The 50950-nt window shown below is 36.5% G+C and overlaps 1 protein-coding gene and 3 long non-coding RNA genes across 48 annotated transcripts; 2 read left to right on the plus strand and 2 right to left on the minus strand.

Annotated features, from left to right (window-relative positions):
• Positions 1–1320: 1320 nt before the first annotated feature.
• Positions 1321–18405, minus strand: LOC132620383 (phosphatidylinositol:ceramide inositolphosphotransferase 2-like). 45 transcript variants are annotated; one of them, XR_009574843.1, is made up of 10 exons: positions 13525–13608; positions 12838–12881; positions 12641–12709; positions 11833–11875; positions 11495–11658; positions 10535–10677; positions 10318–10434; positions 10110–10192; positions 5200–9128; positions 1321–1579 (listed from the first exon to the last, which is right to left on the minus strand). XR_009574843.1 is itself a non-coding variant. In XM_060335047.1 (8 exons), exons 5-8 carry the CDS (start codon positions 14448–14450, stop codon positions 11822–11824), a joined length of 420 nt encoding a protein of 139 aa, XP_060191030.1. In that variant the 5' UTR covers positions 14451–14514; positions 15391–15511; positions 15962–16095; positions 16262–16329; positions 17581–18013; the 3' UTR covers positions 11665–11821. The 45 variants fall into 45 exon arrangements, 3 of the variants coding, with proteins under 3 accessions (XP_060191029.1, XP_060191028.1, XP_060191030.1); XR_009574844.1 differs by having other exon boundaries at positions 11833–11907; XR_009574839.1 differs by having other exon boundaries at positions 12795–12881; positions 13525–13604.
• Positions 18298–21525, plus strand: LOC132620387 (uncharacterized). Its single transcript, XR_009574865.1, has 2 exons — positions 18298–18436; positions 20987–21525. It is a non-coding gene; the product is annotated as an uncharacterized LOC132620387 (long non-coding RNA).
• LOC132620386 (uncharacterized) lies at positions 19262–20535 on the plus strand. The gene is made up of 2 exons (XR_009574864.1): positions 19262–19401; positions 19934–20535. It is a non-coding gene; the product is annotated as an uncharacterized LOC132620386 (long non-coding RNA).
• A 10750-nt stretch (positions 21526–32275) lies between the features above and the next one.
• LOC132618699 (uncharacterized) lies at positions 32276–35400 on the minus strand. Its single transcript, XR_009574265.1, has 2 exons — positions 34975–35400; positions 32276–32548 (listed from the first exon to the last, which is right to left on the minus strand). It is a non-coding gene; the product is annotated as an uncharacterized LOC132618699 (long non-coding RNA).
• Between the last annotated feature and the right edge of the window lie 15550 nt (positions 35401–50950).

The following is a 50950-nucleotide window of genomic DNA, read 5'->3' on the forward strand; positions in this document are numbered from 1 at the left end:
TGTCAGAAATATTAGTTTGGAATAAACCTGATGCCAAAACACTGTCTGTCCGTCATCCTCGGGGCAGTGATACACTTTCAAACTTTATTTATGAATTTTATAAAAGTCTCACTACAAAAAAAAAGGCGTAAATTACGGAGGTTTAATAAGGGGGGGGGGGGGGGGGGGTTGGCTTTGATTTTAGTTTCCTGCTTCGATTTTACTTTAATTTTAGTTTTCTGCTTCGATCTTAGAACGAAGCTTCGATTTACTCTGATTTTAAACGAAGCTTTATGTTTGTATTTACTTTGATTTTAGTTTTATGTTTAGATTTTACTTCAATTTTAGTTTTCTGCTTCAATTTAATTCGAAATCTAGAATAAAGCTTTATGTTTGTCTTTTAAGCTTGGATTTACTTCATCTTTTCACATAGGTATTGTTTGATTTTGTAATTTTAGATATTGTTCGATTTCACAATATTAGGTATTGTTCGATTTTCCATAGCTGTTGATTTATATTGGTCTCTCTCTCTCTCTCTAATTTGCTTTTTTCTTCACAGGTTAGACTGTGATTCCTCTGTCTCTCAAGCTTTAGGTTAATTTTTTCTTTTGCATCTGCCTGTCATCATGGAGTTAGTTTATTTTTTATGCTTAAGTTCAAACTGTTCCCGGTATTATTTTTGGTTAAGTATAATTCACACTACAAGAAAGTATAGAAATGGCAACAAAAAATTTAATATTTGGCAACAACTTAGTTTTATTATTGGCAAATGAACTTTTTTGTTAACAATTTAATTTGTTGTTTGTTGCAAAAAGTACTTTTGACAACAAACAAAAAAGTTGTTGCACGCCGTTGCAATAACAGCCATTGGGAAAGGTTTATGCAACCAAAAACAATTTGTTGCCAAAAGTACTTTTTGCAACAATAATCAATCTTTAGCAACAAAACAAAAAATTGTTACCAAATATCATTTTTCTTGTAGTGTCAGTAAGCCTAAAAGACCCCTAGATGTGCTTTTGATTGTGAATAATTGATCTAGTTCCACAATAGTTTAAGTCTGGTCCTTTCTCTTAGGATTAACAATATGTGATTCCATGTTTTGTTTGTTTGACAGTGAGCTTAACTCATTATGTTGTTAAGCTTAACTCTTTCAACTCTTCAGTGATTCCATGCATTGGTAAGTTAGACTAACACACCATATAGTGTACAAATTTCTGATGGTGTGCGGTAAACACATTGTATGATTTAGTTGATTGATTTATATTTATTGTCCAATTTGAGTCCAGGCTAAAGTTGCCTGGCAGTTTTTTTTTTTTTTTTTTTTTGGCTGGAAAAACGTAGTTTGCGTCAAATTTAAGGACTGGAAATTAAAGAGTTATTACATAATGGAACAGTTCGCTAGGAACATGCTCCAGAGATGTCTTTGCATAAAGTAAAAGAAATGAAAGGAGAAGTAGAGTTCCAAAAAACATGTTCTTCTTCCCTAGCTATCATGTTTGAGCACATTCTTCTTTCATATAGAGCTAGGGTATGTGCAACAACATTTGCTTCACGATATATCTGGCTGACTTGTGCCTGCCCCATCGCTTTTAGGAGGAACCTGCAGTCATTTAAAATATTAAGTAAGTGTGATTATTAGTTTCATTTAATAAGTGTATCAATACTTGAGAGTCTGTCTCCACTACCAGGGGAAACAAATTTTTTGTGAAGGCCAATTCAAGTTCCCTTAAACAGGGACATAATCTCTGTATGAAGAGGGGAGTGTGCAATAATGTAGCTTGCAAAACCCTCTTTCCATTGTCCATTTGAGTCGCGTATGACTCCTCCAGCATCCTCCCATGGTACTGTTTTGTTTGTAAGAACCATCTACGTAAAGTTTATATTGGTTGGCTTCAGGACGGGTGCCACTTGATATTTATAATAGTTTTTTGTGGTGTGTTGTTGTTGTGGTTTTCAGTCAGGTAGTGATATTCTAGGGCCATGTTGAACGTTTTATTGGTGTTGATGTTGAGAGATGTATGGTTGAATATATTGTTGTTTCTATTTATCCAAAGCTGCCAAAGGGTGATGGGGATGAGAGATCTCATGGGTATTGTGTGGTTATTTTGACTGATAATGGTGTCGTCACTGCAGCAGGAATCTCTAATCCATTTTTGATAGTGGTCCTCAGGTGGTGTTTGAATGCCAAGGGCATCCCAAATGGGTCTAGATTTTGGACATTGGAAGAGTATATAATGGATGGTTTCGGTCACTCCGGTACAGTAGAAACAAGTAGGGTTTTGTAAGATTGATCTTTTATGGAGAAGATCTGCTGTAGGTAGGCGTTGGTGGGCTATCAGCCAAAGAAAATATCTATATTTATTTTGGCATTTAATTTTCCAAATCCAAGTGTAGTGGGGGTCGGGTGGAGTTGGTTGTTTTAGGTGGTGTTTAAGTGTGTAAGCACTCTTAGTCGTGAAAACACCATTTCCAGTTTGGTTCCAGAAGAAGGTGTCGGGTGTGTCATTGAAGGGGATGTAAGTATTCTTGATAGTATTGGAAATGGTGGTGGGTAAATCGTAGCCAAGAGTATCGAGGTTAATATTATTATTTTGGATTAGTAGATTGAGTGTAATAGAGTCATCCTTTCTTTGTGGTGGTACTTGGATTAGGTTTCTAAGGTTTGTTGATGGCAAGAACCAGTTATCATTCCAAACACTGATTTTTGTGCCATTACCAATATTCCATAAGATACCCTTATTAAAGAGTGTATTCATTTTTGTAAGGTTTTTCCAGATGTAGGAATCGACATTAGTATGAGTGTATGTGGTGTTGTGTCTGTTATCAGGATATTTACTTAAGAGGGTCTTTGCCCAAAGAGTTCGGGGATTTTTCTTTAATCTCCACAACATAGCTAGAATAAGGGAGTGGTTTTTCCCTGTAGCTTTATGTAATCCCAGTCCTCCATTCTCCTTGGGGGTTGTGACGGTGTCCCAATTGATAAGGTGCATTTTCTTTTTATCTGTGGTGGATCCCCAAAAGAAATTTCGTTGAATTTTGTCAATGGCTTTTCTAGTGGTAGCAGGGAGAATGTTTAGTTGCATAGAGTGGACGGGGATGGTAGAGAGGACTGATTTCGCAAGGGTGGCCCTGCCAGCTAAACTTAACTGTTTAGCTTTCCAGCCTTTCAGCTTGGCGTTCATTCTATCTAGGATGTATTGGTAATAAGTTTTTTTAGGGCAGTTAGTGGTAATCTTAAACTTGAGGTATTTTTCAATATTGTTGGTTGCCTTAATATTTGGAATTGCGGCTAGGTTGTCAGAAGTCCTCTGGCTAACGTTATTGGAAAAAAGGACTTTTGATTTGTGGAAGTTGATTCGTTGGCCAGAATAGGCGGTAATGTGGTTGAAGGTGTTGATAATGGTATGCGCATTTTTGGTGTCAGCTTTTGCGAATAGGAGGAGGTCATCTGCAAAGAGTAAGTAGGAGATTGGGGTTCCTGATTGGCTTATCTTGATGGGGTTCCTGTTTAGGATATCAACCTGGTGGTCAATGCATCTAGTGAGAGCTTGCATGCAGATTATGAAAAAGGTACGGTGATAGGGGGTCTCCTTGCCTAATGCCTCGAGTAGGTTGGAAGGACTCCGTAGGCTGGCCATTGACAAGGATAGAGGTTGAAATAGTGGTGATACAGTTCATTATTAAGGTAACTAATGTGTTTGGAAAGTTAAGATCACATAGGCATTGTCTGATGAAAGTCCATTCTAGACTATCAAAAGCTTTTTTAAGGTCTATTTTTAAGATCATTTTTCCACCTGAGCTAGTAGTTTTGTTAAAAGAGTGGACAGCCTCTTGGACGATAATAGAATTATCTACAACTCTTCTTCCTGGTATGAAACTACACTGATTAGGGCTGATGATATGATGGAGGTCAGGCCTGTTACGGTTGACAATAATCTTTGTAATAGTCTTGTAAATGGTGTTGCATAGACTAATGGGCCTATAGTGAAGAATAGTGGAAGGGTTCTTTATTTTGGGTATTAGGGTAACCAGTGTATGGTTGATGTCTTCCGGTATTTTGAGGGTGGAAAAAGCATTCATGCATGTAGTGGTGACAGCATCTTTTGTTTCCTCCCAGTACTTTTGGAAGAAAATGGGGTGTAGGCCATCAGGGCCTGGCGCTTTTAGGGGCTTGAAGGAATTTATTGCTTTCTTGATTTCATAAGAGGTCAAAGGCTTGGTAAGGAGTGTCTGGTCTGTGTCAGTGAGGATATTTAATTTGCTGGGGTAGGGAGGTGTATATATGGGATAGCTGGTGAGTTCCGTGGTGTAAATGGATATAAAGTGGTTGGTGATGATATTTTTTATAGCAGTTAGATTATAAGTCCAATTTCCAACACTGTCATTTAGTCTGCTCATCTGGATTGCGGAGATGTGGAAGAATTTAGTATTAGCATCTCCTTCGTTTAACCACTGAACTCTCGATTTTAGTTTCCAGAATTCCTCTTCATGTTTAAGGATGGTGTTTTATTCGGATATGAGATGATCTTCTAGGTCATGGTGAAAAGTTTGTTTGTGAGACTCGTTCATTTTTTGGAGTCCTTCAATTCTAGAGAGGAGGGGTTTTTTTTTTTTTTTTTTGAAAATGTTTCCGAAAGTGTTTTTGTTCCAATAGTCAATGTGTTTAGTGAAGGAGTCAACAACGCTAGAGTAATGAGTGTTGTTAGTCCAATGTGATTTAGTAATGTTTTTAAAATCAGGGTGATTAAGCCACATGGTTTCTAATCTGAAAGTGTTTTTGGGTTTGCTCATAGGTCTAGTTAGGTTTAGCAAGATTGGGCAGTGATCCGAGTGTGTACGAGGTAGGTGGGTAACAGTGGAATCCCTAAAAATTCTTATCCAATCCGAGTTCGCAAAAAACCTGTCTAGTCTTTCCAATATTATGTTATTCTTATTTTTTCTTTTATTAGTCCACGTGTATTTACTACCCGTAAACCCTAAGTCAATCATATCAATATCATTTAGGCACAGCACAAAGGCGGCTGCTCTTTTATTATTAATAGGGTTTCCCCCATATTTTTCAGAGGCGGCGCACACTTCATTAAAATCGCCACACAACAGCCAAGGAATCTTATTGTGGCCCCCAACATTTTGGAGATTGTTCCATAATATTTTCCTGTTAGTATATTTAGTACTAGCATAAACTAATGATATCATCCAGGGGAAGGAATTTTCACTAACCTGCACATTGACATGTATTTTTTGGTCAGTGACTGCGACTGGATCCATGCTTAGCTCATCACTTTTCCACATGAACACGACCCCGCCGGAGTAACCCTCTGCAGCTATATCAAACATGTCAGTGAAACCCACTGCGTGCATGAGTGGGTAGTGGTTTGTCATTTTTGTTTCGGTTAAACATATTATAGTGGGATTGTTCCATGCAACAATAACTCTAAATTTCTTTGAAAATCCGGGCTATTGCAGCCGCGGCAGTTACATAATAAGACTTTCATTTGGGATTCATAGTGTATGGTGGAACTTCCTCCTGGGGCTAGTGACATCGCGAGGTGAGATAGCAATGGATGTGATGTTCCCTTTGTCATTGGAATGTCAGATTCCATCAGTGTAGGTAATATTAGCACAACATATTTGTGTATCAAGGTCTGGCGGTACAACCTGTAAGTGCCACTCTCAGTACCTCTTTCGGCACTGTTACGAGGAAGAGTCATTCCTCATTTTCGTGGAGTGTCAAAGATAGAGATTCCCCCAGTGTTATGTTTTGTACAGGGGCGGAGCCAGCCCTTCGGGTGGGGGTTCGACCGAACCCAGTAGCTTTTGTCCGAACCATATATTTGTATTAAAATTTTTGTCAAATATGTATAAATTATTAATTAAGAACCCAGTAAATTTAAAGAATTAGAACCCCGAACCCACAAGCTTCGAATCCTGGCTCCGCCTCTGATTTTGTACTATCTGTTCTAAGATGTTTTCTCCCAGCCATTGTCCAGTTGTCTGATGGGTCTGTTGTAATTCCTCCATAAAGCTGGATGGCAAGAGTTGTGCTTGAATTTGTTGTCCCTCCGCCTCCTCGATCTCCTGATCCTCCATCTCTTGGTTTTTCACTTCCACTGGCAGTTGATTGTATCAATACATGGTGATTCTGATTTTGGTGGCTAATTATCTTAACTCCATAACTTAAAGGTTGTTAATTCATCTCATCATCTGAACTGAAAACTTCTCCATCTTTTTTGAAAGATAAAAGAAAAAAGGTTTATTTAATATTAATGAGCATGAGTTCCTGCTATGATTGTGAGTACTAAAAGGTTTAAAGAAGTTGAGGAAAAAGTTTAAATTGGAAACCAAATACAGTGATGCCTTAAGTAATACATTCCTCAGCCGAAGCTCATGCCCATGGATATGAGCCATATGAGTATATTGTCCATATAAATTGTTGAATACTCTCAAAGCCTACATGATAATGAAGGAAGGGTCAATACCGGAACAGTTTGCTCAGATCTTTGGTTCTCCTCCTACAACGATTAAATAATTTGCTCATTTTAATTTTCTGCTTGATTTACTGGTCTCTTCACTTCCCTAAAATTTGCTTGATTGCCCACTTACGAAATTTTAGTTTTCTGCTTGATTTTAGGAAGGGTTTTTCTAAATATGCACAACTCTTAGTTCGTGCTATTAATTATTATTTTTGTCCTGAGGGTTGACCAAAAATTTTCAATATGAAAGCTTTACCCCTTGTTTTAGAAAGATAGTTATGAACGAAGTAAACGACTATTAATTGTTTTATACAGATATTTTTAGAAATGTAAAGTCGCGAAGAGTAAGTTTCAAACGATAAGTTTACGTAATAAATTTTATATTTGATTGTTGTATCTGTTAATATTTATTTTCTTTTGTTATTTCTTTTAACAACTTCCAAATCGATAAGTTTACTTAATAAATTTTATATTTGATAGTGGTATTTGTTAATATTTACATTTTCTATTTATTTTTGTGCTATTTCGTTTAACAACAGATACTTTTAGAAGTGTAAAATCACGTCAAATAAGTTTCAAACCGATTAGTTTACATAATAAAATGTTATATTTGATTGTTGTATCGGTTATAATATAGTCATGGTATGTAGTTTGCTAATGCTATACGCATAACAAAAGTTTCTCTTCTTTGTTTATTTTGGTTCTCTTTTATGTGTTTTATTTGCTAATAAAAGATAATTTTCTACTATGATTTGGTTTTACTTTTTTTACTCCTTTATTTTGTAATGTTGAAAACTTGAAATCTGTTAATTTTATGTGTGCCTTAAAATGTTGATCGAGTTTTTTGTCCTTCATTAAAAAACTTTATAACATACAAAATTGTCGTTTAAATTTTTTCTCAAATTAATCTATACTATATTAATTTAATTATTCCCCTAATATTTAGTAATAGACATTTAATTATCCAAATCCTAAAATTAAGGAGATATTGGGAGTTGTTTTTCTTTCTGACATTAAATTGTTTAGACATAGTTGGAAACAAATTATAAGGAAGAATCTTAAAAAAGGAAAAATTAAGGATAATGAGAAAGACAAGAATTCTCCCATTACGGGTATTCTAATTTAAATTGCAACGAAAATTTACCTTATTAATATTTCATCTTACATGTAATGAATTGTGAAAAAATTAAATTCTTTTAAAAAATATCTTAGCAATATATAGTTCAAGTGAAAAGAAACACAAAAGATATCAACAACAATTATCAAATGAGCGAATTAATGTCTTCATAACAGTAAAAAAGAGAGAAAAATGGACAAAAAGAAAGGCTAAATAGAGTAATATCTTTCGATGATAAATTTGTGACTCGTGATTCTTTATGAACCCTAATCATAAATATGTTCACATTTATCATATTGAAACTTCCAAATTTTGTTAATTTTTATATTATAACTCAAACACGTTTCTTTAATATTATTTTTAAAAATTTATTCTCATTAGTACAAGGGACACGCGCAACGGGCGTACGCTTAGACTAGTATGAGGAAATTCAACACGTTTAAATCAATTAAAATAGGAAGGAGATGTTCACGTTCTTTTAGGAAAACCAACAGTAGGACACATCATAAAAAGGTTTTAAGATTAATTATAGAATATGTTTGACCTGTCTCTATACGAGTATCGATTAAAAGTAATACAATTTATACATAAACTAGTGGACTTGTACGCGCAAAAAAATATAAAATATGAATAAATAGTAATGTTATAATTTAATGTAAGAAACAATGTTTATTAATCAAACGTCTTTTTTATTAGAGCAAAGGTGTAAATATATTCCTCAACTTTGCGATTTAGAGCAGATATAACCCTCGTAAAAAAGTGATGTATATATACCCTTGTCCTTACAAAATGGTGCAAATATATCCTGCACTTACACAAATAGTGCAAATATATCCTTTTCACTAACGGGATTTAAAAAAAAAAATCATTTAGCTAATTTTTTAATTAAAAAAATGTCATGTGGCTTTAAAAAAAAAGTCTACTCGTTTTTTTAGTAGATATATTTTTCTAACGGCACATTGTAATTTTTTTTCTGGTGGATCGGGTCTGATTCGTGTAAAAGAATATCTCCGTGGCTTTAAAAAAATATAAATCTACCCATTTTTTTAAACGAATCAAACCCGACCCACCAGGAAAAAAAAATTATCATGTGGCTTTAAAAAAAATATATCTACTCAAAAAAATGGGTAGACTTTTTTTTTTAAAGCCATGTGGTATTTTTTTAAATAAAAAAATAAACTAAATGATTTAAAAATAAAAAAATCCGTCAGCAAAAAGTTTATATTTGCACCTTCTGGTTTAAACGCCAGAAGGAGCAAAGGCGATTGCAACTTACCAATCAATAGCACTTGTAAAATATTGTCGGGAGGAGAAAATGGGGCAAGCTTTGAACCCTGGTTATTTTGCAGGGAAACAAAGTAGTTGAGGCTTCGCCAAAAAATAATAATAATCTGAGGCACATCTGACAGATATCAAAACAAAAACTAAAAAAACATCAATTGAATGAAAAAAGTAGCTTTTTTTTTTAATAAGGTAAAGATCAAACCTCACAACAGTGATAGTACGGACCAGGAAGCTGTGTTAGAATGGAACGTTAGGATCAAAGGAATCACATAACCCTGTTACAAACATGTATTCAACTAACTTAGAAAACATAATAGATATACAAATGTATGTTATTTGTAGACAGGAAAGAATAGTTAAGCTACAAGATAACTAATAACTAATAATCAAAAGACTATTACTGTCTAAAGTCATACACGCATACACACTTGATGGATATCAAAATGAAATAATCTAACAGTAAATATAGATTTACATCGTGAGACACTTTCAATCTCAAGAGTGACAACTTATTTATCCTGACTCAAGTCTCAAAGAATTCAATGATTTTAGGAAATGTGTTTAGTGCTCCAATATATTATATTCCCTTTGTCCTAATTTATGCAATGTTAGTGAAAGTATATTTATTAACTGCCTGATACTTCTTTCTAAAATGCTCACTGCAGTTGTATGAACCAATAGGCCATTGTGTGCAGTAATATAAGGCTAACAAATAAAAAACTCAAATAATTACTCAAGATACTCCTTCTAATAAGGCATTTGGAGACTGTAACAGAAGGCATTACATAGATAAATCATCTTATTTTCTGGGAAAGCCAGTCATACTATATAAATTTTTCTACTGGTGAAATTTGATATGGATTTCCCTATAGAATTGACAATAATGCTTAAGTAAACAGTCGTGTTTGCAATTACAATTTGCATTTTCTTGTTTTAGAATCAGGGACTCATCCCAGTGAGGAGACCTTTCTCTTAAAGTACATCCACATCTATGAATCCTATTTCTGTTTTTGTCTTTGATTTATCTACTCAGTTGCTCTTGCTAGGTCTTTGCACCCAGATTTGATGTAGCACCAACAACTGATTCCTCTTTCCGAAGCGTTCTCATAATTACCCTTCTCAGTTTCACAATAAGAAATCAAAAGTAAAATACTATCAAAAGGGAAACAACTCTATACACAGTTATATTTTAAGGAAAAAACAGAATGGGTGGTATTAGGCATAAGTGAGCACACAATAGAGATATCAAATCTTACTGAGTTTTGAAATGAGCTTTTCTTTCTTCCAAAGCAGGGATTTCTGATCGAAGAGATTCTACTTCTGCAGCAGTTAACACTACCTGCAAGGCATGCTACTATATGTGATCTCTCTCTTTCCCACACCAAAGACAACGATGCCCTTCCGAACAATTAAGTAAAAAATAGCAAGCTAGACAGTTTGAGGATTACTGTAAATAATATGCACCTTTTCTTGACCATCTATGCCAGACATCCAAGTTAGCTTGCTGGGGCTAAACAACTTCAACGTCGAAGCAGCACCTTTCAATTTTCTTCTAGTCCAAGATCTACTAATGGATCTATTCTAATATGGGAGGAGACAAATAAAACAAAAGGAAAAAGAAGTGAATTCCATTACAGATATATAACTCTTCTTTACCTCAGAATGTGTTTAGAAGATATACCTTAAAGAATCATTACTTCCTACATATTTAGATGAAGCTGGGATCTGCACGGAGTCTTCACCAGATGTTGAAGCTTGAAAATGATCTTCAAATATCTCTATTCCTCGAGGACTGTCACCCATGATTTTTATGTCTGGAATTAACTGAAACCAGAATTACAAAGTATAATCAGCATTCCCAACTTTAAAGGTTTAGAGGAATGACAGTTGTTATATCACAATGATATCACTTTTTATGGACTTCAAAACTCAAATACTAAATGTGTGACTCTTAAAGTCCGTAACCAATCTTTTAGAAGGCAAGAAAGGACATATTACCAGTCATAGGCAAGGCATAAGCTTCCAGTTCCTAATAGGATAAATTAATTTTGCATTAACCTAATCTAACAGAGGCATTATATTGAAAGGATTTTCTATAGGAATCAGTGTATTTTTTGTTGAGACGGTAAGGTTTTTTAAAATGATGAGCACCAAGAAAGTGCTGTCAAGAGCAGCATGAAGTTCTCAGGAATGGAACTTCCGATGCTCTTGACTCTGAGATGACACTGTCAGGCTGACATTGCTATAATTCACAGAGCAGGCAGAGGCAGACACAAAATTTAAAATTGATGAGTTCTAACCTTTTAAGATTCGTAGATTGAACTCATTATACTTTTGGAATTGCTGGTTTTCTTTCGAAAATATTAGGTTCGGTTGAATCCATTGGGCAAAGGCGGCTTCCGCCTCTGCCCGGGGAGAATAGGACATAAAACCAATATGTACATTAGGTCTAGCTCAACGAAAAGGAAAGTTCTTAAACAGTCCCTCCCTTCACAACTACTGAAACTAAACATTGAATCTTTTTGCTACAATTTCACAATACTCTCTAAGTAATTAATACTTTTTTTCCTAACAGCATTTTAGGAGAAGTCAAGAAAACAAAACCACCTAAAAAGGGCCTAAAATTATTGAACTCCGCTACCTCATTTTTAAGTGAAGATTTGTTCAACATGTCCTCAAATGTACTGGAAAAGGCTTCATTGTCTGTTTTTTGGGGGCACGGTGTATCATCTTTAATTTGTTCTTTGATCTCAATGATGCGCATCTGGTGCTACTGCTCTTCTTTTTTCACCCAACCAATAGGTCCTAAGAGAACAGGGAGAAAAATAGAATAAGTAAAATAGCAAACAGTAAATCACGGCAAATAAACTATTATGACATTGATATGAAAAGTTAGAAGTAACTGCAAAATTGAAATTCCTATAACAAAAACAAAATCTAGATGTGAAAGCTCATTCTTATCTCTTAGTCAGAACTTACAAGTCACAATAATAGCTTCTTTAGCCGTCCTTGCATTTACAGGCTTCATATAACATTCTTAATCAGAACATGCATCTATATAAAAGAAGAACATGAAGAGAAAAAACACGTAAAGGAGAACTCTAAACAGCTAATTATTGAAAATGAGTGCTTTGCTGTTATGCCATGATATTTTTCTACCTGTAGATTTTATTCCAAAAAATAAAGGTATGCATTATGCATCTCAAATTCATGAAAAATATATAAGGCGAAACAGCTAATTATTGAAAATGAGTGCTTTGCTATTATGCCATGATGTTTTTCTACCTGTAGATTTTATTCCAAAAAACAAAGGTATGCATTATGCATCTCAAATTCATGAAAAATATATAAGGCGATCAAAACTAGCAATTATGTACCCAAGAAAAAAAAAAACTCCAGTTTGGTGTGTAAAACTCATGACGTCTTGTGAAAATCACCATATCAGAACTGCACACATCTTTTTGGTCTTGAAAATAAAAGGTTGTAAGGTCCACTGCAGCATAGCTTTAGACTACCACACATCCAGAAGATCCCTTTCAGGTTAAAGGAATATCTAGTCGACCATAACAGATTAGCATAATTAAAGCTAATATTCAGGCTTTCCCTGTTTCTTAAGTCCAAAGCAGCCTGGCATCACAGTTAGCTTAAAACAAATGTAAGTGTGCTTTTATAAACTTAATTTTCAAGGGCTTATATACAGTAATGAAAGAAAGAATCCAGTTTCACTTATAATCTTGCCTAGAAAAAAGATTAAAAAAATAAGAAAGGTATAGAGAAACAAACTCACCAAGATCAAAGATAGAAATATAGTGGTGAATACAGTTGCACTTATGTAAGTTCTATCTCGTCCAAGCCACTGGAATTTTAATCCAAACAGAAAAGGTCAGTGTGCATCTGCCATAATAATGGGGAAGAAGAAAAGCAAAAACAAGAAAACCAACTGGAAGAAGATAGAAGTTGATGTCCTGAAGAATTGGTCCAGACCGATAAAAGTAATGCACCCCTCTACCAGCAAGTCCATGGATGTACTGGAGAAAGGAACATAAAAGTTTCACAACTCACGAATCCAAAGTACAAAAAAAATCAGGAATGGGATCGACTATAGAGCAGAGAAACATAAAATCATCACATCATTTGCCAAAATAATAAACAACCATAGAAAATGTACACAAAAATGCACACAAGTTCTATGATAGGAAAGAGATCAGCACGAAAAAAATTTAACATCTCCCAACCTCTCTTCACTCTAGACAAACTCTACTCTGCCTAGACAGAGGAAAAAGAAAGTATCACGAAAACAAACATTGCAAACAAACATTGCGTAAATCAAAAGCAGTTGACTACAGATGGAGGATCTTCTAGTAACGCACTGTAGAATCGAAGGTAGACAATTTCTACCTAGCATATAGTACTTGCCACTCCAGCAAGTCCAAAGCAGAATAACTGCCAAATCAGATAAAATGCCTCATATTTTGGTTGTCTGTAGTGTGGAGTGATACTACTTATGCAAATAGAATCAATGTAAAGAATCAGTTTTTAATTGAAGATGCAAAACTGATAGTATGGGATGAAGTATCAATAGATCCAATAGGTCATGACTTAGTGAGCTTAGTAGGCCAAAACAATGTTGTTCTGCAAAAGAACAGCCAAGATGATGCGAGTACATCATACAATTCACAGAAGTCACGTCGTGTATCATTGCTCTCCTCTCTCCACAACTATGAAGAATTGCAAGAATTGTCCAATATCCTGCAACAATCCAAATCTAATCCATTACATGAGTATCACTTCACTATCTCTACCTTTAAAAAAGCACCAACTAAAAACACGAAGGTCGAAAGTAAAGATCTGCTGCATAGGTTACCCAGTGGCCAGTATCAAAACCTTAACTATTGGATCAGAATATTTAATATTGTCAACCATTAATATATAAATGGTGAAAGAAGAACACACTCTAGAAACAAACTTAACTTCCAAGTTCCAACTACTGATCAGACAATGCAAAATAGATTGAACGAATAACTAAACCATTTTTTATTTATTTAAATGCAACTACGCCGTATGGTGGCGTGGCCCTTTATATCATTACCAAAAATTATGTACAAACTGGCAGGATTTCCATGAATCCATAGTCCCAACAAAGCAGCTATACATAAGAAGGAATAACATTAAAAACCAAGTGCCCTCCGGTAAACATATACAAAAAGATACAGGGATATAAGGAGGGGCAACCTGGAAACTAAACAACTGATTTAAACAAACTGGTGCTTCTTGTGCTTGTGTCTAAAAGATGGCATCATTATCCAGTCAAGCCTATAAGGACCTTTAGCATAGCTAGGCAAGTCATTCGCCGAATGAGAAACTTGGTTTGGTATTATCAAACTTGCCTTTGCCAATGCGTCCGCCATTTGATTTCCTTCTCTATAACAATGTTGAATGATGCAATTACTTTCATCGATTACCTTCCGACTTTCATTGAAAACTTCTTGTAATAACCAAGGTACACCGTACTCCTTGCACCACTTAAGACCTATCATAGCTGCCTTTGCCTCGGCCGGATTGCTGCTACCAGTTCCCAGAGATTGCTGGAATGCCATGATCAAATTACCTAGATGATCTCTACAAATTCCACCAGCCCCAATTGGTCCCTCAGTCTTCCTGCTGCCATATGTGTTCAATTTGAACGAATAAGAGATAAAAATCCGGCAAGTGCCAATTCAAATTGAACTTGCAATTGCTTTCTAACTTTTAACCATTGCAGTTTAAACATCATTTGCATAATACTTGTACAGTCTATTGTTTCCTGTGGTCCGATTAAGTCTTCAAAGTCAGGACTTATAATAAACTGTCTTTTGTTGATCTTTAAAAAAAAAGGAAAATAACTTACTTTCCAACTGTAATGCAGAACATAAGTAATTTGAAAGGAACCGAATAAAATTGGGGAGCATAAGTACATTACTGCATTTCATTTGGAATATATGTTTAGAGAGACTTTCTGTGTTCTCATTGAGTTCTAAGGACCAGTGATTATTAGGAAGTCGACACAGTCACATGAGCATATACATGTGAAAATTTCCTTTTCGGCTATCAATATTATTTTCCCTTTGATAAGATGTATTTTCATTATTGAACAGGGGAAAAAAGAATTAAGTTTCACTAACAATAGAAAAGATCACACATGTATCTTTAATATCCAAAATCATGCACCCAAGTGTCTAGTTCCGAACATGCATAGCGAATCGGAGAAATGTACTAACATGCATGTAGGAAACCCGACAAGAGACTATCTAAAAGAACAGAAAACTAACAAATCACCCACTAAGGTCCCATTAACAACAATCGAATGTATTAAACAATAAAGACTTACAAAAACAAATCAACAAATATATACCAAGCAGAACAAGGAAACAATAAATTCAAAAACAAAAAGCATCCTAGGATAAACCATTACATAAATACACAAAATAAACAGATTGCCGAAAAACATTGAGAAACAGGGAACTAAAGGGAGAAATCAATGAGAGAACTTATGTTTACCTCCATGCCTATCATTTTCAGTTCCTCTGTCCTTCGACTTACAACCATTCGACTTTGTCTGATCGCCGTCGTTCTTTTCCTATAATGTTACTTTGAACTGAGCTCTGTTAAACCTGGGTAACTGTGAGAGTGAAGGAAAGGAGAGATGGGTTTGTGGGTTTAATCGTTCAAAAATTTGCAGAGATCCCAAAAAGGAAATTACAAAAATTTCATGAAATAGTATAATTTAAATAAAATCCATTGAATATATGAAGCAGTAGGACAAAAGAATGAATAGAAGCGTTACTTCATTTCTGGCTTTGCTGATTTACACCCCCCCTCCTCCTCTTTTCAATGATTCAAGCCTTTGATGTGAGAACAACACACTCTTAAATAACTCTTAAAAGCAACTTTTTTGGTTATAACACCCTTCTATTAACATGTAGCAGCTAAGAAGAGACAACACATCAACTTTTACCTTGCAAACAGAATATGTAAAAATCTAAGAACCCTCTTACACGTGAATATCCCAACTTAGGTAAACGGGAAAAACTTGAATCACTTTATAAAAGCAGAAAAAAACAAATCTCACCTTCTTTTCCATCACCTCCTCTTTATTCTAGTCATCATCATCTTCCTCGATAATATCTTCAGATTCATCACCTTAGCAGCTCGCCAGCAAACCATGAGACTGCATGAAGAATTATTTGTCCTGAAACAGTTGAGCTACAAAGGAAGAACAATATATCACATCATATTCACTTTTCCAATCCAAACAACAACTTATGACGCCGTAAATAAAGATTGAATTTGTTGGGACAAATATCAAAGTAAAAGTAGATTAATAGTTAATACTAAAGCTGCTTCCCAAAAGAAGAAATCAGCAACATACCCAATATAATAATCTTGTTCCGCTTGATTCAGGAGCTCTTCAACTCGTGAGAAATATATTTGACACAGCTATCATATCAGATAAAAGAACTTAGTATATTTAACAAAAGGAATAATGTCAAAGTAGCGAAACTTACAGTGTCATCATCTGTACCAAGTCATCATGAAGAGATTTAACTTTTTCTGCAACATTACCTGAATTATCATTTTATCTCTCTCTTTTTTTTTTTTTGTACAATCAACTACATTATAACTGAAACATAGCCATTTTACAGTAATAGAGGGTGACTATAGGCTACTGAGAACCAAGGAATAATTATCTTGTATCATGTGCATCAATCCTTGAAATTTTCTTTACCTCATTGCAGGCTGCAGGAACTTCCTCTGCATATTACACAATGTTAAACATCTCAATCTCCACATAGAGGGTCCCAACTCCCTTAAACTTCCTGATTTTCTTTGACAATGGTGGTGTTCGGCTCAATTTACACGCACATCAACTATTCTACCGGATACCTACTACCTCCTCCCACCAGCACAGGTACCGCGTAACTATGCCCACGAAGGCTTAGGTTGATAGGAATTTCCTGATTTTCTTCTACAGGTTTAAGCACCTAAGGTCTCTAGAAGAGCCAAATAATGTAGTATTTCCGCCTCAGCACATTCGAAGATTCTGATTGACCTCAAACTTTCTAAGATTTTTGTTGCTTAGGACTTCTGTTCCTAGACATTGCAGTATTTGATTCTAAACAATATTTTTACTCCCTTATTTCCTCAATAACTTTCTCTAGATGCACAGTTCGCCTTAATTCCAACTTCATCTAGCAATCGTAAATGAACAATATCAGTTTAGATATTAAAAAAAGACAACCATCCCACGAGCAAATTACGCTGAGGTAATTAATCAACTACTCTTCATCCCAAATTAGCTGAGATCAACTATATGAATCCTCTGTATCCATTCCACTCTGTTCAGATCCATTCCAATACTAACTAATCATCTAAAATACTTAATTATACCATCTGTCTAAGCTAAAGCAGCAAAATCTACTTCCATAGGCATCTCAATCTTTTGTTTTCATGATAGTCCACCAAGTAAGCATAAAACACCCAAAAAATCTACATAAGAAACCAAATCACCCCCACTTCATAATAGTGAACTAATAAAGTAAAACAACAAACCACTATGAAGAAAATTCTGAACCGCTTGAATCTAAGTAAAAGCAAAAAACAAAAGTTACCCAGATGAAATCTAGCAAAAAACTGGAGGTGGGTATAGCTTAATCATTAAAAAAAAAAGAGGTGGGTATGGAAAGAAACCTGAGGGAAATTAGCAGATTGGGCCCAAACGTTGCCGTCTTGACCGATAATAGCAGCAGAAGTGAGATGATTACCTTCAATCTCACAAAACAAGTGATCATCAACATATGTTTGCCACAACATCTTTGATTTACCCAAGTTTCTTCTTCTTCAGATCTATTATCTCTATGGTTTAGTGAGAGTTTGTGTGCAGAAAATGGTCCAGTGATAGAAATCGGAGAGTAGAAGGCGAATGCGAAAACTAAAGAGTGGGACTTGTGGTGGCACACGTGTTTGTTTTTCAAGGCTGACAGATACACTAAAGTTTAGCCATAAAAGAGCACATATTTACGACAATACCCTTCGTCGTCCAAAGAACCTTCACTTATTAATAGTAGAAGAAATAGTAGAAATATTTTTTTTTTATATATATAAATAAAAGATGGTTTCAACATGGTTGCTTAAGTGGTAATGAAAGTAAAGTTGAGGGCATTTAAGACTTTTGGCATCATTTTACCAACGTGTACTTCAACCGTAGAAATCAACCGCCGGCACATCAATTCTTTCACTTTCCCTCCCATTGCTCTAAAACGTTCAAGATCATCCTTAATATTCATCATTTTCTTTATGAGGTTTCATTGCCTTCTAGCTTTCTCTGTTAATGGGTCTTCTCCATTGCGTGTTGCTCTGTTCAAGCCAACATCTTCTCTCTAATTTATTCTGTGTAACATTTTATCACTATGTTATGATTTTATGAGTGCTCAACAGCCATGCCGATGCTTACTGCGTGTCATGAGGTTTTGGCAATTAACGATGAAACCATTTTTCTTTCGCTAAATGAAGAGCACTTATCGTCGAGCAAGCCTGTGGGTGACTGGTATGCTTATTTAGCTTTCTTCTTTTCCTTGGCTGGTACTGCTCAATTTGAGTGCTTTTCATGTTTATTATTAATATAATATATATCTTGTATATATAGAGTTGCGTGCTATGAATGCTGATTTACCAATTCTAACAACTGACTTTGACTGTTAATGGTATGGTATATGATATAGTATTGTTGTTTGCTCGAATTTAATGCTGCCCAACTCGACTACCTAATTCAAATCATTTAGAAGATTGAAACATCCGATCTTCTTAAGTACTATATGATTCTCGACTCTCGAATCTCGATAACACAGTAAAACTATTTACCAAGAAAGTGAGTATGACCAAATTATTTTATTCCGCTGAACCTCTTGAAAAGTCACATACATAACTTCAATATTCTAGAAGAAATTGATATATATGTTAGGCTTGACAATACCTCCTTATGTATGCTTTGTACTTTTTAAAGGGGCTGATGTCATTACATGAGAAATTGTGTTAGGAATCATGATTTATCTCTTACAAAACTATGCTAATCGTTCATTTACCATATTGTTATATCTTCTATGTTAGATTTTTCGACATGGATGTTTTAAGTCAATAAAATTGGAATCAAGGATATCTTTGTCATTTACTCATTAGCTCACATAGTCTTACTTGCGTGCGTGTGGTAGAGAGTTCTTTGTCTCTTTTCATGTTTGCTCTATCCATTTTGTCGATTCGAAGTAGCTTGAGATTTCGTTCTTTTGCTATTTTCCTTCTTTCCCTTTTTTTCTTAGCCTCTCCTTCTTCATCGTTGAATCCGTCGATTCCTTTGATTTTTTCAACCTTCTTGTTTGTCAGAGAAACCTAGAAATTGATATATATGTTAGGTTTCTCCAAAAGTCAGAATTATCAAGTTAGATTTCTAGAACTCAGAAATCTGAAACAAGAAATTGGGTGTTGGCCAACCTTTTATCCATTTTTGCTCTATCCAAGGTAATCACTCACTTCAAAATAGTTCGTTTCAGATTGAACCTGTGATTTAAAAATGAAAATTGAGTATTTCATGCTCCAATTTGGTAATCTGCTACATTAACAGCAGATTTTTATTTTTTTGATAATATTAACTGTAGATTTTAAATGTGCAAATCTTGCTGTCCAGGAAAGCTATATGTTGCATATAAGAGTTCCTGAAAGCATTAATTATTTATCTAGAAGGGACGGAGGGTAAAAGTGAGAAATTGGTTGGTTTTGTTCACTTATGTGATGTATTCATGGGTTAGTTTTGTTCGGTATGATTCAAAGAGCAGTAAAGGTGATATAGTTTTCTCCTCTGCTTTTACCTCCATTCCTACAACCCTCTCCTTTTCACCCCAAGTCGATATAGTGAGTAATTTGACTTGAACCGTTTCATAGCAAAATTCATATACATATACATTCATATTATATATGTGCGTGTCTGTGTAGCTTCATTCTCTATTAATTTTTGAGTTTTCTTAGTTCTATTTCCTTATATGTCCTTCGCTAGGGTGGAAACCTCAAATTTATCCACGGAGCCCTCTGGAGGTAGAGTTGAGGTTGCTTGACGCTCTTCTCCTTTCGAGTGAATTGCTTCAATTCGGATGCCTTTGTTCAATTCTAGGGATTGTTTCATTAGAAATCTTACAACTAAAACCCCTCTATCTGAGTAGTGAAAAAATTCTCCACTAATTATCTGCTTAGCACTAAGAAACCCCTCTAACTAACTAACCACCGCTAATTTAAATTAGTTAAGTACAGGATGTAACTATATACAAGAACTACTAACTGCCTAATCAGTTGATCCACTAGCTTCAAGCCTTCAACAGGACTGTAGGTTTGTGACATTGGTGGCAAGGAGTCAATGATTGAAGCCATTACCAACTTGAAGTTAGCTTCGGAGAATAGGGACTGCTTAATCATCAGCGGAAAAATTTCGCTCTATCTCTATTTTTGAAAGTATATACGCCGATTTAGCCCATACTTTGTGTGTAAACACCCGATTTAGCTCATATTTGTGTATAAACACCTTTATACACTATTATACGCCTTATACAAGATTGATACATTAAAGTTCCCCGAGATATTTCTTCAAATCCAATTCGTTTTTAAGTTGTCTTAATTCTATTTCCTCTCTTTAAGCAGATTGTAGATTAGTATTTTGCAAACATCAAATTTCAAAGTTGCTAAACACCCCTTCCAGCATGTAATGCTTTAGTTTTCAACTCTGGTACCTACAACTTATGGCAGGGCTACCTTGTTATCTGGAATCACTGCCTCTTGAGCAAAACATATTCATAGTAGCTCTTTTATGATATTTAGTTTGTTTAATCTTATAGTCGTTATGTTTGTTAGACACTTGCGTAGCTTGGTGAAACTTTTGACTGTTACTGTAGATAGAGCAACACAGCACAACCGCATTCGGGTTGATAAAATAAAATAGTTGGCTTCCAATCGTGGCATAATATTATATATGTGATCATTCACTCATCACGACTATTAGGGCAGTGGTTATATCTTTATTATTATTATTATTACTTATTGTTTTGTAATGTGTCTCAAGTTACCCATTAGAGTTATTAGAGGATCGTTTGCCACTCTTGCCATGAGGACAAACATCAAGCACACGTGCAAAGGCGCCATGAGAATGGAGACATTTTAAACACCATATATGTTTTCACAATTGTTATACCCCATTTTTAACAGGTTAAAATAGGAGTACAACATATTGGAGATTCCTATCTTGCTTATTTTAAGGAGTCGCCACCTAATTAATTTAATGGTGAATTAGGACACCTAATTTATTAACTAAGGTAAAGCTAACTAAACCTCCGTTAATAGTCTGCTTAATCAATGTGATTCTAGGTAAGGGTTCTATATTATCCTAAAGGGAAGGGGTTAGGCATCCTTTAGAATCCGTTAACTACGGTTATCCGACCAAACTTAGGTTAATTAATATATGGCTAAAAATGAATATTTTGAAAATATTGTACTAAAGTATATTTATTGAAATCTTACAAAATATGCATGCATGCGTAAAGCACTAAAGTAAAAAGTAGAACATCTATTAGTTTAAATTATATAAGTATAAGAACATAATTTGTGCCCTCAGAAGAAAATAAAATGTAGCTAATTTGTAGAAAGCTTCATACTGTTAAAAATAAAATATTGAGCAACATATGGGAAAAATGGTGACTTGATTTAACGAAATTGATAAAAGTAGTAAATTGACTTTTGGGCAAATTTGAAAAAATGTGATTTGATGTTTTTCTGAGAAGTCATTTGAACTTAAATTTTGACTTATGAAACAAGTAAAACTCTTTTTTTGTGGACTAAAGCTTGGTTTATTGATTAAGAAGGTTTATAGAATTCCATTACCGATTCCAACTACTTCATTAATTAGACATGAATCCTAGGTGTCAAGTGGCAAAGAGTGACATAACATTAAAGCATATAACCCATACTAATTCTCCCAAGCATCACGAAAGAGTAGGGGGGTAGGGAACTACTTCCACTATTTTTGGCTTTTACATAGTTAAGACAAGAGAAGATAATAGTCCAAAGAAAGTGACTCCTGGTCCACGCTTGGGAAGAGTCTTGCATTAAGACTCCATGTTTGCTCCAAAGTGTTCATGCAAATAAAACTCGACAATAAAGATTAATATGGAGAATCCATAGATCCAACTTAATGAAAGCAAAACTAGACTAAATCTCAACAAAGACAACAAGAAAATAACGAATGGTTGGAAATCAAGACGTCTGGACTCAGCAAATTACTCTAAAAAAAAATGGAATTATAAATCTATATCCGTATCTAAAATCTCAAGTTGATTACTACTGTATGATATAGTTGGATGGTTGTTCATATGTTTACTAATTAATTAATTAAACTATTAAAGCCATATGCACTTCTCAACAATGACGCCTCAGGTAAAATAATAATAATAATAATAATAATAATAATAATAATAATAATAATAATAATAATAATAATAATAATAATAATAATAATAATAATAATAATAATAAACCCTCAGGGGTTGGCCTGGTGGTAATTGGCTTGAGCCTTGGGGTGCTCCCTTTCAAGGTCTCAAGTTCGAAACCCACTGGGTGCAAACAATTTCTGAGGGCCATCGGACTGGGGTAAAACCCTGAATTACCCGTGGTGCACTTGCGGGAAACTCCTTTCCGAGGGCCTGTGCACCCCCGGGATTAGTCGGGGCTCAAAGAGACCCGGACACCCAGTGCTTAATCAAAAAAAAAAAAATAATAATAATAATAATAATAATAATAATAATAATAATAATAATAAAATAAGTAATAAACCATGACCTCATTTAGATAAATACATTAAAATAAACTCCTAATACCATGACATCTAAAAGTTGAGAGAAACATTAATTCAGAATATAACTCACAAGTACATATTCAAGCTAACAGTATTTGGAAATTAAACATGCTACTAATACGTATTTGTGAGATGATGCTAAAAGGTATCTCCAACAAAATAGAAAAATAAAATAAAGTTTGCATCCCTATTCCATGTGAAAGGAAATGGAATCGAACATATTATTCTCTACCATATTAAAACATGATATTATATCCTACGATTTCGAGGGATGATTTTAGTACGGAAGATGAAAGCGAAACATAAGTAAAACATAGCTTCGTAACGCATGAAAATACCCAAACAAATGCAGCATATGCTGTACTCGGACTGTCAAAAAAATGGACAGATCTATTTCATGATTTTTCTGAACAAACACAGCGATTCTAACATGAAAAGTAAAAGCACGGTGTCGGATTATTACCTTCCACAGGAGCAGTGAACGAGGCTTTGAGGTCTTAGATCCACTACTACTCCCCCAATAAAATGAGAATTAAAACTTATAAATAACTAAAGTAGATAGATAAGAATTGAGAGATTTTTTTTTGTTTCTCCAAAACTCTCTTTTTAAAAAAAAAAAGGATTTTAGCCACTGGAAAACCTGTTTTTTCAGAAAATAAACGGGGGTTTTTAGATCTGTTCCCCAAACTTTAATTGTTCAAGGGATTTTTTTTTTTACCACTGGAAACTTTTTTTTTTCCAGAGAATAACTAGCAATTCATTTATAGGGTTTGTCAAAGAAAAAAGAGAGGGAAGGAGCGTAGGGAGCGGGGGGGAGAAGGAGCAAATTTAGGGGAAAAGTGACATGCAGTCAAAAAAGAAAAAGAGAAAATGTGTGAGCCCCCCCCCCCCCCCCCTCCAAAAAAAAGAAGGAAATCAGATGAGGGAAAGTTGGACTTTTGTCCAAAGAAAAAATGGAGCAGAGATGGAAAGAAAGAGACGCATGCTCTCTTCTTCTTTTTTTTTTTTTTTTTTATTGAATAGGGAAAAGGGGTAGATAGAATTATCAAGAGTTTGCCCCTTGTAAAATAATATTTTGACGAAATAAAAATTATAACACATCGTTTTAAGATATGAGCTTCAAAATGAGTCTAATATTGATATACTTCCTAGCAATATTTAAAAATAAAAAAATGCGATAAAAAATGAGCCGTAATTCGTACGTCATTTTTAATTAATAATTTTTCCGAGTTAGACGGGGCGGGCCTTGAAGAACGAAAATGATCGTTTGAATAGAGAATCAAATCTCTGAAAATGCGGATTTCTTCCAAAAGTTTTTTCTTTCGTTTGACCAAATCGTGTGAAAGAGATGATGATTTTTAAAGACTTTCACCAAAATAGGCCTACAAATTCTGGTTTAGAAGTGAGAGAGATTGGCTTTTGTTCATAAAAGGGAAAAGAGGTGGGCGGCTCTTGCTGGAAAAGATGAAAAGTTTTGCACCTTAATTTTGTTTTTAGGTTTTGTTTGGCTGAAGAGGGCTTTCATTTGGGCTGGTTTGGGATTCATTTGGGTCAGTGGGGAGGGAAAAAAAATGGGCTGCTGAGGTTAATTTTGATAAAAGGGCTTAGACAGATTTGGGCTTAGTTAAGGGATTTGGGCTAGAGGCTAATTGTTGGTTGAAAATGGTGTTGGATTGAATTGGTTGAACTAGTGGCCTTTTCCTACAATAACATTTTCTTTAACTTCCTTATCTTAATAATTTTAAATATGTTATAATTATAACACAGACTATTTACTATATATATATATATATATACACACACACATACATAGCTAAATATAATATGAACATTATAACTAGAAAATATACATATAAACATATTACCTAAATAATAATACTAAGGATACGAATTATAATTTTAGTAAATAGCGTAGTGACTATTATTATTATTACTAATAATACGTAAGGATGATAACAACATATGATTATAATAGTACTAATGTTAATAATAAGAGTAATAATAATAGTATTACCAATATAGTAGTTGTATTAGAAAATGGAAATAATTACGTTAATAAGTAAAAATTAATTATTAATGACTAGGAAGCGTAAAGAAATTATTTAGAGAAAAAGTGGGACAAAATTGGGTGTCAACAACTTGTCCCTCTTTGACCGGAAATGATGAAAGAGTTTTCGGGCAAAGAAGTTGACGTAGTAGCTAATTTTGTCCCGACCAAAACGTGTTGTCTCGAAAGGATTTGTGGTAAAGGTCCTGAAAAGGATTACGGGGTATAAAGGGAAGCCGAAAAAGTTACGGTCAAACTTCGTTTTCAAGTCGCCTACATTTTCAGGTTCGGCAAGAATCAGACAGATAAGGTGATATCGATTTCAAAAATTGTCCCAGTGTCGAATTATGGAGAGACTGGGTTAGGCAATGAAGATTTCAGAGAAAAGGACATGACCGAACTTGAAAGAATTTGAAATACCTACATATCCACGGATTTGTAGAAATGTAGTGAGGGAGTAGATCTTTGACCTCTTGCTGACGAGTTTAACTCAACTTTCAGCAATTGCCCCAGTTCACTGCTTGAGATTATGATCCACGAGTTGATGTGCGATGCCAACTTTAATCCTGTCATTTTCAAAAAGCCACAAGCTAAAAACAATAGTTAGCAATATATATGTAAATAAGACAGGGTTGAGGAAGTTTATACTTATAACCCATGTTTCGGAAGTTGAATCCACATCGTACTTTAGGGATGTATTGAATTTGTGGCTTCCACTTGAAGAAGAAATTAAGTTGACATCCACATTTACATTAACGAAAGCTAAATCCACATCCACGTCTGTTTTTTTTTTTTTTTTGAGGAAAGCTAAAACCATGATGACACCACATTTTAAGGGGGGCTAATTTATGACCATATTCAAGCTCTTATGTACAAAGTCCACTGTGCGTAAATATAAATCCACGTCCTTATCCACGAAATCCATGCCCGCGTCATAAAACTTATGATGTAGAAAAATGAATCCATGTCGTCATACACAAAAATCCACTATGCACAAATATAAATTCACATCCACGTCCATATTCCACGGTACAGAAAATATAAATCCACATCCACTTTCACAAACTTTAAGTGCAAAGAAATAAATCTACTTCCACGTCCAGAAGATCTATAACGTAAAAAAAAAAATCCACGTCCACGAAATTCACTTTGCTAAAATTTAAATCCACGTCTATGCCCCAAAATCCACAATGCAAAATATAAATCCACATCCACTTCCACGAACTTTATAATGTAGAAATATAAATCCACGTCCACATCCACATTCCACGGTACAAAAATATAAATCCACATCCACTTCCACAAACTTTAAGTGCAAAGAGATAAATCTACTTCCACGTCCACAAGATCTATAATGTAAAAAATAAATCCACGTCCACGAAATTCATTGCGCTGAAATTTAAATCCACGTCTATGCCTCAAAATCCACAATGCAAAACATAAATCCACGTCCACTTCCACGAACTTTATAATGTAGAAATATAAATCCACGTCCACATTCACATTCCATGGTACAAAAATATAAACCCACATCTACTTCCATAGACTTTAAGGGCGAAAAGATAAATCCACTTCCACGTCCGCATTACACGGTACAAAATATAAATCCACATCCACTTCCACGGTACAAAATATAAATTCACATCCACTTCCACGGTACAAGAATATAAATCCACATCCACTTCCACAAGTTTTTTAAGGGCGAGAAAAAATAAATCCACTTCCACGTCCGCATTCCACGGTACAAAAATATAAATCCACATCCACTTCCACAAACTTTATGATGTAGAAATATAAATCCACGTCCACAACGTTCCTAATGCCAAAAAGATAAATCCACTTCCACGTCCACATCCACAAAATCCACAGTGTGAAAATATAAATCCACGTCCATTTTCAAAATTGTATAATGCAAGAAAGATAGATCCACTTCCGCGTCCACAGTGTTCATAATGCAAAAAGATAAATCCACTTCCACGTCCACAATATCCACAATGCAGAAAATAGATCCACGTCCACTTCCACAAAATTTTATAATGTAAAAAAAATATAAATCTACTTCCACGTCCACATCCACGGTAAAAATATAAATCCACATCCACTTTTACAAATTTTATAATGTAGAATTTTGTGTCCATGTCCACAAGATTCATAGCATGGAAATTTAAATCCACGTCCACTTTCACAAATTGTATAATGCGAGAAAGATAAATCCACGTCCACGTCCACAATATTCATAATGCAAAAAGATAAATCCACGTCCACACAATCCACGATATTGAAATATAAATCCATGTCCACTCTCACAATTTGTGATGTAGAAAGGTATATCCACGTTTATATCCACATCCACAAAACCATTCGTGAAGAGATATAATTCTACATCCTAATCCATGTCCGGAAGTTAAATCTACAATTGTCCCCATGATTTAACATATGATGCAAGATTTCGATCCTGTCATCTCAGTAAATACCACATTCTACAAAGAACTTGTTAGCGACTTGAAATAAATAAATATGTACAAAGTAATGACAAAATTGAGGAATTTAAACCAATAACAGGTGACCATGTTTGTATCCACTTGGAAGAAGGTTAATTCCACGATTATGTGCCCTTGATCCATCGAGAAATGCCACGAGCTAAAACAACTGTTAGTGGTAATAATATGTAAATAGTTGGGTTTGAAAGAATTTACGCTCACAGCCCTTGGTTGAGAAGATAAATTCATGTCCACTGTTGTGATCAAAATTTCATGAAGAGTGGAACAACGTCCACCGTTTAGCGCAAGCTAAATTTACATCCACATTGAAGGATATTTGTCTTTTGAAGAAAGCTAACTCTTTGTTCACGTCCATAATTAAAATTTGAAGAGGAGTCAAATATGCGCCACATTCATATTAATTGAACCTGTCTCATCAAAGAAAATTTGTTGACTTGTGCATATCGGGGAACTTGGTCCTTGAATTGATTCTCGTCTCAGTCGCGTCCACGTTCTTCGATGCCTCACCACATATTTTGCTTTGCCAAGGAGTTTCAGTAATGAGTAATAAAGAACGTCTTCTGAAATTAAGAGTAATGAGTTTTGGATGACTTTGAAAGGGGATACTTAGTGGCTCTAATAGATAAAATGATTATGAAGACTCGAATTCAAACTTACCAACATTTTAGAAAGACCTGGACGAGCTTCATTTAAGACCACTATTGTGCTACTTCTAAAACATTGTCCCAGTTTCCAGTCCTGGAGGCGCTTGGTTCTAAACAATTGAAAAGTGAGAACTTATAATGAAAGTTTTTGGAAGCGATTTGACCGATTTCAAAAATTTGTCCCAGTTTCAAGATACTAGGACACATGAATTTAAACAGTGGGAAGACCAAAATCTTATATAAAAATCCTTATGTATCTCATAGGGACCAAAATGGTTGGACAAACCGAAGATATTGAAAATTTTAAAATAGAAGGGCCGAACCCGCCTTGGGTTGCCTACGTATCCCAAAGGAATCAGGCCAGACGTAGTTCGTCAATAAAAATAATAACTTTTGAGGTTTTTTTTTTATTTTTATTTAAAAGGAGGGTCGAACCCGATGTGGGTTGCCTACGTATTCAAAAGGAAATCAGGCCACACGTAGTTCAAACCTACAAACAAAGGCACCGAAATATTTTGAAAAGAGTGGCCGAACCCGATATGGGCTGCCTACGTATCCAAAAGGAAGTCAGGCCAAACGTAGTTCATTACAACAAATGACAAAGTCCTAATTTAGAAAGGTCGTAACAAACATAGAGGCGACATGACAAACAAATAAAAAAAACAAAAGTTTCTAGCTTATGACTCCGGACTATTACAAAAGGAAATTTATAAATTACTGAAACTCCCGGCGAGCCGGGGCTGGGATGCAAATCCAATTCTTCAACTCGGGTCCTGGTTCGGCAGCCCATAAGGTCGGTGTTTCAGCAATGTCTTCAATTACCACAGCATGATCATCTTCATCTTCCACGAACAAGTTCTTGATCCCTTCCACAATATCATCATACGCAACTTCAACAGTCAAATCTGAAGTTTTGGAGATGGCAGGTTTTGAGAAAGTTTGATCAATGGTAGGAATGGGTTTTGGCAAGAAAATCTCCTTTCCTTTATTCTTTCGTGCTTTCTTCACTTCTTCCTCAGTTGGTTCATATCCCAAACCGAATGTAAATTGTTGCGCAGGGAGAACTACAGGCTCAACCCGCCCATTTAATGTCTTCCCTAACCCAAATCCAGGTTGGTACCCATTTTTCAGCATTTCCTTTGCAACCATGATCGCGGCGCATGACATTTTTTATTCTTGAGTTTGACTCCCTTCAACCACTCTAGTAACATTCACAACCTCCCAAGCATGGTAAGTTGTTCCATCAAACCCTCCTGTTGCCTCAATGAATGGGATAGATTGCTCTCGATAGATGGACCCGTCACATTCTCCTTGTACGCATATTTGTTGTTGATCCCACTCAAATTTGACAGTCTGATGCAAAGTAGATGGCACAGCTCCAGCCAGATGGATCCACGGTCTTCCTAACAACATGTTGTATGTCGTGGAGATATCAAGTACTTGAAAATCCATAATGAACTCAGCAAGTCCGATCAACACGTTTTGCTCTATTTCTCCAATAGGACGCCTTTGAGCTCCATCAAATGCTCGAATATTCACATCACTCGTCTTAAGCTCGCTAGTGTTATATCCGATCTTCTTCAGACTCGTTAGTGGACAAATGTTAAGTCCAGAGCCCCCATCAATCAACACTTTAGACACAAACATGTTACGACACTTGACCGTTATATGGAGTGCTTTGTTGTGACTACATCCCTCTGGTGGTAGTTCTTCATTATCGAAGCTGATTCGATGACTGTCAAGCACGCGCCCAACTATTCCAGCTAACGTCTCACTAGTTGTTTCGGTTGGAACATATGCTTCACTCAAAATTTTCAAGAGTGCATTTCTGTGTACATCCGAACTCAAAAGCAAAGAAAGGATAGGAATCTGGGCATTGGTCTTTTTCAACTGCTCTACAACTGAGTATTCGCTGGCCTTAATTTTTCTCAAAAAATCTTCTACCTCGGCTACTGTCACAACCCTCTTGGGGGGGGGGGGCACATTTCTTTCTTTAGTTTGCCTCAATCTAGCTAGCTCTTCAGGGGTATAGCACCTTCCGGACCTTGTCATTCCTGACGTCTTAGTCTTGTCAGTGATCGTTTCCTTTCCTCGACATTCCATTACAGCTTGTTGATAGTTCCATGGTACGACTTTGGTATCGAGTACTGGCAACTGATTTGGCGCTTGAACTACCTCCACAGGTGTTGATGAAGCTCCTAATATCTCGATAGGCACAAAACCTCTTATCACTATAGCCGGAGAAGCAACGGCTATAAGACCATGATCTTCCACGCTATTCACAGGCACTATGAATTTGGCCGGATCGTCATCATTTTCATCTATTCCAATCATATTTATCGAGGCCCCATCATAGGTCGGGAGTGGATTGTTATCCACGTTTGGTGCCGGTTGTTTGATCATGATCTGTTTTGCTTCAATAAGATCTTCAACCTTGTGTTTCAATGCGTAACAACGATCAGTGGAATGTCCTTTTACCCCCGAATGATATGCACACGTTTTAGTGGGATCAAAACTTCTAGGTAGTGGATCTGGAATTCTACCTTCCACAGGATATAATAAGCCTGAAGCTTGCAGTCTTTCAAAAACAACGCTCAATGGCTCTCCCAACTGTGTAAAATTGCGGAAAGGTCTATTTGGGCGAGGTGCGGATGCATTGTTTGGATGATGAGATTGTGATGGTGGAGCTGGGTATGTTGGTGGTCGTGGAGCTCGGTATGTTGGTTGTGTGTTGTAGACGGGGTAGGAAATTTGTGGTGATTGAGGCTGGTAAAAGGACAAAGCTTGGTTGTATGGATGTGACGAATATTGGAAATATTGTGAGTGGAGAGCATTAGACTTGTATCGCGGAGGTTGTTGATGGTGGTATGAGGTGCCTCCCAGAGCCATTACCGCTGCCGCGTCCTTTTCTTTTTTCTTTCCATTTCCGAGAGCACCAGTTTGTATGGCCTTACTAGTAGACTGCAATGCCGCTAGACTTGTTATTCTCTCTATCTTAATGCCATCTTCGATCATGTCCCCAGCTTTAATCACTTCTGCAAAAGTTTTTCCGCCCATTGTCACCAAACGTTCATAGTATTCCGGTTCTAGTGCTTGAATGAAGAAAGTAACCATTTCTGTTTCCTCCATGGGCAGGTGTACCCTAGATGCTTCTTCCCTCCACCGTATAGCATATTCTCGGAATGATTCGGTTGACTTCTTCTTTAATTTTGTAATTGAGATTCTGTCATGAGCGATCTCAATATTAAACTTGTAATGATCCACAAAAGCATTTGCCAAGTCATCCCAAGTACGCCATTTGGTTGTATCTTGCTTGGAATACTATTCCAAAGCTTTTCCACTCAAACTCTGATTAAATAGTTTGACTCTTATCCCTTCATTCTTCCCCACACCAATCAACTTTTCACAATAGACCTTCAAATGGAAGAAAGGGTTTCTCGACCCATCAAACTTCTCAAATTTCGGAATTTTATACCCTGGTGGCAATTCTACCTCAGAAAATGCACATAATTCTTCATATCTCACGCTTTGGTTACTACCGAGTCCACGCAAACTTCTCATAGCATCTTCCAAACTTTTGAGCTTTCTATTCACCATTTCATCATTAACTTCCCTTGCCTCCTTTTCGACTTCGACATAATGATCAACATCCGTGTGACTTAGTCCTTGGGTTTGTGTCATGGGTGGAGCTGTGGCATAAGTATATACCGGCGGGACTTGATGCGCATTAGTAACATCATGTGCTAGCAGTATGTACTGAGCCTTTGAAGAAACGGTTGTAAACAAAAGAGGAGCATTTTGAGTAACTAGGTGGGCGAGGGGTTCGGAACGAACTAGTTGAGAAGTGGTAAAATAGTTTGCTTGGTTAAGTTCATCCAAGTTTGGGAATGAAGGTGGCATGGGCAAAGTCTGACGAACGCCATGAGATGGAGTCATATGTGGCGGAGTTTGAGAAAATGACGGATTTTGAAGTACCATGCGACTTAGTTCATCAACTCGTTGCTCTAGACGAGCAATGATCTCCAAATGTGTTTCTGGTTCATTAGAAGATGTGGGATCCCTTGTGATCGGCAAACTAAGAGATGGCTCAGATGAAGTGGTTGCATTGATCAAACTTTGGTCCATTTTAGAACGAGTCTTTTTAGTTAACCAGGTGATTAGTGATGAGTTAGAGTCTGATTTCTTGGCTTTAGACCGTGTGAAATATGGATGCTCCGCCAGTTCCCCTTTAGCACAAGTCAACCTTTTGTTTTGAAAATAAGTTTAAAAGAAAAAAGATAAAATAAAAAAAGAAAAAGAAAACGAGTCAGTATACGGTAAGGACATATTATTGCACATAATACATCGCGTTCTATAATACAAGGGACCTCTTTATGCCAGAGGTAGGCCTAACGAACATTTGAAGGACAAACATGTCTTTTATGTATCATTCCATAACTCTTCCTAAAACTAATAATAAAAAATTTATTACATGTCAGTTAATAATACAATTCAAAGTTAATCTAAGATATTTAATACTTCATCTCCACTGATTTCCTTTGGTTGTCTTCAAACCTCCGGCATTAATTGGATGCTCCACGACGACCTGTAACAAAATGTTAGTTTTCCTGAAATATTTATCTATAGAGTACTAGGTCCACATATTCCTCACATTTGTCCTTCAAATAATGCACATAAATAGTGAATAGTGTCACTTAGAGTCATAGACTCTTTTGGACATTTGGTAAGGTTGACTAATGAACTTAATACACCAAGGGTATTAAGTCTCCTAGGTTTAAAATGATGCATGTCCTTACAAGGTTTTGGTTTTCGCTCTACCCTAGGTAGACTAAGAGTTGGTTTCCTACGACACAAGGCTCCCCCAAGTGGACAACTTGGGAGTGGAAAGTCCGTGACTGTCGACTGCACCGCCGATCGACTAAATCCACAAGATCCATCCAACTAAAGGGGTAATTTAGTAGTGCACGACCGCGAACCGCGAAACCGCTTTAAGTGTGTGAATTTGTGTGAATTTTTCAGGAATGGAGGAAATATGAACGGAATGTCAGTTTAAGGAAAGCAGTAACATAGAAAATTTGTCATAATAAAACAGCCATTTAAAAGCACATGAGAAAACAATAAAGCAAAAATAAAGGCAAAACACCCAAAACATCCAATTAATTATTAACCTAAGTTGTTATGGTTAAGAACCTAAATTCCCCAGCAGAGTCGCCAAGCTGTTATACCCCATTTTTAACGGGTTAAAGTAGGAGTACAACATATTGGAGATTCCTATCTTGCTTATTTTAAGGAGTCGCCACCTAATTAATTTAACGGTGAATTAAGACACCTAATTTATTAACTAAGGTAAAGCTAACTAAACCTCGGTTAATAGTCTGCTTAATCAGTGTGATTCTAGGTAAGGGTTCTATATTATCCTAAAGGTAAGGGGTTAGGCATCCTTTAGAATCTGTTAACTACGGTTATCCGACCAAACTTAGGTTAATTAATATATGGCTAAAAATGAATATTTTCAAAATATTGTACTAAAGTATATTTATTGAAATCTTACAAAATATGCATGCATGCGTAAAGCACTAAAGTAAAAAGTAGAACATCTATTAGTTTAAATTATATAAGTATAAGAACATAATTTGTGCCCTCCGAAGAAAATAAAATGTAGCTAATTTGTAGAAAGTTTCAAACTGTTAAAAATAAAATATTGAGCAACATATGGGAAAAATGGTGACTTGATTTAACGAAATTGATAAAAGTAGTAAATTGACTTCTGGGCAAATTTGAAAAAATGTGATATGATGTTTTTCTGAGAAGTCATTTGAACTTAAATTTTGACTTATGAAACAAGTAAAACTCTTTTTTGTGGACTAAAGCTTGGTTTATCGATTAAGAAGGTTTATAGAATTCCATTACCGATTCAAACTACTTCATTAATTAGACATGAATCCTAGGTGTCAAGTGGCAAATAGTGACATAACATTAAAGCATATAACCCATACTAATTCTCCCAAGCATCACGAAAGAATAGGGGGGTAGGGAACTACTTCCACTATTTTTGGCTTTTACATAGTTAAGACAAGAGAAGATAATAGTCCAAAGAAAGTGACTCCGGGTCCACGCTTGGGAAGAGTCTTGCATTAAGACTCCATGTTTGCTCCAAAGTGTTCATGCAAATAAAACTCGACAATAAAGATTAATATGGAGAATCCATAGATCCAACTTAATGAAAGCAAAACTAGACTAAATCTCAACAAAGACAACAAGAAAATAACGAATGGTTGGAAATCAAGACTTCTGGACTCAGCAAATTACTCTAAAAAAAAATGGAATTATAAATCTATATCCGTATCTAAAATCTCAAGTTGATTACTACTGTATGATATAGTTGGATGGTTGTTCATATGTTTACTAATTAATTAATTAAACTATTAAAGCCATATGCACTTCCCAACAATGACGCCTCAGGTAAAATAATAATAATAATAATAATAATAATAATAATAATAATAAAATAAAATAAGTAATAAACCATGACCTCATTTAGATAAATACATTAAAATAAACTCCTAATACCATGACATCTAAAAGTTGAGAGAAACATTAATTCAGAATATAACTCACAAGTACATATTCAAGCTAACAGTATTTGGAAATTAAACATGCTACTAATACGTATTTGTGAGATGATGCTAAAAGGTATCTCCAACAAAATAGAAAAATAAAATAAAGTTTGCATCCCTATTCCATGTGAAAGGAAATGGAATCGAACATATTATTCTCTACCATATTAAAACACGATATTATATCCTACGATTTCGAGGGATGATTTTAGTACGGAAGATGAAAGCGAAACATAAGTAAAACATAGCTTCGTAACGCATGAAAATACCCAAACAAATGCAGCATATGCTGTACTCGGACTGTCAAAAAAATGGACAGATCTATTTCATGATTTTTCTGAACAAACACAGCGATTCTAACATGAAAAGTAAAAGCACGGTGTCGGATTATTACCTTCCACAGGAGCAGTGAACGAGGCTTTGAGGTCTTAGATCCACTACTACTCCCCCAATAAAATGAGAATTAAAACTTATAAATAACTAAAGTAGATAGACAAGAATTGAGAGATTTGTTTTTTGTTTCTCCAAAACTCCCTTTTTAAAAAAACAAAAGGATTTTAGCCACTGGAAAACCTGTTTTTTATGAAAATAAACGGGGGTTTTTAGATCTGTTCCCCAAACTTTAATTGTTCAAGGGATTTTTTTTTTTGACCACTGGAAACTTTCTCTTCTTTTTTTTTTTTTTTCCAGAGAATAACTAGCAATTCATTTATAGGGTTTGTCAAAGAAAAAAGAGAGGGAAGGAGCGTAGGGAGCGGGGGAGAAGGAGCAAATTTAGGGGAAAAGTGACATGCAGTCAAAAAAGAAAAAGAGAAAATGTGTGAGCCCCCCCCCCCCCCCCCCCCCCAAAAAAAAAAGAAGGAAATCAGATGAGGGAAAGTTGGACTTTTGTCCAAAGAAAAAATGGAGCAGAGATGGAAAGAAAGAGAAGCATGCTCTCTTCTTCTTCTTCTTCTTTTTTTTTTTTTTTTTTTTTTATTGAATATGGAAAAGGGGTAGATAGAATTATCAAGAGTTTGCCCCTTGTAAAATAATATTTTGACGAAATAAAAATTATAACACATCGTTTTAAGATATGAGCTTCAAAATGAGTCTAATATTGATATACTTCCTAGCAATATTTAAAAATAAAAAAATGCGGTAAAAAATGAGCCGTAATTCGTACGTAATTTTTAATTAATAATTTTTCCGAGTTAGACGGGGCGGGCCTTGAAGAACGAAAATGATCGTTTGAATAGAGAATCAAATCTCTGAAAATGCGGATTTCTTCCAAAAGTTTTTTCTTTCGTTTGACCAAATCGTGTGAAAGAGATGATGATTTTTAAAGACTTTCACCAAAATAGGCCTACAAATTCTGGTTTAGAAGTGAGAGAGATTGGCTTTTGTTCATAAAAGGGAAAAGAGGTGGGCGGCTCTTGTTGGAAAAGATGAAAAGTTTTGCACCTTAATTTTGTTTCTAGGTTTTGTTTGGCTGAAAAGGGCTTTCATTTGGGCTGGTTTGGGATTCATTTGGGTCAATGGGGAGGGAAAAAAATGGGCTGCTGAGGTTAATTTTGATAAAAGGGCTTAGACATATTTGGGCTTAGTTAAGGGAATTGGGCTAGAGGCTAATTGTTGGTTGAAAATGGTGTTGGATTGAATTGGCTGAACTAGTGGCCTTTTCCTACAACAACATTTTCTTTAACTTTCTTATCTTAATAATTTTAAATATGTTATAATTATAACACAGACTATTTACTATATATATATATATATATATATACATACATACATAGCTAAATATAATATGAACATTATAACTAGAAAATATACATATAAACATATTACCTAAATAATAATACTAAGGATACGAATTATAATTTTAGTAATTAGCGTAGTGACTATTATTATTATTACTAATAATACGTAAGGATGATAGCAACATATGATTATAATAGTACTAATGTTAATAATAAGAGTAATAATAATAGTATTACCAATATAGTAGTATTAGAAAATGGAAATAATTACGTTAATAAGTAAAAATTAATTATTAATGACTAGGAAGCGTAAAGAAATTATTTAGAGAAAAAGTGGGACAAAATTGGGTGTCAACAACAATGATGCAGTATTATAGCTCAATTTGCACTATATCATCTGTATGTTACAACTTGCGATGATTTCTACTTGTGCTGTTGAGAGTTTGTATCTAAATTGTAAAAAGTTCACAAGGGTGCAGTAGAACAGAGATACAGTTTGTAATAACAGAGTCCGTCCCTTTGTAACATTTGAACAGGCGCAAGTATTTACCACTATAGAAAACTAAACATGCCATTTAATTTTATGTCTAATGTTGAAGCTTTGTTCTTAGCTGAGGTCCTGGATAGCTTAATGATTCCTTCGGACAGTTGTCCGTAACAATGGTATTGTGGCACGGGCCATACCCACTAGTCAATTAGTAGATGAACAAATTGGGTAACTATTGGTGATTAAGTACACAGGAAAACGGTTTTTGGCCAATGTAGCTACGGGGGCTGAATTCAAGGGTTTAATTGAGATTTATTGTATAGGTGGTGATGTACGTGGGCAAAGGAATATTTAATGTATAAGGATGAGGCCTTTTAAATTACGTAGAAAAATAAAGAAAAATGCCAAAAAAGGAGAAAAAAGATAAATAGAAATGAAGGTCATAAGGAGATGCCACATCACTTTGCCTATGCCTAGCTTTATATTATATATAGATTTTTTATTCCAAGGCAGAGCCGAGTTTTTGAATAGTGGCTTCTTTCGTTGTCCTGTTTTTGTCGTCACTACAATGTACTCTCTTTTTCCCAAACATACTAGTCACCTTTTGTTTTTAGAGTCAATTCAATTAATTAATCTTTGAATCTAAATTAGATTAGATTATTTAGTAGTTTGAAATTGAATACTAAAAAACCATACGGGAAATATATACTACTATAAGTCATAATTTTTCTCATATCAATATGATTTAAAAAATACATCTAAAAGTGTTGCCATTAAAATTTATGTAATTTAACTCTAAAAAAATGACAAATATTTTGCCACAGAAAAAATATATATTTTTGTTTATTATGTACCCAAGTATGTAGAATCAGCTATGCCTTCAAAAGTTAAGTTTGGGACATGATTAATTCGGATGTATCCATTCTGAATAGTAGCAGGATTAAGTACCAAAACTCCTATGTAAGAGAGATGTTTCACTTCAATCTAATTAAAAAATTTCAGGACTAACTGATAATAGACGTGTTGTATTCGAGAAGCATTGTCTGTTATTCTGAAAAGTTAGGAAAAAAGAGCTCTTTTTTTGAGACAGTGTTAATATCACGCCTTGCACCTTCTTTATGATAATCAATGTCCTCATTCCTTTGAAATATTGCCAGGTAGTTTTGTAACGATCTCCCTTGCATTTTGTATGAGATTCCACTTATTCTATGTCGTTTTACAATAAGTTGGAGCTCGGATATTAATATATTTCATGAAGAGAAAGAAGTAAAATTAATCAGAAGGTCGACCACAATTGTTTGGGTTGGGGAGGGGGGGGGGGGGGGGGGGGGTAACTGAACATTCTAAGATGCAATAGAGAGAGCGGCAAAGCGAGTCATGAATGTTCGAGTCTGTAATCTTGTCAAGAGAGTTTCTTTGTTCTCTCTCTCTTTTTTCTTGATGTTTCACTTCAATCTAATTAAAAAATTTCAGGACTAACTGATAATAGACGTGTTGTATTCGAGAAGCATTGTCTGTTATTCTGAAAAGTTAGGAAAAAAGAGCTCTTTTTTTAAGACAGTGTTAATATCATGCCTTGCACCTTCTTTATGATAATCAATGTCCTCATTCCTTTGAAATATTGTCAGGTAGTTTTGTAATGATCTCCCTTGCATTTTGTATGAGATTTCACTTATTCTATGTCGTTTTACAATAAGTTGGAGCTCGGATATTAATATATTTCATGAAGAGAAAGAAGGAAAATTAATCAGAAGGTCGACCACAATTGTTTGGGTTGGGGGAGGGGGGAGGGGGGGGGGGGGGTAACTGAACATTCTAAGATGCAATAGAGAGAGCAGCAAAGCGAGTCATGAATGTTCGAGTCTGTAATCTTGTCAAGACAGTTTCTTTGTTCTCTCTCTCTTTTTTCTTGATGTTTCACTTCAATCTAATTAAAAAATTTCAGGACTAACTGATAATAGACGTGTTGTATTCGAGAAGCATTGTCTGTTATTCTGAAAAGTTAGGAAAAAAGAGCTCTTTTTTTGAGACAGTGTTAATATCACGCCTTGCACCTTCTTTATGATAATCAATGTCCTCATTCCTTTGAAATATTGCCAGGTAGTTTTGTAACGATCTCCCTTGCATTTTGTATGAGATTCCACTTATTCTATGTCGTTTTACAATAAGTTGGAGCTCGGATATTAATATATTTCATGAAGAGAAAGAAGTAAAATTAATCAGAAGGTCGACCACAATTGTTTGGGTTGGGGAGGGGGGGGGGGGGGGTAGGGGGGGTAACTGAACATTCTAAGATGCAATAGAGAGAGCAGCAAAGCGAGTCATGAATGTTCGAGTCTGTAATCTTGTCAAGACAGTTTCTCTGTTCTCTCTCTCTTTTTTCTTTCATGCTTTCTCTATTAAAATTTCTAACAATGTGCACATATAATTAATTAAACTTTTTTTTTTTATAACTGTGGTGTTCGGGCCAGCTTGCTTGCACCTCGATTAATTTCACAAGATACCTGTCATCTCCCACTAATAGAAGCAGACCCATCCTATTAGGAGAGGAGTCACGTGCCACCGCTAACGTCGGAAAAACATTGTGTATATATGGTGTATACATCGTAAAAAACCTATGTATATTTAAAAGGCCCCTTGAGGTATATCCACTACTTTGGTGCAATTAGTTGTTGGGCCCCTTTTGTCCTTACATGAAACTTGGGTTCGACCCTGGCTATAGCAGTTTAGTTTCTATTTTTTTTTGTTGAGTTTGTTTTGTAGATTCTCTATAAATAATTTATAAGCCCACAACTTTTTTTTTTATTCTTTAGTCCTCCCTTAACAAAAAAAGAAAAGAAGAAGCCCCAAATCAACTTTTCCCCCCATTCTAAACACATTCTCCTTCTTCTAATGTTGAAGTTTATACTTTATACTATTTTACTAATACCTTATCATAATTATTAAGTTTTCAAAGAGTTGCATGCCAAACTTTGACAGTAACAATTGACATGTCAATAATTCAATATTAAGGCATTTGGTCATTAGTGCCCCCTACGCGTCAAAATCCTGGGTCCGCCTCTACCCAACAACAATAGGTGTCAGGTAACTACATTCACTAAAGTTAGGACAGATGGAAAGAAATCACTGAGTGTTTACCTTTGCTGGAATTTGAACCTGAGATCTCAGGGTTCTCAACTCACTTCATTGTCCACTAGGCGATACCCTTGGGTGCACAAATAATTAGTTAAACTAAAAAGTTACGAAACATAAACCCATATAGAAGTATATAAAGAGCAGGGGCGAATAATAGGCAAAATATGGGGGATGTGACCCATGGTCTCTCCGTTAAATTATGTATTTTATGTATATATTTTTAAAAATTGGCATAATATTACCTGCTAGCACTTGTGCTGTAAAAATGCTAAATGGTGCACTTTGTTGAATGTTGAGTTGTTTACCTTGAGAACTAGGGATAAATTCCCACTTAACACATTTTTTCCTTCTTTTTTTAAGTGGTGCACTCATGAACTGGGTTGGTACGGGTTTTCCAAATATCAAACCAAACCAATTGTGTCGGATTTTAAATTTATAAACCAAATCAAAACAATAAAAGTCTGGGTTTTCAATCTATGGTTTTCTCGAGTTTTTCGATTTTCTCGGGTTTTTCGGATTTTTTATTCGAAAAGTCTTCATACAAAACATATAACTTATACTTCAAATAAGATGCAACTATATAATTAATGTATTTCTTAATAAAATAACACAAAATGTGAGATGAGTGTTGACATTATAACAAAATATTCAACATGAAAGATAATGAAATCGCATAAAATAAATATTAGTAATTAATAAGCCATAAGAAAAATGATCATAAAGTACTAAGTCATGCTAAAATAAATACGACTAATAAGTATTAATTACATGACAAAAGAAAATTACGTTATGTATTTTTACCGTCTAAACTGATGCAAAACTAAAAAATAAATATGCTAGTGTTAGAATTGAATTTCTCTTGTTAGCATTACTATTGATTGAGTTTTTGTTTGGACTTCATTTGAGTTACTAACATCTATCGGCTATAAAACTTATTGAACCGTTCAAAATTCTAAGTCCAAGCTTGAAATAATATGTTATAAGACAAAAACTATGAATAAACTTAAAAAATATTTATAAAATACATTACAAATAAATATTTTTATATTTATATACAATATTTTATAAAAGTATATATATGTAATGTCGGGTTGGTTTAGTTCGATTTGACTTTTTTAGTTAAAATCAAACCAAACCAATTATGATCGAGTTATTTTTTTTCAATACCAAACCACTACTCGGTTTGTTTTTCTTGGTTTGGTTTGGTTTGGATTATTAGTTTGGTGCGGTTTATCGATTTTCTTTGTACACCCCTACTCAAGGTCTATACACCAATATACACTCTTATCCTTACTAATTATACTTTTTAAAATTTTAGGCTTGAGAGATTTTTGTCAAGATCTATGAACCAACTAATACTCTTATAGCTTTTATTTTTTTTCTTAAATTAATTAAATAACTATTTAATTGTTGGAGTTTAAATGACTATTTATTTCTTCAAATTGGTATCAGAGCATGTTTGAGATCCTATTAGAGCTTTGTGTGAGATCCGACGCATATTAAAAAAATATGAATATTTCATCTTACCTAATTGTTCCGTTTTGGTGTTTGATGTCAAAAGTAATTCCGAGAGCTAATATGAACAGTTGAAGAATTTTATAATGTTGTTGGATTATAGTCCATTATTGATAAAGGTTCATGAAAACTTCAGTTGGCACAACATTTGAAGCAGCTACACGATTTGAAAACAATAGATAGTTAAATTACAAGGCATGCTACTATCTTGGCTAGAAGGTCGAACTATAACTTCTTCTATTTTGTGTATAGTGCAGTTTCTTATGTTGTGATTTCTAGAATTGGATGATACTTTTCTAGTATGTCTGCTTATTCTTTCTTTTTTTTACCATTCCCTCCAACTTTAAATGATAAAATTTATTGAAATATTTGATGAAAACTATTTTTTTTTCTTTTGATAAACTTAAAAGACCAAATTTACTCAAACGTATTCTTAAAAGATTACTTTAAACCTATGCCCAAAAAGCAGGGATCATGTTTGTTAATTCCCTTTGTTTAGTGATATATCGTATCTCCTTATCAATGGATCCACTTTCCATCTCTTTGCGGCTCCCACGTGCAACTATTTCAGAATATTCCATTCTTCTCGATTTAAGTGTCTTATTTTTTTTTTGTCGGTCTCAAAAAGAGTATTTTTTTTTCTTTCTATATTTAGTAAATTTTTCAATTCTAACATTCTACATGACAGGTTTAAGATCACTAGATTTAAAGGACTACAAACATCTTTAATTTAAGACCACAAGATTTAAAAAATCTTCCTTTATTTCTTAAATTATGTGCCTGGTTAAACTAAAACACTTAAATTGGGACTTAGGGAGTACTTTATAACTCAGCTCTTTCAATTTAATTGGTCTCACATTTTTTAGAAGCAATATAATCTGAATTCGATACCATTTCTAAATCAAATTATATGGGGCAAATCTTATAAGGCTAATGTAACAACTAAAGGATACATTGTGGATTGACCTTGGATGATGTCACTGCTAAAAGCCAGCCTGATGCACTAACATCCCTCTATGGGCAGCCTTATCTTGCATTTCTGCAAGAGACTATTTTCACAGCTTGAACCCGTAACCTCCTGGTCGCATGACAACAACTTTACCAGTTACTCCAAGGCTCCTTTTCAAGGATTGACCTTAGATACCATCTTTTAATCCAATTATATGTGGGACAAATCTTAAGATAATGTAACAACTACAGATACACTATGGATTTTATAACGCTGAAATTGCATTCATACATGTCCCAGAAAGAAGAGAATTATCAATTAAAGTCTATACATACATTTAAAACACGTGATATTCATTTTTTTTCCTTTGATTGGAGCCTTGGAGAAAACGTTCTACATAAAACACAACTTAGGCCTCATTTGTTTTCATTAATATTAAGACGTCTGAATCTGAATGCACATTTGAATCATTAAGATGTTGTCTCTAGGTCTGAACACTGAATGATTAAGACTGTTTGTTTTTCAATATCTGAATATGCATAATGTATTTATTTAAACATAATAAATATACAATTCAAATTAAAAAGTAACTAAATAGTAGAAAATACATACAAATTTAATTAAAAAAAATATATTATTTGATTAAAAAAAATGAAACAGTTATGCTCACTAGTAATGGTGGAGATGTTTTGTAGTTGTAGTGGGTGGTGAGTGGGGGTGGAGGGGTGAGTGGGTGGTTGGGGTGAGGGGTGGGAGGTAGTGGGGGTGGGGTTGGTGGTGGGAGATGGGGGGTAGTAGGGGTGGGTGGTGTGGGGTAAGGGTTGATGGTGGGGAGTGAGGGTGGGGTTGGTGGTGGGAAGCGGGGGTAGTGGGGAGTGGGGGTGGGGGGTGTGGCGTAGGGGTAGGTGGTGAGGAGTGGAGGTGGGTGGTGTGAGGTGGGATTGGGGTTGGTAGTGGAGTGGAGGTGGTGGGGGGTGAGGGGTTGGAGTGGGGGTGGTGGGGGGTGAGGGGTTGGAGTGGAGGGTGGGTGGGTGGTGGGGTGGGGTTGGAGTGGAGAGCGGGTAGGGGTGGGGTTGAGGTGGAGGGTTGGGGTTGGAGCTGGTAATAAAAAAGTTCCATAGAAAAATACCTCTTAATGATATTAAGACTTGGTTCAAGATCTTAATGATTAAGACATATTCAGACCCAATAAGTGCTTAGAATAAATGCACTTAATGGATTAAGGTTTGAACCATTCAGATTCAGACCTCCAATAAGTGCAAACAAATGAGGCCTTATTATATAATGATAATGGTCGTAGAACTCAAGTGATATTATTTCTCTTCAATAGATTCTTATACTTTGATAATTTATGTCCACCAGAATCAATTCTCTTAGTCATGAATATACTATTGCAATTTGACCCAAAAAAAAAAAAAGAAGAAGAAAGAAATATAATAATTTTAAAAGACTAATAATATAGATTCATATCTCGTCCTGTCGATTTAGTCTATGAATTGGCTTCCTTGCTGTCACGACTCACGAGCAATCGTCTCAACACCCTCCGGTCTATAAATACAATTCCAAAATTATCACTTGGAATAATATAAATCATATTATTGTTAATTATTTTCCATGTCCATCAATAATAAACAATCAGAGTCGTCTCCTTTTCTCCTTTTAGCTTTATTGAGTAGTTTACTCAAACGTTGTAAACTCATTCATACCTTAAAATTCAATTGTTCTTTGTTTATAAGGGAATGGAAATAACTTCATTGATCTCTTGTTTCAAACTTTTAAATTTTAGAACTAGGTTCCTATGGATAGATCTCCCTCAAGTCTCACATGCCTGAAACGAAAGTTAAGGTTAGTGGTTAAAGCAAGAAGAAATAATCGAGATGGTTATTATGGTGGAAGCTATTAACTGAACAAAATATTAAGATAATGTAACAACTACAGGATGCATTGTGAATGACCTTCAATACCAATTTTTAATCCATTTATAAAGGACAAAATATTAGTAAGATAATGTAACAAGTAGTAACAACTATGTACAGGATACATTGTGGACGGTATAATACTGAAGTTGCATTCGCACATAAGAAGACTTTGAATTATCAAATTAAAGTCTTTATATAATATAAAGCACGTTATCTTCATTTTGTTCTTTTTCGGGTTGGAATCTTGGAGAAGAAGTTCTACATGAAAAGAAGACTCATTACCCACTGTTGAGACGGTCTTACGGCTAATTGATGATATTATTTCTCTTGAAAAGATTATTATATATACTTTGATAATTTATGTGTTATCCATGATCAATTCTCTTAGTCATGAATGTGCTATTGAAATATTCTTTACTTTCAACCGCTGGTAAATTTGGTTTCATTCAACTTCCGCCTACAACTTCTCCGGGTATTTTCTAAAGTGTTCTCTTTCTGTTCAAATTGATAGCCGACATACTTATTAAAAAAAGGCATATTCATGAACTTAACCTTGTAAATAAAAAGAAGAAGAAAAGTTAAAAAAAATGTCTGTATACGGTAAAAACCGGATAAGTGTAAACCGGTGAGACAAGGGTCCGAAGGAAGAAGAGGACAAAAGCATACATGAAGACTTCCATTCTGAACCGGAGGAGCGCTATGACCGGGGCTAAGCAGAGGCACCATTTGATCCGGTTTCTTCATCACCGGGTCGGTCGAGGCCGTTAGTCCGATTATCTGTGGTCCTTGGTCTGGAAGAGCCGTTGCACGTGAGCCACACGTCGGTAGCGTCTTGCCATGATCAACCACCAACCATGCGTGTGTCAAACAGTACGGCCAACCTAACCCACTCAGAGTTGTCCTTTCTCTTATTTTTTATTGATTAGTATTGTATGAAGCCCATGAAGGCAACACCATAAATAGAGTCCATCCCTCTCCTTTGAGGGTGTTGGCTTCCACACATCAAGAACACTTTGTAATAGCAATATATATATATATATATATATATATATATATATATATATATATATATACAAAATCTCTCTCTCAAACACCTGCTTTCGGTCATATCTGTTGCATTTATTTCTTGCATTATTACAATCGAGTAACACTCATAAACTAGTGAACATACAAGCATATCGCAAATCACCGATTAGCATTGCTCTCGTCTTATTATATCCACGTTTATATCTTTCTCTCATCAAGTAGATTAAGACTAAACCACATATCTTATACCCACTCACAAATTTAATTGATTATCCAAATTCGGAGTAAATAGTTTGGCGCCCACCATGGGGCTAGGATAATAGTGGCCTTTTGTCTTGATCTCTACCTTACCCATCTAAATCAAAAACACCTTCTGTTCGTATTTGAAAAAACGGACTAAATGGCTGACAGTGGGCAATCTGGTCACGTTAACAACAACGAAATCGTGGCCGAAAATGAAGGAAGCGGTCCACGAGGACCACCAAACCCATCTGATCCTAACCTCGTTAATTCGAGGGAGGGACTCAACCAACGAAACACCGTAGACCAGGAGAATGCCACTTTACCGGCCACTGACCCTCTAAATACCTACCATTCTGTTACCCTGTCCTGAGCACAGGATCGGAAGAAACCGGGTACACCCAATGATAATATTGACCTACGTTTAATTTTTGAAATGTTGCAGGAGCAAAGAGCGGTGATTGCCGCGCAGGGAATCGCAATAGCCCGGTTGCAGAACGGAGGGGATACAACAACCCCGGAAAAAACGAGCGGTGTTGCTGAACCCAGAAGGGAGGAGGCACGTGTCATTGAGAGAAATGGATCCGGAGCTAGATCCTCGACCGAGGTCCTAAAAATGCTCGAAACTTTGGCAAAACGGGTAGACACAACCGAGAAGAGGGTTGAAACGTACAACTCTCGGGTGGATCAAATCCCGGGGGCCTCGCCTTTACTGAAAGGGCCGGATTCGAAAAGGTACATCCAAAGACCTTTTCCTCTGAGTGCGGCCCCGAAATTAATCCCGAAGAGGTTTAAAATGCCGGATATCCAGAAATATGACGGCACAGCGGACCCGCACGAGCACGTGACCTCATACACATGCACCCTAAAGGGTAATGATATGGAGAAGGACGAAATTGAATCGGTACTGCTGAAGAAGTTTGGGGAAACCTTGTCAAAAAGAGCATTGACGTGGTACGACCATCTACCCGAGCATTCAATCACCTCCTTCGAAATGCTCGTCGATGCCTTCATCAAGGTCCACGCCGGTGCCAAAAAGGTACAGGCCCGCAAGGCCGATATTTTCCGTATAACCCAAAGAGACGATGAGTCACTACGTGAGTTCGTTAACCGGTTCCAAAGGAAACAGATGGAACTCCTCCCGGTTCTAGAGGAATGGGCTGCGCAAGCTTTCACAAAGGGACTCAATGTTCTAAGTTCAACAACTTCGTTCAAATTAAAAGAAAGCTTGCTAGAATATGAGGCTGTGACATGGGCCGATGTCCATAATCGGTACGAGGCGAAGATTCGGGTGGAGGATGATCAATTCGAGCTCCCCCCGGGCCCAATAAATGTGGATAGAAGTTTTGAGAAACCAAGGAAGGGTTACGAAACAAAGGCCGAATCATTGAAGGAAAGGTATCGGCCATACTCCCATTCGGAAAGGCAAAGTTTCAGGTCGGAAAAGTCAAGGGTGAGCCCAAGCTGTTTCTCAGGTCGGGGTAGTAAGCGGGTCGAACGCCCGTCAAACAACCGGGGTCTCTCATTCAGGAGCGATGCCGGAAGTTCTGCCGGTAGCAAGGGTTTGCCAAAGATATCGGAGTACAACTTCAACGTTAGTACTTCGGGCCTCGTCTCGGCCATCGGTCGCATCCCGAATGTAAGATGGTCGAAACCTCTAAGGTCGGATCCGGGCCAACGGGACCCGAGCATGGTGTGTGAATATCACGGAACCCATGGTCATAGAACCAAGGATTGTCGCGTGTTGAGAGAAGAGGTAGCCCGATTACTAAAGAACGGTCATCTCCGAGATCTGTTGAGTGAACGAGCCAAAAGTCATTACAAGGAAAGGGAAGCGCATCGAAGGGCCGAGCCGGTGGAACCCCAGCATACAATCAACATGATAGTTGGGGGGTGTCGATGCTCCTCGGGGGCCGGTAATGAAACGGGCCAAGGTTTCTATTGTTCGTGAAAAGCGCATCCGAGATCGCTTATCCGGGGGCTCGATCTCCTTCGACGACGAAGACGCAGAGGGCATCATGCAACCGCACAATGATGCATTGGTAATTTTTGTACTTATCTTTAAGACTAAGGTTAAACGTATTTTGATTGACCCAGGTAGCTCGGCCAACATCATCCGGTGGAGAGTGGTCGAACAGCTAGGGCTGCTTGATCAGATCGTACCGGTAGCCCGGGTACTCAGCGGGTTCAATATGGCAAGTGAAACCACAAAGGGGGAGATCTCATTGCCTGTAAACGTCGATGGCACCATTCAACAAACAGTGTTCTACGTGATCGAAGGGGACATGAAGTATAATGCATTACTGGGCAGACCCTGGATACATAGTATGAGGGTCGTGCCCTCAACACTGCATCAGTTGGTGAAATTCCCCACCCTGGAAGGGATAAAAACCATCCGAGGTGAACAGCCCGCTGCAAGGGAAATGTTCGCAGTAGAAGAAGCGGCGCCTCGGCCCATAGAATCGGTTCAGAAGGAAAAGGATGTAACCGGAGGAGAGCGCGCCCAATAGCAATCAAAGCACACCGGGTCGGATCCAGTGCACGAAGAGGATGATTTCGAGGTGCCCAAATAGTTCGTCATGCCGGATGATTTGGATGCAACTAAATCAACTGTAGAGGACCTGGAGCAGATCATCCTGTTCGAGTACCTACCGGACAGAAAGGTATACCTGGGAACGGGGCTTACCCCGGAGCTCAGGAGCAAGTTAATTGAATTTCTTAAAGCTAATGCCGATTGCTTCGCATGGTCGCATATAGATATGACAGGTATATCACCAGAAGTAGCAACTCACAAGCTCAGCTTGGACGGGAAGTTATCCCCGGTGAAGCAAAAAAGAAGGCCCATGGCGGAAGCAAAACACGCCTTCGTAAAGGACGAGGTAACAAATCTTTTAAAAATAGGTTCTATCTGGGAGGTGAAATACCCGGATTGGCTTGCTAATGTGGTAGTGGTGCCCAAAAAAGGTAATAAATTTTGAATGTGTGTCGATTACAAGGATTTGAACAAAGCATGCCCGAAGGACTTATTTCCGTTGCCTCACATCGATAGAATGATCGATGCGATGGCCGGACAGGAGATGTTAAATTTTCTCGATGCTTACTCCGGGTATAACCAAATTCGGATGCACCCGGGGGATCAAGAGAAAACGTCCTTCATCACCCGGTACGGGACTTACTGCTATAATGTGATGCCTTTCGGCCTAAAGAATGCCGGTGCAACTAACCAACGCCTAGTTAATGAGATGTTCGAAGAACAAATAGGAAAAACAATAGAAGTTTACATTGACGATATGGTTGTTAAGTCCCTGGAAACAGAGGACCATTTAAAGCATTTGCAGAAAACCTTCGACGTGCTCCGCAAGTATAACATGAAGCTCAACCCAGAAAAATGCGCCTTCGGTGTCCGATCCGGTAGATTTTTGGGTTTCATGGTGTCAAACCGGGGTATTGAAATCAACCCGGACAAAATCAAGGCCATCGAGGATATCGAGGTAGTGAATAACGCCAAAGGAGTACAGAGGCTCACCGGAAGGATAGCGGCGTTGAGTCGCTTCATATCGAGGTCTTCGGACAAGAGTCAACGTTTCTTCTCCTTACTGAGGAAGAAGAACGACTTCGTTTGGACACCGGAGTGCCAAGAAGCTCTACGGGAATTAAAGAGGTACTTGTCTTAGCCCCCCGTTGCTGCACACACCGAAAGCGGACGAGCCGCTTTTTCTCTACCTTGTTGTCTCCGAGATAGCGGTAAGTGGCGTCTTGGTCCGAGAAGAATCAGGTACACAATTCCCTATCTATTACGTGAGTAAAACTTTGGGGGATACGGAGACCCGTTATCCCCATTTTGAAAAATTGGCATTGGCATTAGTGAGCGCTTCTAGAAAGCTCAAGCCCTATTTTCAATGCCATCCAATATGTGTAGTAACTACTTACCCTCTGAAAAATATCATGCATAAACCGGAATTGTCGGGTAGGTTAACCAAATGGGCTGTAGAAACTAGCGGTTATGATATCGAGTATAAACCTCGAACGACCATCAAATCCAAGATCTTAGCCGACTTCGTGGCGAATTTTACCCCGGCTATGGTCCCCGAGGTCGAGAGAGAGCTTCTTCTGACCTCGGGAAAGGCCTCAGGCATTTGGTCTCTACATACGGACGGAGCCTCAAACCTCAAAGGTTCCGGGATAGGGATCGTCCTTAGGACCCCGGCCGGGGATGCCATTCGACAGTCCATTAGAACTGCTAAATTGACTAATAATGAAGCCGAGTATGAGGCTATGATTGCAGGTTTGGAATTGGCTCGAAGTATGGGGGACGAAATAATAGAGGCAAAGTGCGATTTGCTTTTGGTCGTGAACCAGGTGAACGGCGTCTTCGAGGTCAAAGACGAACGGATGAAGAGGTATCTTGAAAAAACTCAAGTGGTACTTCATCGATTTAAAGAATGGACCATGCAGCACATACCGAGGGAGCAGAACAGCGAGGCCGATGCATTGGCAAATTTGGGATCCTCGGTCGAAGGGGAGAAAATCAACCCCGGGGCGACGTTGTACTTGTCAAACACATCCATAGAAAACGGACACGCGAAAATAAACACTATGGGTTTAACTTGGGATTGGCGCAACAAATACATCGACTACTTGCGTGATGGTAAGCTCCTAAACGACCCAAAGGAATCACGGTCACTAAGTACCAAGGCTGCCTGTTTTTGCTTGGTGGACGGCCAATTATATCAGCGGTCTTTCTTCGGACCGCTGGCCAAGTGTTTGGGCCCCGGGGAGACGGAGTACGTGATGAGAGAGGTGCACGAAGGTACATGCGGCAATCACTCCAATGCCGATGCTCTGGTCCGAAAGATTATCAGGGCGGGTTACTATTGGAACCGAATGGACGAAGACTCAAAAAATTTTGTCCGTAAATGCGATGGGTGTCAAAGGCATGCTCCGATGATCCATCGGCCCGGAGAGCTGTTGCATTCGGTGGTGTCACCCCGGCCTTTCATGAAGTAGGGAGTGGACATCGTCGGCCCATTACCGTGGGCACCAGGAAAAGCCCGTTTCATTTTTTTATGACTGATTATTTCTCCAAATGGGTTGAAGCGCTTGCCTTTGAAAAAATCAGAGAAAAGGAGGTCATCGACTTCATATGGGATCACATCATCTGTCGCTTTGGCATCCCCGCCGAGATAACTTGTGACAACGGGCCCCAATTCGTAGGCGACAAAGTCAACAAATTTCTCGAAGGGTTGAAGATCAAGAAAATTGTATCAACTCTGTATCACCCATGTGCAAACGGACAAGCGGAATCCACGAACAAGACAATAATCCAAAACCTGAGGAAAAGACTCGAAGCATCAAAGCAT

This window comes from Lycium barbarum, chromosome 11 (genome assembly GCF_019175385.1).
Source record: "Lycium barbarum isolate Lr01 chromosome 11, ASM1917538v2, whole genome shotgun sequence".
In the NCBI taxonomy this organism is placed as follows: Eukaryota; Viridiplantae; Streptophyta; class Magnoliopsida; order Solanales; family Solanaceae; genus Lycium; species Lycium barbarum.

Bases quoted from the DNA above. Each gene is read 5' to 3' on its own strand.
- LOC132620383 (XM_060335045.1), bottom strand. From the start codon at position 11,617: ATGCGCATCATTGAGATCAAAGAACAAATTAAAGATGATACACCGTGC. The intron at 10,668-11,460 runs GTGGTTTTGTTT...AGTTAATTCCAG, and splicing joins TAATTTTAGGCCCTTTTTAG to ACATAAAAATCATGGGTGAC. The intron at 9,969-10,109 runs GTAAGATTTGAT...GAAACTGAGAAG, and splicing joins AAAGCTCATTTCAAAACTCA to GGTAATTATGAGAACGCTTC.